Raw genomic sequence first — 72,089 nt, 5'->3', positions numbered from 1 at the left:
TTTGTCATTGCAAAAGTTTTTAAGGAAAAACTGAACTTATGAAACTTCCTTTGGGCACGGAGCTAAATTGATTCGATGTTTTCTCCATGTTGTAAGGAGATTTCACTTGTCCAACGGTTTTAACAAAATTTTATAAAAATCGGTTTTCTTTAACAGTACGGAAAAATAACTTACATCGAGCCCCACGTGGCACTTTTCCACGAAAGTTTGTTAATATGATTAAAAACTTATATATAGGAAGTACCAGCGGCGTATCCACCATGTTTTACCCATATTACCTCTGTTTCGTGAGGCGGTGTCACGTTCGCCGATAAGACACAGATAGAATTTCGATCCCTCGGTCCAAGCGATAGAACGCTAGACCGAGTCTTGAATTGAAGCGACTTGGATGTAGACAAGGCGTTGATAGCGAATGCGAGTAGTTCGATCATATGAAACATTGATATGGCACACTTGGTTAGATGACGGTTGATAAGCGATAGCGAATGACGCGATTTTGATTCAACTAAATGCGATTTCGATTTGTTCCACATAAACCTACATGGCATGTTTCCACGAGAGTTGCTAATATAGAAAACACCACGTTTCCCATATTAGTTTTGTCCCGTGAAGCGATGTCATGTACCCTAATTCTACACAACTGCGATGACTTCCAAGTGATAACCGAATATCGATAGGCAATAGACCCTGATAGGTGATAAGTGACGATCGTTGCGTTGCGAACGATATGCGATTCGATTGAGTTGGATATACCACAAACAGTAACTATTGCTAGCCCGCATGGCCTCTTTCCACGAAAGTCTGCTAGTATGGTCAAAACACCACCATCTTTCGACCCTATTAGTTTTGTCTTGTGAAGCAAGGTCGTGCCTGCTAACCTAACACAGATAACACGAGTATCGATGAGTGATAGCGACACGCGATGAGAGTATCGAGTCGATGAAATAGGCGCGAAATGCATTAAGGCGAAAAGCGACGAGTGATTCTCGATACTCGTCTAGCGATCCACAATAAGCGATCCACACCAGGCGGTAGAAGTTCACACAATAGCCAATAACTAGCATTAGAGATTGCGAGATAAACACCAGATACGATTGCGATTTCGAGCCATATATCGAGTGATTTAGATTGCGAGATAGATCTAGCAACACTGCGATTGAGTTGCGCTCTAGACTTACGACCAGTCCTGCGTTGCTCCAATTGCTCTTCGGGGTGAACTTTCCCAAGTCCATCGATGTGGCAATTGTGTTGCGTACGCAGACTTACGAGAAGTCCCGCAGTGATGCGATTTAGTTTTGTTACGCCTTGCGATCGATTTGTATCGTGTTGAAAATAACCATTATAATATGATAGGTCTAATAACGTCCAACTCCACATGGCACTTTCTTCACGAAGCTTCGGTAGTATGGTAAAGCACACCTTGCGTTACCCCTACTACTTATGCCCCGTGCTTTGGTGTCACGCTTTGTTGACATGGCCAAAACCCTTGATCATGCTTTTAAACGTTATGACACCATTAGAACTTCACTACGATCTCCGTGCACTGACCAAAATAATCCCGTGTGCACCCGCGATTAGTTGTTCATTGCACGTACATCGTACCTCATTCTAAGAGTGTTGTAAGGGTAAAATATATTATATAGTACATAGTGCTAGCATTTAGATGGTGCTAGAGTAAAAGAGAAATAGAGTCCACATGCGACGATAGAGGAAATAAGCTTCACACATAAAAGAAAACGGTAGCGATAAGTCGTATTATTACAACAACATTAGAAACAAAATAACGTTGCTGTGGAGGACACCTGTGGGGACTGCGGGCGTTGCTGACTTCCTTCAGAGTTGCGGTCCTGCGCGGCAGTGCTGTGTACGATGACCATACCAGTTGCAATTTGTGCAATAGCGACAATTTGCTTCCGGCGGGTGATGATACGTGCACGTGAAAAACAGGGGATGGGGCCCATTGTAAGCACGTTTCGGTCGAACTGGGACTGATCGAAGAGGTTCGGGTTGCGGCAATCCAGTTGTTGAAGAGTCTGGGCTCACGGTCTTTCGTTTGCGGCTAGGTTGCGCTTCCTGAGATGATGCAGTGTCGTTGTCGGATTCGCCTGATGATTTGACGGAGACCTTGTCAGAGCGATCCTTAGAAGAACCTTAAGAGGAGTAGTCGGATGATTCCTCGTCCGATTTGCCAGAGGAATCGTCGGATGAGTTGATGATGATTGCTTGATGAGCTTGTTTGACAGGCTTCTTGGAGAAGAACCCGTCCAAGACTCGTTTACTGTTGATCTCTGTGGCTAAACGGTAGGCTTCTTCGATGGTAGCAGGTCTTGCAGCTTCTACAAAATCACCCACACTCTCAGGTAAGCCGCAGAGGTACTTCGCGATGGCTTTCCTTGGAGTGTCAACTTGACTTGGGCAGATTGCACTAAGCTGCTTGAACCTTGCTGTATAGCCAGCATTGTCACCTTCGGTTTGCTTGATTTCCCAAAATTCGTTTTCTAGCTTCTGGACTTCATGAGGGGGACAATATTCTTCCTTCATGAGTTCCTTCAGCTCATCCCAAGAGAGGGCGTAAGCTGCGGAGATCCCACGTTTGTCGCGTTCGGCAGTCCACCAGTCGAGTGCTCGTGATTGAAATACCCCGGTAGGTAGTACGGAAACTATCGGGACACCCACTTTGTCGAAGGGTGACTTTGATAGAATCGAACCACTGGAGTAGTTGGGTCACACCTCCTTCACCTGTGAATTCCATCGGGTCACAGGCTTTGAAGTGTTTGTAGAGGAAAGTAGATTGCGGCTCTTCCATCTTAGAGTCCTTCGCGGCTCGAGAGTTACTGAGAGAGTGCACTTGAGCGACAATTTGAGGAATGAGCTTGACTACTTCCTTGGTCACAAGCGAGGCAATCCTCTTATCGGCCCTTCGTTTGGCTCTTCTCCTAGCTATTCGTCTCGAGATAGAGTTGTTGGAAGGCATCTAGACAGAGAGAGATTTGGAATGAGATTCGATCATAATGATTTCGAGTTTATGATGCGATTGAGCGCGGTCGAAACTTGTAACGTGCAATATAAATAGACTTCACATAGGAGCCACATAGGAGACACGAAACTTCCTAGATTTTCACACAATGTCTTGATTGTACTTAGATATAGATAGTTGTAGTTCATACCTACACACATATATATGGTTTAGAATGCGCGAGGACGCGTTGAGAGAGGGATTGCGAGAGAAATCGGATAATTTGGACATTAGTTTTGTTGTGATCATTTGGTCTTTGTTTTTGGATTGCGATGGCTGTGCGAGTTGTGCGTTTTGTAAAACAGGGAGCGAAAATGGATACTCGCAATTAAACACATAAAACGTAACTGAGTTCATCAAATCGTAAAATCCGGCGAGTTGTAGGCTTAGTAAGATACTCGGAGTGCCTTGGGTGTTTAGGCGTCGACTACCCAAGGTAACTCAATCACACCCAACAAGTTCGTGTACACGCGTTGACTCTGGAGGTTTATGCTTCCACTAGGATGCTGTTCATGGCATTCATCCTCCAAGTCATCGCGTGGCTCGAGTCATTGTGATGGTCGAGTCCCTGGTGAGAGCTTTTTTGAAAAAGATTTTAGGGAGTGGAACGGTTTATTAAGGTACGGGTTTCACCCCTGACTTAACAGTTTCGTTCCCAATTTGTGATTACGCTCATCGAATGAATCCGAGAGTTCCACTAGAATTTCGAAAGGGAGGCTTTCGTCGAGGTATGGATGTCACTCCTGACTCAACGAAAGATTCTCGTGCTAGAAAAATGCGCTGAGTGAGCAATCCTACCGAGAGTTACTGGTTTTCACACCTGGTCTCGACTGGATCGCTCGGTTGTGAGATGTGAGTATTTTCGAAAACATGTGTATTATGTCCGCCTTAGGAAAGGCTAAGTAGTATTCCGACCTTAGGAAAGGCTTCTTCGTGTGAAGTTGTAGTATGCGGGGTTCACACAAAGTCATAGTTTTTGCAATTTCCATCAGAAGCATCAGGTAGGCGCAATACAAACCCTACTGGGTTCGTACGAGGCAGCCTGTGGGTGCTTAGACTATAGACTAGGTCATTCTCTAAGACGTCGACCCGGACTAGGTCGAGTCTTGCCTAATTCCCTATAGTTATGGCTCTGATACCAATCTGTCACACCCCAACCGATGGCGGAATCATCGGGGCGCGGCACTAGGCGAATCAGATTGCTCAAGAGAATCCATAACAACTATATTGCGATAATATTCATTACATTCGTTATCCCATACTAACAAATAATGCAATCACATAAGTCATCACAGATTTCTTGTCCTCTCGAACAATTCAAATCCGACAACCTAGATTTTTAGGTGAGTTTCTAGACTTCCTAGCTTGATTTGATGTAGACTTTGACTAAACCTGCAACATACGTTAAACTATAGTCAATACAAAAGTATTGGCGAGTATACAGGTTTGATATGTAATAGAATAAATAGATTAAAAGTGCTGCGAATTTCCATATGCATAAACCTAATACACGACATATATACTCACAAAACTGATACTACCAGCTAAGTCCTCGATGCTCGACTCTTCGATGGCATAACTAGACCCCGTCGGGCGCAATAGTACTATACTAGTCGTGGTGGGACGTCACGAGTATAAGTCCTAGCATACATGCAACTAGCATCACGTATATCTATGCAAACAGTTATTCGCAAGTGATAGATTGACAATTTGATTCATTCGTTTGATAACTATGATTTATAAGGAACGTATGTTACACCCAAAATTCGATAAAAAGGGGTCAAGTATACTCACAGTGCGTATTTGGTTGGATTGACGGGATGATGCCTGAGAATGCCCTGATTTCAGACTGATTACATGAGTATTGGATTACGCGTTAACTGGTATCGGAATACGTGAAATTAGACGAAGTTAGATCGAAGGTTGGTCCATCCGGATAGGCTGCTCGATCGGCCAGCTCGTCCGATCGGCTAGCCTGGCCGATCGGCTGGACCGCTCGGTCGGCTGGGCTGCTCGATCGGCCAGCCCGTCCGATCGGCTAGCCTGGCCGATCGGCTGGACTGCTCGATCGGCTGGGCTGCTCGAGCGGCTGGGCCGTTCGATCGGCCAGCCTGTCCAGCTGTTTTTCGACGATCTTCGCGTGTTTTTCGGTGGTTTTGGTCGAGACGTTTTGTGACGTGTTGAACAACTGAAATCCCATCAATTCCGACCTGTTTTAACGGCAGGGAATCACCCCGTTCCATCAGAACTGGCAGTTCTTGGTGGGTTTTCCGTGTTTAACCCGAAATTGGTCGTCTTATCGTTAAGAACCAGATCTTTGACCAACACGACACTAAGAATGAGTAGAAGGTCGGTATAAGCTCTGATTCTATCATTTTAAGTATAGATCTGATGTGAAAACCTTGATTATTCTTGCGGAAGTTCTTAGATCTGAGTTGTTCTCGGTGGAATGAGGCCAACACTTGAAGTTCATAAGAACTTCATGATGACATCACTCTAGAACATCTCAAATCCGTAACTTCTTGGTTAGAAATCATGGATTTAGACGAGATTTATGTAAAATCGTTTGGAAATCACCTGGATCCGAGTCATTCTTGCTTGGGATGACATTTCTCTTGAAGTTCATAAGAACTTCATGGTGACATCACCCTAGAATGCCCCAAAATCCAGAGATTTCACGGTTGAAAGTTGGAATTTGAAAGGTAGAAAGGTGTAGGATTGAATATAGATTATAGAAGTACAAGATTTGGGTTGAAAACTTACAAGAATCGGGAGAAATCGAGAGAAAAGTGGTCAAGAACGTCCTGGTCGAGCAGCAACAGTAACAACAAGTGTTTGGGAGGTGAATGGGGTATTTATAGGCAAGAGGGGAGGAAGAAGGAGGAGAGGTGGCCTGGTTCGGATGGCCCACTCGATCGGCCGGCCCAGCCGATCGGCTGGCCCGTTCGACCAGTCGGCCCAGCCGATGGGCTGGCCTGTCCGATTGGGCGGCCTAGCCGATCGGCTGGCCCGTTCGACCGGCCGGCCCAGCCGTTCGGCTGGTCCGTTCGATCGGCTGGCCCAGCCGTTTGGCTGGCCCGTCCGTACGGAAGCCTTTTGATCCTCGTTTTTGGTGCGTTGCGATAGTTTGGGCCACGTTTTCATATATTTATAGTATTATTTATTTATTTATTATAATTAATCAGAAAAAGGGTTGCATATACGCATCTATATATCCAATATTCGGTGTGATGATCGAGTTACGCGTACCTTCGAGTGCGTTCTTCGATGTGATGTGCCACAATGATCATCGGGGCACTACTTGCTCGTGTTGCCGTCATCGTCACGATGGCTGGAGACATGGTACTCACCCGATAGTCTTTGTTAGCGTTGCTTGTTTACGTTTTGACACCTCACGGTTATCGAGGAGGGTAGATTAAGCCCTCACTCAACATCATCGTGAGTGTTATAATTTATGAAAATAGGTTTGTAATAGCGATAGAATATGCGTAATTATTCGATTATACTTCGATTTAGCGATATATCTGATATAGTTACATTATGATCCGAATCTCTTGTGCTAGGCGTAACGAGTGTATCGAGTAGTAACAACGCACGAAGGTGCGGGTTGTTACACTTTTAGCAAACCCGAAGCTCTGTAATGATAAATTATACTCACAAGAATGTGTGATAAAAATTTCATTAGGTTTTGACAAAGTATGAGAAAGTTATGACAATATTCGTATACGAGGGATTAAAAGCATCAACGTTGGAATTTAAGGCTTTACGGGTGATCACAAAGTTAACCGAGGACTTAACAGTGTTTGGTTATGCCTTGGAGCCCTTAAAAGTAAAGTTAGAGGGTTGAAAATGCAATAAACAAAGTTAAAACCATGTTTGGAAGGACCAGGGGCTGAAATGTAATTAGCTGAAACTTGTTTGGCTGGTTACCCACTTGCTAGCGTAGCGCGAGCACCTACCCCTTTTGTCGTAGCCCTACGCGAGGACCTTAGCCGGGCAGAAATCATGTACACCTGCAAGTTCAGCAGGTTAAACCGACTTAGAAGCCTCGTATTCGATTCTAGGGGCTTGTTTGATGGTTTTTCAAGCTTAGAGACACTTGTAAATTGTCAAAATAACTGGTATCAAGACCTGATGTACCTAAACCAAACTGTTATTAACCCTAAAAGAACAATACAAACTGGGAATACAAAGAACAACAAGAATCTCTCTCACAACTCTTCTCACGAGTAGATTATCAATACGATAACCTGCAAAGACAACACACAGAAATCAATCAATCAAAAAAGAGAATCGAAGAAAATCCCTTTTACAAACCCTGAGTCGCCTTAAAACAAGAGAGAGGAAAACAAACTGAGATATTGAGAAACGATTGAACCAAGTTAGGTGCACAATACTCAAAGGCACACTTATATGTGATCCACATGACAAAACAAACTCCGGATAACCCGGAACCTTCACCCGTTCCAAATATGCGCATAACTGAGAAAGCCCATCTTTTCTTTAGAAGCCCAACAAGCCAAACTTTAGCCCAGCAACTTCCAACAGCCCATGTTTGAGTATCTAGCCCATATTACGCGTGAACCCATCAGCTAAGTTGAAGGATGCGTCGGGCCTTGTCCTGGCCCAGACGTTAACCCTGTAAAGCCCAACTTCCAGATCTCATTAAGCTCGGCCCCAAATATAAGACAAAAAACACAAAATATTAGAAGCGACAATATTAAAGTTCAACATACGTTTGATATTGAATTGGAAATATACATATATTTCAACATCCCCCCTCAATTCAATAAGCAAACAGTTGTAAATTCCCCAGAGACTTAATCATACGATCGATTAATCATACTATAATTACACCAGAATCATTCCAAAGAGAACTGATAAAAACCACGAATCAGAGATTCTATAATAATATCACAAACATATGTGACACGCAAAGAGTTACGAAACTCCAACAAACTTAGAACCTTGTCTCACAGATTGAATTCATGTCAAAAAACTAAATTGTAAAGAACTTAAAGACCCACTTGTTTTAATATTCTAACAAATCATGAACACAACGATATGTCTACAAAGACAACATCAGATCTAACAGATTGACTGTACAATACACCCTAGATCTACGATGTCTCTCACAACAAACAATGAATCACACAATTCAACAAACAAGTCTGCATATAACATGAAGCACACACTTCTATACCAGACCATAATTATAGCCTACACAAACTCTGGCAAAATACAAAATCACATGATTTCATAACCAGAAAATTATCTCTTACACAAGAGAAAAAATACAAGACTATCGTCACAAACATTCAATCATGTAAAGAAGATGTCTATATAAAATCAGATCAACAACCTGAAGAACTGATAAAAACCAACACTACGATCTAATGGGACTAGACTCAATAACACAGAATCTACAAACGACCCTAGACCAGTGAAAAAAAAACCAAAAAACCACTATCAAGATACTAAACAAGTTTCAAAACACGTTTCAAAACACACTGACTTCTTGTAACATCACACAATGACACAAAATCAGAAATTCAAAAAACCAATATTAGATACATATCTAATACAGCAAAGTCACACGACTTCAAAATTTTAGAACCACATCTGAAATTAAAAAAAAAACATATCAAAACCGTGTGAAGAACATCAAGACTTATTTGACTTATCAAATAATTTTTTTCAACTTCACGTCATTTGAACCACAAAACTGAATCACATGATTCAAAACAAATCTATATAGTGAGAATTAAACAATTCTACCAGACAACATTTAACAGCTAAAACAAATTCTAATTGTAACAATAAACCATACGATTTTGCAATTAAAAACAACATCTCATAAAAGAGCAAATAAGGCTGTCACAGTCATTCAAGAAACAATCTTGAACATGATACAACTAGTTAAACAGTACGTGAACCACACGGTTCGACTAACCAGACAAAGATTTTAGACATATGGGCCCGATAAACCACCAAGATATGATTTTATAAAAACACATCCAGACATGGTTAAAACTGGAAGGCATTTCTATCTTTGCTCAAGACGAAATTGAATTACACAGTCCAAAACAAAGATTAAAAACAAAGTTCAAGACACATAAAAACATATCATAAAGACTGAACTAATAGAACTCAGAACACACAACCAGGCCCATGAATCTTTAAGAACAATTTTGGCCAATAAATTCAAATATGTATCAGTTGCTAAACCATTATTTTTGTTAACCAATTTTCAAGTTACTAAAAACGAACAAAGTATTTTCTACACTTTAAAAAACACCCAAGAGCCTTCACAACTAACATATAAGGAACAACAATAATAAAAAACTCTCAACACAAATGCACATATAACACATTACAGGTTGTAGTGTTCCATCAATCGCATGCCTAACATACGTGTCTATATTGTGGTGAAACTAAAAATTTTACAAGATTAGGAACAGAGAAGACTTACAGTGTCGTAAACGTTCCAAAAAAAAAAAACACAAGTCTAGCCAAGAAAATTTTACTAATGGCTTGTGCCCTTCAATCTAATCAAGCAATGGGAACAATACACATAAAAGACTACAACAACTCCTATACACCAAGTATACAAACAAAAGATCAGACAACAATCACAAACTTAGCGAAACTGTGCCAGTGTCCAGATGGTAGGATCGTCACTCAATAGGTGCCTACCCATGTCTTTGCACATAAGTTGCTATGCTAATCGATCTAAACAACTACAATAACCACAGCAAAAACTAGGTAACAAACAAGATTCAACCAAATCAGAAATCAACACGAAACTAAAATACACAGAGTAAATGCAACAGGAGATGACGCGTACGATAACCTGCAAAGACAACACACAGAAATCAATCAATAAAAAAAAAAGAATCGGAGAAAATCCCTTTACAAACCTTGAGTCGCCTTAAAACAAGAGAGAGGAAAACAAACTGAGATATTGAGAAACGATTGAACCAAGTTAGGTGCACAATACTCAAAGGCACACTTATATGTGATCCACATGACAAAACAAACTCGGATAACCCGGAACCTTCACCCGTTCCAAATATGCGCATAACTGAGAAAGCCCATCTTTTCTTTAGAAGCCCAACAAGCCAAACTTTAGCCCAGTAACTTCCAGCAGCCCATGTTTGAGTATCTAGCCCATATTACGCGTGAACCCATCAGCTAAGTTGAAGGATGCATCGGGCCTTGTCCTGGCCCAGACGTTAACCCTGTAAAGCCCAACTTCCAGATCTCATTAAGCTCGGCCCCAAATATAAAACAAAAAACACAAAATATTAGAAGCGACAATATTAAAGTTCAACATACGTTTGATATTGAATTGGAATATACATATATTTCAACATAAATGATCAAGGAACATCTATAGACTATTGTGGAATGATCTTGTTGCATCTAAAGTGCTATATAAGGAGTTCTAAGTTGCAACACTTGGACTTGCACTTGGAAACCTTCATAACCCAAATTTTGGAGATTCCTGAAGCTCAAGACCTCTTCCTAGTGATCATTAGTCGTGCTTAGCCGCTTAGGACCTTGGTAAGTGTCATTAACCTCCTTTAATTCAGTTTTGCATAGTTTATTAGCATTTAGTGAAACTGTCGTAATTAAGGTTTGACTTCGTCATTAATCTTAATTGCTCCAGTCAAATTTCATTTTGAAAGTACCTATGAGTTGGTAATTATGTGGGCATTAAACCCTTAAAAGGTCACCCTCTGATTCCCACTCTAATTAGGTCAATTGTCGAGTCAAACTTGATTATAAAAAGTCAACAGAAAGCTAATTTTTCAAATAAATGCATAATTAGCAATGTAGAAGCTATGCAACCTGTTTTGACATTAATATAACTTGGTAATTAATGTAAGAACATGTCTAAACATGTTCAACTCGACAATTTTTAGTTTAGGCTCGGTTCGGGACAGAAAGTCGCATAGTTTGACTTATGCTTTGACTTTCAGTTCTGAACCGTTTGAGCATGATTTAGGAATGCCTTAGAGCTTTATTAGAACCAAGTTACCTATAAGTATAACCCTCTGAGATTATACAACTTGGTTCATTAGTTATCCGATTCATATGCATGATTCCATTAAATGCTTAAATGTTGACTATTATGCCCTTATCATCTTAAAATGTGATTTTTGATAAAGTGAAAGAATAGAAACCTTCACTACTGATTTATAGACTTGTCCCTAAAATTTGACATCAGTTTGAGGTCTAGATTAGGAGTTATGCTCGTTAGCGTAATTAGAAAGCTTTTTAGTAATTAAACCGAATAATTAGCATATAGCCTATCTAAACCTAATTTTTGATACCAAACTTATTACCCACTGATGTAATATAATATTCTGGGATTTTTGAAGATTTTTATTTATTTTTAGGCTGAGCATAACATAGAGTTCTAAGCTTAATTCGGTAATTGCCGGTTTTGCCCTTTTGGGCTATAAAATGAGTTTTACAAATCATTTTGACCCCAAACCTTTTTCTACTAATCTAATATGATAAATAAAGTATTTTGAGCCTTCTGGAATAATAAAATTATCAGCTTTCCTTTGAAAACCCGGAAATGGCTCCAAATCGCCTTTTTAAGCGTTTTTAACGCGTAGTATGTATTAAAACCATTTTATAAATATAAGGTTTGATGCTTACTGATATTTTTAGTAAATATTTACATTCTAACAGTAAGCAAAGGTCTTAAGCTCAGATTTCCAATTTTGACCTTTTAAGCCTATGTTAAATGACCAAAATACCCTTACGAGGCGTAATTTGAGTTTAAATTCGTTTTGGGCATAATAGAGGATATCTTTCTGATGTCACAACATATTTAAGGCATATTAACTTCAGAAACTTGTATATGACTCTTATGGTTACTCGTTACGCACTTTTCGCGTTCGGATCGGCTTATGTAACTAGTTTACACATATTAGCCGAAACGGGTCAAACCATATCATTTTTGTCTCAAAATCCAGAATGTGATTAAGTTAACCATATTAAACAAGTATTCAAGCTTGTCGGGTCAAAACCACATTCTAAATCGGTCTTCGCTTTATCATGCGTTAGAACCGTGTCTTCCTTTTGAAAACTAAACGGTCTAAGTCTAAACTTAATTAAAGACCCGTTAGGATTCTAATAGGTTATTAAAAACCTTCGTTCCAGATTAGGAGCCCAGTAAAAGCTACGTGCACTTGCTGTATTTGATTTATACTTTGCTCAGGTACATACTCTTAACTTATTTTCCCTATACGGGCTTGGGATACGGTACTATAAAAGTACCGCTTGGTCGGGTGTATGTAGTCATTTAAATCGTATTGTGATTGATGTATTTACATAACCTGTTTGATATGTATTATTTGGTGTATGGCCCTTGGGGGTTAAATGACCATGTCCCGGATATCCTTGGCATCATTCAAAGAAATGGCCACGACCTAAGCACGGGGTGTAGGCGTACACCTGACAGATGCATTATGTAAAAACTGGTATCCCACTATAAGGAATCGACCTTGTGGGCATTATACCTGTGGCGGGTCAGTTAATTTAAGTCCGGCTTTACAAACCGGACCTAATGGACGACAAATGAGTAAAACTGTATACAAGATTATTTTGATTAATTGTCCCAAGTTATAAAAATATTTTGCCGAAGTGCATTCAAATCAATTTTCAAACTCTTTTCAAAATGAGTCAGTTAAGTTGTATTTACCAGTGCAAACTGACGTATTTTCCAAAAAGGCTAAGTGCAGGTACTAGACGAAATAGGCTGGCTACTCCAGGCATCATTACTCAAGTCTCACAAGCTTTAGATGTCACAGTGTGTTGAACACTTTTCCTTTTTATTTCGATCCGCCTGTGGATCTGTTTCGACTGTTTTGTGATACATAAACATTACAATTTATGCAGTTGAAATATATCTATATCTTTTGCTTCCGCTGTGCATTTATATGTTGTGTTGTTTGACTATGATGATATCAATTACGTCACGATACCCCCACCGGTGACACGTGGAAAATAGGGGTGTGACAAGCTGGCAACCACAAGTTGCACCGTAGGCTCTCAACCCGTCTTCCTTACGTCGTAGCTCGAAAGCCATAAGCCCAATAGCATATATTGAAACATTTCGAAGTACATTTGCAAGCATGGGGTGAACTTTGTGGTGGTTCATTACTTTTCTAAGGCTTGTTTCAAAACCTCTTCTAATCTCGGTATATCGTACGAGGCAGAAATAACGGTTCCCTCGTAAGAATTTGGAACAACGGACTTCTCAGAATATTCACTGAAAAGGTAGTTGCTAAACCACGACATCATAATCACTGAGAAAATGCTCTACTCAACAGAATTTTCACAGTTCAAAACAAAAAAAACCCAACAAAACCTCAACCTCGATTTTTTTAATACGAAAGAGAATGCATGGCCTGCCTCTTAAATGCAACTGAAATGGGGGTCGAAGCGTCGCACTTTGGCCAAAGCGCGACGTTTAGGGTTAACGCGTGACACTTTCTGCAACCTTGTACAAAATATAACATCATATCAATGTCTCATCACCCTTTGTCTACAGAAAGAACCCTAAACACCCCCTTTTGGCCAAAGCGGTGCGCTTTGGGGTATAGAACAGGACCTCGTACCACTATCGCCTCACATTTTGTCTGAAAAACAACCCTAAACGCCTCGCTTTGGTCAAAGCGGGACGCTTTGAGGGTGTAGAAATAAGAAATGAGTTAGTGAATATGATCCAAGAATAAACTTTTAGTTCATGGCCAATGAGGTGGTGGTGGAGTGGTAAGGGAGAGTCTTGGTGTTTTAAGGGACCCAAGTTAGATTCCTGCCCTCCTCATTATTTTCTGCGGTACATGGTGATGATGGGAGACTAAGCGAATAGGTGGAGATCGCTAGTTCGATCCTTGAACTGAACGGGTTTTACCTCACCGCACTGTCGTGCCTTCGGGCGAGTGTTCACGGGCTTCGGCCCTAGGTGAGGGTTTTCCCCGGTTCGGAGGCGAATGTATCCCGATGTGGGAATTTCGCCAATCACCCGTTTGGAGGATTCGTTGGCCGTTAAAAAAAAAAAACTTTTAGTTCATGAAAATTCTAATTATCGTCACTGGTGACCTCATCATTTAACTTTTCAGATTAGTCCTAATCGTTAGTCACATCATCACTTTCTCATATCATATACAATCATTAACGTGTCTCGTATACTTGTCAACTATTCTATGGAAAATATAATAACTAAATAATAAATAATTAAACTTACGGAAAATGGTCAAAGCTGTGAAAAAGGTTAAAGATCGAAGTTCTATAAATTATTTTGATAAAGAAATAAAATTTCAACTTTTATACAACTAATATATCTTTTTTTTATTATTGTTATTAAACCATCTCTTACGTGGTGTCCTGAGTGGATCTGCTGTTGACGTGAAAACGAGAGGATAGTCGTTTATGGACGTAGCAAGGAGAGACTGAGAGGGCATGAGGCGCTGGTATGAAAGCGATCGCATGTAAGCCAGAGGAGGGCCATTATGCGAGAAGGGAGGAGATAGAAAGACATGAAGAGAAGGCACACCTATAAAAAGAAGTAACAGGTCAAACAGGCAGTCATGATGCATATGATCTTATGGCTGTTTATTAACAACTATCTATCTCAATCATAGTTGTATATTTGTATTAAACTTATGCCAATCATATGCTACCTTTAATCAACATAACAAAATTATGGTTAAAAGTGATATTATTAACCATGAGTTAATAAAACCTGTTGGATAATCGAGTGACTCACGTAGTCACGTGTATTATTTTTTAATTAAGTGGGTTATATAAATATATGTTTACCGGACGTATGATTGTTGTTTTGTAGTAGTTGGTGTGGGCGGTACATCTACATGATTTCACTCTAAAATGGTTGAGAAACGAGTCCAAAAGGGAAGCTTCTTGTTGTCTTTTTATTTTTTATTCAATTCTACCAGTTTCTATCTCCCGTAATTTTCTTAAAAAATACAACATTTATAAAATATCCAAATTGGTACATGCACTTGGCAAAAACGCATAGATGAGTAGTATTTATATTTTTGAAAATTTTTGTAACTTTTTTTTTTTAAATCTACAAACTTATTAGTTTAAGACTTTTTAACAAACCTTCAGGATTTTTGTAACTTATATACTAATTAAGCTTTTTATAAGAAATTTATTAAGCTTAGGATTTATAAATTAAAAATTTATGAACTTTATACGATATGAAAAGCTAAAGTTTATTATAATTAAATAAATCAATTATGAAAATTAAATATAAACGAGAATGAATATGCGGAAAGGTAAGGAGCCAACCATGACCTTCCCGACCCTCTCTTCACTCAAACATCCTCTTCAAGATGAAAGTTTGGCCCGGTACTCATGTCAGGTGAAGAAACACCTTGTCTAAATCGACGGTTTATCCTTGTGGTAATGGTCTCGTCAAGAATGGTTAATCCTTAATCTTTCCTCGTTACAAGGAGGAGAGGTGGGGGGTTCTCCTTGTAACCACCCCCTGGCGTGAGAATAAGTATCGTTTAAGAAGAGTAAACATGTGTGTGTTAAGAATAAGAGAATGAGAGAGCTGATCTTTAAATCTGGAGGTGAATATCTGTATTCATAGCCAAATGTGGGAGAGGAGAATGGTGGGCCTTGGTACAATTGTCCTGGTCGACGAATATCCTTTTAGTCCCCTCTGTTAGGACAAAAATTGTATGTCGTATGGGTTGATGTGGAGCCATACCACTAGTCGTTTGGCACTACCTAGGTTTAACTTTTGTCGGCCTGCCAATCAGCTGTCCTTTGAATATCATGTAGCAGGGCCTGGCGACGTCTGGTTGGTGCCATGTGTCTATCCTTTGTACCTGTTGTCCCTTACATAATTTCTCCAGCCACGTAAGTGTAGACGCGTGTGTAGTTCCCATGCAAGATATTCTAACACTGGGACACATGCTACTTGCTCTCTTGTGGGTATGGTCGTGTGCGCACAACTGAGTGGGTTGTTTAGGACCATTTCCCTTCACCACGTAACATGCATCCCGATCCCATCAGTCCCGATTTATACCGCTTTTGCTCTTTATAATCCATACTCATCATGACCATCCTATTTAACCCTCCATCCTTCATCCCAAACTTCTCCATCAAACCATTTTAACCAATGTATTTAACAGGTACGATTAGCATCACCCTAAAATATCATCACCATCCAATCTTAAAAAATACTTGTTAGAATTTCTAAAAAAAAAATTACTAGTCTTTCACCATCAACCCTCATGATGAACTCATGATGAGACCACCTCCCCTTATCCCATTTCATTTCTTGACCCACAAGCATAACCCCAACCACCCACTTCAATCCCATTTCATAAACCCCAAATTAAACCCAAATTCCTCCATACCCATTTCTCAATTTCACCAATTCCCCCAAATTAAACCCAAATTCTTCCATACCCATATCTCAATTTCACCAATTTTGAAGAAAAATGCCTGATTCACCACCCCCTGACACCACCACCAACCGCCTCTGCGACAACTGCAACCACTCGCCCGCACTCTTATACTGCAGAGCCGACACGGCCAAACTCTGCTTATCTTGCGACCGTGAAATCCACTCAACAACCCCCCTTTTCACCAAACACACACGATCCTTACTATGCGACACTTGTTCCACCTCACCCGCATCAATCTTCTGCTCCACTCACGCTTTCGTTCACTGCAACAATTGCGATTGGGAGACCCACAACAACTCCAGTTCGTCGCATGATAGGCGGCCACTCGAGGGGTTTAGTGGGTGTCCCACAGTTTTTGATTTGTTATCGTATTTGGGGTTTGATGATTTGAGTGGTTGTGGGGATGGTGGTGGTGGGTTTGAGGATTATCTTGTTTGGGAGACTCCGGGGTTTGTGAGTCTTGATGACTTGATTGTTTCTAGTGGTGGTGACCATAATTATCAGGCTATGGGTGTTCCTCCTTTGCCTAAGGTAAAATTTGTTTGTTAAAGTTTGTGCTTTTTTGCCTTTTGGTTCTTGATTAGGGGTGTGAATTTCTGACATCACCCACCCCAACCTAATACAAATTTCTAACACAAAATTCGTGGTTTGGGGTGTAATCTAAACGGGTCCGGGTCAGTTTCAGTTCAGGTTGAACCCGCGACCCGTTTAGTCTAAACGGGTTGACCCATTTATATTATATTATTTTTTTACAATATGTTTTGTGGCATAAATTAAATTGGTGTGTATTTTATGCCATAATTGTAACTTAAAAAGAGATAATTGACATAAGATTTTACAATTTAATTGTAATTTTATTATATACATTTGTGTTTTGGGTAGCCGCGCAGCTTGTTGCCCGTTTACCAATTATCTCGATATAAATTCATAACACGAAAAGATCAATTAGTTGGAAAAAGATATTATTTTGCTGAAAAACAATAAAAAGATTAAAAAAAATCGGGTTGAACGGGTCGTGTTCGGGTTCATACACACATTTTTCGGGTCCGGGTCCGGGTCGGGTTGAACCCGCCAACCCGCGAACACACCCGTTTAGCAACCCTAGTCTTGATGATTTGATTGTTTGTAGTGGTGTTAAATATAATTACCAGGCTATGGGATAGTTAAATTTGTTTTGAAGTTTGTCTTTTTTTTTGTTTGGTTGGTTAGTTTGTGATTTGGGTTTGGATTGATGCTTGGGTTTGAACCCGTGACCTCGTTGTGGAAACGGGTTATTGTGGAAATGCAGGGTAAGGATATGTACTTTCAGGCCCAAGTTGGGTTTGAACCCGGGTTTTGTAAGTCTTGATGATTTGATTGTTTCTAGTGGTGCTGGATGTTATTATAGCTTGTTTGTTTGTCAAGTTGTTTAACTTTGTTTGTTAAAGTTTGTGGCTTTTTGATGTTTGGTTTATTGGGTTTGTGAGGCTGGAGGGTGTAGGATGGAGCCCCTAGGGGCTTTATCAACACACGTAAGCGACACGTAGGATCCACGTCAGCCAGGGGTTTTATCACACCCCCCTTTAACTTGCAGGGTATGGGATGGAGCCCTCTATTAAACAAAATTAAAAAAAAAAAAGATTTCATTGGATTAAATCAAGTGGGCCCCACCTGAACATCTCATTCTTGGCGTTACCATGGTAGCGGAGAAGCGATGGCGCCCCCTCTTAAAATCCTGGGTGTGGTGGAGCCCCTATGGCGCTATACATGGATGAGGTGGAGGGATGGCGCCCTCCATACCCTTCAGCCTGATTGATGGTTGGGTTTGAACCTTGGCCTCGAGTTGCGGAAATGCAAGGTAAGGATACGTACGTCAGGCCCAAGTTGGGTTTGAACGTGTGTTTGCTATTTATTATTTATACAAACTGGTTATTGTTTTAGGGTTTATGCAAATTTGATTATTAGTATAGAATTAGATATGAATATTTGGTGTTAAGTGTGAGAGCCTGCAATTGTTATGAACTTATTATTGAATTTGTTAATTTTAGATATGTTTATGTTTATGTGTTTTATGTTTTGTTATTAAGATCACATTTGTTGCGGGTTTTTCGCGTTTGTTAACTTTGTTTAGGTTGTTTCTGTTGAAATCAGAACCGAAATGCTGCTTTCGGAGCATATAAAGAAGAATTTCTTCACCAGCTTCGAGAATTAGCCAAGTCTGAGCCGAATGTAGATAATGGTCAAGAAATGGTTAAACCAATAAACGAGTTTCCGCCCACACAAAACTTCATACTCCATGGTTCGGGTTTTGAACATAAGTTTGAAGAGAATGCAAATTCTTCATATGAGGTACAAATTATAATCTCGTCTACATAATATATTAAAGGGAAATTGGATTTTAATAATCTCAACTTTGACCTATTGGCCTGGATTATTCCCAACTCAAGAAATGTTTACCGACAGTAGGGCTGTTCACGAGTCGAACCGAACCGATCGGAGCTTTGCTCATACTCGGTTCATTTACAAACCGAGTCGAACTGAACCGAGCGTTTTTTCAACCGAGCCAAAGTCGAGCGAGCGTCTTTTGATCCGAGCATTTTTCGAACAAACGTCGAGCGAGTATCGAGCGTCACAGAACAAAAAAGAAAAGTGACGATGGGGGTGCTAGTTATTAGAATAAAGTGCAGTTTTCGACACAGAGAGAGAGAGAGAGAGAGAGAGAGAGAGAGAGAGGGAGGGAGGGAGGGAGGGAGGGAGGGAGGGAGAGAGAGGGAGGGAGGGAGAGAGAGAGAGAGTTAAAAAATAAATTGAACCAACCGAACTGAACGGACATTTGCTCGTGCTCAGTTCGTTTACGAACCGATCCGAACCAAGCGTTTTTTCAATCGAGCTGGATCGAACGAGCAAATTCCGAGTATTTTTCGAACAACGTCGAACAATTTGAACAGCCCTAACCGACAGTTCCAACTTTGAACATTTTTTTTTCAGCGATCCCATACCAACTAAAAGTTAACCCAATTAGTTTTTGCTGACTTGGACTGCCACATAAGTAGTCCACTGTCCACATCATCAAAACTTTGCCACATGACATAAGCAATCCACTTCATCAAAACTTTGACTAATTTGCCACATAAGCAGTCCACGCCGTCAAAACTTTGATTTTTTTGCCACATAAGCAATCCATGCCAGCAAAAACTAATTGGGTTAACTTTCGGTTAGTGAATCCTGACTAGGAGGTCAAAGCTTAGTTTGTTAAAATCCAATTTCCCTTTATTAAATTCATAATTAATTATATCTATTATGTAATTTACAAAAAAAAAAAAAAAAAACGGCAAAAAAGAACCAACTCTAGATATGTACATGGTTAACCCGTTACGCAACCCACCTGACTTGTCTATCCGGGCCTCCCCTTAACGGGCCGGGCCTCTAGTTCCATAGCCTGATGGTGGCTGTGTTTTTGTATTTATTTACAGACGAATAGTACATTTCAATGGTGCCCTGATGGTACTGATGCTGGGGATCCAGAGTTTTATTCTGATCAATTAATAGGACATAACGCCGACGATAGAAGCTGTATAGTTCCTGATGAAAAGTTTATCAATATTCATAGTGCAAGCCACATTAGCGCTAATTGTGAAGGCCAGTCGCATCATACTGTCGCTGAAAACACACAAGTCTTTCATAGTGTCGGTGTGCGTGAAATCAACACCCAGGAGAGAGAGACGGCACTCACAAGATACAAAGAGAAGAAGAAATCTAGAAGGTAGTTGTTTTGTTATGTCTTAACTCTAAACTGGTCAAGCTAAGGGATTTAAGTAGTGTAAACGAGCCGAGCTACTCGCGATCGACTCGAAAAAAGCTCAAACGAATCGAGGTTAATCGAGCTCGAGCCCGAGCCTAAAAATAAGATTGTTTAGTAAACGAACCCAAGCCCGAGCTTCACTTATCAAGCTTGAGCCGGCTCGCGAGCATAAACGAGCCTGTTATCTACTATATCATTTTTATTTACAAAACTATGATACTAAATGATAAATAAATATATACATATTTTATGTTATATATAGTAGTTGTAGAAAAAAACAACTGTAATTAATATAAATTAATTAAGGGTTATCGGATTTTATCACCCCTAACTATTGGCTATTGGCCGCTGCCACCCCCAACTTAACACTTAGTGTGTTCTTTCACCACATTGTTAACTGATTACTAACTTTTGATCTTGTTAGTATACCTTTGGGGGTGTCATAGGGATCTTACGAAGGTTTTAGGGATCTTAGGACACCCCAAATGTATAGTAACAGGATCAAAAGTTAGTAATCAGTTAACGATGTGGTGACAGAACACACTAAGTGTTAAGTTGGGGGTGGTAGACGTCAAAGTGATAGTTGGGGGTGACAGCGGCCCATAGCCAATAGTTAAGGGTGATAAAATCCAATAACCCATTAATTAATAACTAATAAACGAGCCAAGCTTTAGAAATAAAGCTTGAACCAAGCCGAGCTTGAGCTCTCATAAGTTAAACGATCTCGAGTTCGAGCTTAGGCGAGCTCGTTTACACCCCCAGATTTAACTAAAAAGGAAACATGTCAAACGGGTTGAAAATGTTTTAAATTGTATTCGTTTGCTTAAAAAACCATAACGGGTTTGTTCAACTTAAGCTCTTGTTCATTTTTGCCAGAACTTGTTTTGACCCGAACCAAATTGATACTTTTATTAAAACGGTCCATTTTGACTCAGGTTCATTCTGCTCATAACCCGTTTTGACCCGAACTCATATTTAGAAGTGCATTGAAAATCATATCTAGGTGTGTAAAACCGAAGTTAACTGGAGGTTTTTTTTTGTCATTGGTGTCATAACAGGTATGACAAGCTTATTAGATACGAGTCACGAAAGGTACGGGCTGAAAGCAGGACGAGAATCAGGGGACGTTTCGCCAAAATGGATCGATGAATCGTTGTACACATGTTTGAGGTTATTATATGCTAGTTAGATGATGTATTGTGTAGTGTAGAAATGTGCTACGATGTGGAAACCGGTGGTGGAAGATGAGCGTGAGCGCAGACCCACTCGGTTTCTTGCTACCGTAGTTTTTCGGTAGTCTATGGTGTTATTCCGCCTTGCAGTTGTTGTAGTTTGATTAGTCGCGTAATTGTTTTATATGTTCTCTGAGTATGTTGTAAGTGTAGCTTGTAAAGCAAATAAAGATGGTTTTGTAGAGGTGGAAAAATGGTTTGGAGTTAGGTAAGGCTCGGGCTCGGCTCAAGCTTCAGAAAGTTGTAACGAGCCTAGCTCGATTAAGGTAAGGCTCGGGTCGTTTACACCCCTAGTAACTAATGTAAGACTTGTAATTTCATTTATAGGTGAAGGTGGTGGTGTAACATTTTTTTTTTTCATATTTTTATAAATAATAATGCAATTAATATAATGTATATAATGTATATATGTGTGGGCGTTCGGGGGGAAAAAGTGAAAGTGCACTAATTTTAACGTTATTTTACTAATTTCGTGAAAATAAAGTTAAAAAGGGGGATGGTTAATCATGCATCATGTGGTGGCGTTGATAGCCGAAAGACAAGGTGGTACATGCACTATTCGGTGTTTGTCTTAATTGCTGAGTGTTATGTGCCTTATGTCCAAGGCTTGATGCAAAACTACAATCGAGCCGGGGTCTCATTGGAAGCAGCCTCTCTATTCCTACGGGGTAGAGGTAAGGCTGCCTACATCTCACCCTCCTCAGACCCTATCTTAGCTTTGTTCATGGTGGAATATACCGAGTATGATGATGATGATGATGATAATGAATAATGCAATTAATATGTTTATTTATTTTTAGCTGAACAGTATTTTAATTTTATGAATAATTTGGTTTACGAGGCATGGGTTGTTTATTGTATAACTGGACTAGAGAAAAACAGAAACTCAAATTGAAAATCCAAAATGGGTTTTTGAAATTTGGTTTTTTAATAAGCTTAAATTTGGTTTTTAGTCAAATTACAATTTGTGGGTTTAAAACGCTTGATTTTTATTGTTACATATATATGTAGGGGTGTTCACGATCTGGTTTTGACGGTCTTTTATTATTAGAAACCGAAAATGAACCGTTTATTTTATTATTGGAAACCGAAAATGAACCGTTTAAATTTAAAGCTGAACCAAACTAAACTGTTACTAACGGTTTGGTTTCACGATTTGAACTCTTTGGGAGTTTATACAACTTGTCTAAATTAAGACTTGAAATATATATACATAATTCTTTAAACAAAGCATCCAAATACTTCAAAAAGTATACAAAATTCTTAAAACAAAGCATCCAACGACTTCAAAAAGAAAGTCCAAACAGGAAGTTTTGGATGATATCTGTTGTCTACACTGTAAATAGTATCCAACCTTACTGCAAATGCTTTCAAAATTTTAAGTATTCTACATTAAACCATTTTAAAGTACACGAAAGTTGTAATTTGAAAATAGAGTAAACTACAATTTATGTCCCTGGGGTTTACACCCACTTACACGTTCAGTCCCTATTTTGAAAAATTCAACACTCTGGTCCCTGTGGTTGTTGATTGCTCGCAATCAGGTCCCTCCCACTAACGACCGTTAATTGACCGTTCATTTAGTTAACGACGTGGAGGCAAAAGTGTCATTTCCTCAAATCTGAAAAAGGCGCCTATATATTTAATCCGTTAACTTATGATGTAAGCCACAATCCTATCCCTCATCCCCAAAACCCTCTCGAAGTGAAAACCCCATCGGCGATTACACATTTCTGTCCACTGTGAGCTCCGATCATCATCAATCAAGTCGACAATGAGACAATGCGATGTTCTTTTGATCACATTCCACGTTATAGGTACCACATTGTTTTAATTTTGTATTCGCAGTCTCATTTGATCATTTGATTCATGTATTGTCCGTGATCAATACCTGAAATGTGCTTTCTTTTTCTTGCAACTCTAGTGAGACCCAGGGTCCAGGTGACAAAGCGTCACATTAGGATCCAGTACAGGGTACTAATGAGGACTGGGAGGGGGGTTTCGAGTGGAACTCCGTTTCGCCCGTCGCATGTGAAGGATTCTGGTTGTTTTTCATGTACATATATGATGCATATCGAATAGCCTAACTATAACTATTGATGTTGCTAAGTTTAGCCCTGGTCATTTTTGGGTTTTTGTCATTGATGATAAGTTTGGCCTATAACAGTTAAAGTGGGTTACTAGGGTTGATCAACTTTTGGGAATGTCGGATTAGTGATCAGGGGGTAACCCATGTTTTGGTACATGACAATGTAGTATGCAACAATGTAGTAGGACTAATGATCTTTAACAATGCTCCTTATTTAACTATGCTTACTGTTGAATGTCTATTGAATGGTATGCTTGTTTTGAATGTCTATTGTTTTTAACCAGGGATTTGTTTGGAGATTGGAATGAAATGTATAGGACAGTAGATAAACCTGTTCATTTAACTGTAAGGGATTATACAATTTGGTTATAAGACCTTAACTTGATCAGGAATTTGTAGTATTTAGGAGATTTATGCATAATGTGAGTTAGTTATATATAGAACATTGTCACACCCCAACCGATGGCGGAATCATTGGGGCGCGACACTAGGCGAATCAGATTGCTCAAGAGAATCCATAACAACTAAATAGCGACAATATTTACTACATTTGTTATCCCATACTAACAAACAATACAATCACATAAGTCATCACAGATTTCTTGTCCTCTCGAACAATACAAATCCGACAACCTAGATTTTAGGTGAGTTTCTAGACTTCCTAGCTTGATTTGGTGTAGACTGCGACTAAACCTGCAACATACGTTAAAACAACGTCAATACAAAAGTATTGGCGAGTATACAAGTGTCACACCCCAACCGATGGCGGAATCATCGGGGCGCGGCACTGAGCGAAACAGATTGTCCAGAAGTTTCCATAACAACTATATTTACCAAATATTTAAAGCAACACGTCCCATACCACGTCATAAATGATAATACAATTATTACAGAAAAGATCTAGTCAAATGGTTCTGTTCCGACAACTCAGATTCTTATTACAGACAATTGTTTATTGTTGACCTAGGTCTTTCCTAGCCTCGATTTCACAGCAAAGAAAGCAAATAAGCATCCTAAGCACCTGTCACATACGTTAAAGTAAAAGTCAATACACATAGTGTAAAGGTGAGCATACAAGTTTAATATATATAATAGAGTTCGAAATCGATTACGCATAACCAGCACGTACACAGTGTAAAATGAGGCATGTTAGTTATCGACATGAACCTATCGATACCAATGACTGCGGGTTGACTGCCCAAGGCAGTTCGCGATACACACTCACCACCGTGAGCCATGTAACTAATTGTCCTTAACAACCCCTGAGTAAACAGGTGCTGAGTCCAAACTATAGTAGTATCGTTGCTAAGGCAGGTAGACAACATTCCATGTGTAAACATAACAAACAAGCATTCATTAAGTCACGTATAACATGCGGTAACGGTTAGCGTTAAAAGTATTGCGTAGTGTGTTCGATGTGATTTAGAATAAGTAACGTATGTAACATCCAAAAGTTCATAAAGCAAAAAGGGATCGAGTATACTCACAGCGATTGGTGGATTGAAGGGAGCGTTAGAGAGTAAGGTTAGCCTGATTAGAACGATAGCATAACGGTAAGCATCGCGTAAAACGATAAAGAGTGCGAGTGGGTAGGACAGCAGTTCGATCGGATGGTAGTCCGATCGGACAGCTGATCGTGCGAGTGATAGTCCGCTCGGATGGTCATCCGATCGGACGACCTTTCGAGTGGATTGTTTCTTCCCTTAAGGAAAGATGTGTTTGTGTATGATGGCTTGACTTTTGAAGTTTTTGTTGTAGCATTTTGAAAACATAGAAGTATCACTACCTTTCAGGTCGATCGATCGAATCGACCGTTCGATCGGGCGATACCCCGATTGGTTGGACTCGTTAGTGAGAACAAGTTCACAACAATTGGTTACTTGATCGGACTGTAGTTCGATCGGGTGACATCTTGCTGATATTGAACATGTTGAAAATTGTTTAAGTATTGAAGTTTAAATGTCACATGTTCGAGCGGCTAATCCGATCGGATGGTAGTCCGATCGGACAACAATTCGTTCAATGTTCATACTTCAAATGTTGATAAATAGTTTAAGCGTGGGACCCAAGGTGTAGATCGATTGGATGACAACCGTTCGGGTGACAGTTCGATCGGACGGTAGTCCGCTCAGACAGCATTCAATCCTGGTCGTTCCGTTCATCTTACACTTGGTTATTTTGATAGTTTGTCATTTTATCGAGATGTTTTGATAACGTGTTAGGCAACAGAAACCTCGTCAATACTTGGTACTCCTGATCGGACATGAACCACCCAAATCCGGTCAGTTAACTGTTCAAGACGGTGTTCCATGTTCAACCCGAAATCGGTAAACCTCGTTGATAGAATCCAGATCTTGGACCAACACAACCACAAGAATGAGTGGAAGTCGGTGCAAGCTCAGATTCTATCGGTTTTGAGTGCATTGAGTGTAAAAGAATTGAAAGAAAGTTGGAAAACCATCTTTCAATCCTTTTCACCGTGAATATGTTTAGATCTATGAAAGATCTTTGTTTATTTATGTGGAAATCGGTTAGATTCAAGTTGTTCTCGGTGGATTGAGGCCAAAACATGAAGTTCTCAAGAACACCATGATGACATCATCCTAAAACACTTCAAATCTAGTGATTTCACGGTTAAAAGTTTAGATTTGAAAGATAGAAAGGTGTAGAATCAAGTGTAGATCAAAGATGTACAAGATTTAGGCTGAGATCTTACCGGATTTGAGAGAAATCGGAGAAAAAGCAAGGTTGAAGCGCTGGTCGGACAGAGAGTACCAAAAGTAGAAAGTTTGATGGTGACATGGGGTATTTATAGGGTTACCCAAAGTGGAAAGGAGTGGGTCGATCGGGTGGTAGCCCGATCGATTGGCTGGCCGATCGAGCGGCAGCTTGATCGATCAGCTGGTCGATCGGTTGGTCACCTGGTCGATCAGTCAACTGGTTTGAGTGTTCGGTGCGACGAGTTTTGCTGTTTCGATTACGAATGCGATAGAGTTTACTATTCAAATTACTTTTAATCCCAACTACTCTATCTAACATACAATCATCCTTCGTTACTTGCGTTTAGCGTTTGCGATTCGATTGCGATTGAGTTTCGATTGCGTTTCGATTGATCATGTCACGACCCCCGCACCCGGTTTGACCCGATCCAGGAGCCGCGGGACAGAAAACCCGTGGTATTTATATTTACAGCGGAAGTCTTAACAGGATCGTTTAAACTTGAAAATGCCCGAGTATTATTTATTTATAATTCGGGATAAACCCCGTAATTTACAGTGGAGGAATTTCATAATTCCTTTATTTTACAAAACATGTTTATTTAGATATTCGAGCCACTACTTTTAAGCTTTGGAGTGCTCCTGAGCACTTGTACTTGATTCAAAGTAGGTCACCTGAAACATGTTGTAAAAATATTTTTGTCAGCGGGAAAATACTGAGTGAATCATTCATTTTTAATAAAATAACACCTTGTTATAATCCACAGTATTAAGAGCGATTACAATGTTTATATGTCAACCAATTACCCACAGTATTTGTCACTCGACTCGTTTCTGTGACTATGGTCATATCACCCATTGGCTAACTCGTTGTCCAATGGTGAAGATTATCAAGTAATGTATACAAAACCCCACATACCGGCTGTAATGGAAGACTACAAAGACTTAATCCCTGTAATTATAACTTTGGAAACAAACATGATTTTGAAAGCGAGTTTGGTAAAAAGAGAATGACTCACATTGCAAGTTTATATGGGCAGGGTTTAGCCTACTGATAAGCCGAATAACCTAGTTTAAACAATAATGCACACGAACCAGGTTAGTAACTAATACAGCATTTACGATAACTCACGAGATACAACCCTCACAACGAATGACAAAGTGCGATACTTAAATATCCAGCGGATTCAAAACGAATGACAGAGTATAGTCCGAATTTGGGCGACACCCAAACATCCTGTCGGAATCACGATGAATGGTAAAGTATAACCCTAATGTGGGCAGCACTTAAACATCCATTGGATAATTTCAATCGATCGGATATTTAATCGTAGCAGCGATCGAGTTATTACCCGGTATTGTAGCAGCACCTCTCTATATGAAAATTATAATTTTGACAGCCTAACTTCGTTCTTCAATCGAAAATTTGAGCACGGAATGAAAGTCCCATGCACAGGCTATTTATAGCCTGAAAATGGGTTTTACGCGGCCCGCGTAAACCCATAGGTAAGTATTACGCGGCCCGCGAGGCCGCCTAGTCTAGGCATAGGGTTGATTGGTCATGGGCTAGACTTGCCAAATGGGTTATACGTGGCCCAAATGTATAACCGGTTGAAATTGAAGTTGACGCGGCCCGTGTAAAGACGAGTTTAACATTCACGCGGCCCGCCTGGATTCCTAAAGCTTATCCGGTTTGATTAATAAGTTAAAGCGGCCCGCGTAAGGTTAAGCTATCCCTTACGCGGCCCGCCTAAAACCCATTTTTCTGGTTTCTTGATTTTTCAAGCGGGTTAGGGTTTTAGGGGTCCGGGTTTTCACGTATGGATAATTTAGGGATATTTTTTAAGGTCCTTACATCCTCCTCACCTTAATTAAAATCTCGTCCTCGAGATTTATTGAAATAAGTATGGATATTTGCGCTTCATCTCTGATTCCAGCTCCCAAGTATATTCAGGTCCTCTTTTTGAATCCCATTTGACCTTAACTAGCACCAGTTGCTTATGCTTGAGAAACTTAATCTTTCTATCTTCTATTTGAAGTGGTTTTTCAACAAACTTCAACTTTTCATTTACTTGAACATCTTGGAGAGGTACTACCAGGGAATCGTCAGATAGATGGCTTTGAAGTTTTCGTTGTGTTTGTGATGGTTGTGTTTGGGATGGTTGTGTTTGTGTTTATGTATGATGGCTTTGAAGTTTTCGTTGTAGCATTTTGAAAACAGAGAAGTATCTCTCTACCTTTCAGGTCGTCGATCGAACGGTCGTTCGATCGGATGGCGATCCGATTGGCAGGACACCTAGTGAGAACAAGTTCACAGCAGGATTGTCACTCGATCGGATAGCAATCCGATCGGATGGCAATCCGTTAGAAACAGATATGAAAATGATTAAGTGTCAAAATTCCAAATGTCAACTGATTGGATGGTCGTTCGATCGGATGGCTATCCGACCGGTCGGCAATCCGTACGACATTCAGATACTTTGAAAATTTTGAAAATTGCTAAGTGTGGAATCAAGTGCAATCCGATCGGGTTGCAGTTTGATTGGATGCCAATCCGATCGGATGGTTATCCGAGCGGGCGGCAATCCATCCCAGCGAACCTAAACACACATATGGGAAAGTGCACCCATCGTGGACGTAGTATAGTGTTGGTAAGATACCGAGGTCGTCTAAGGGCACAAGAGCTTTTAGTACCGGTTTATCCTCAACGTCTAATCAAATCACAATGTTAGGAAAAGGTTTTAAACTATGAAAATAAAACTAACTAAAATGCTGAAAAATAAAATAAAAGTAAAAACAGATAGACAAGATGAATCACTTGGATCCGACTCGTGTGTAGTGTAACCTTTGATTATTTTCGCACTTTTGCACTTGTTTAAGAGATTATCTTAGTTATTGTAGTAGGCCCCTCTTTTGAAGGCGACGTTACCCTCAACCCAGTAGTTTGAGTCAGCAAGGATACAATCCTAAAGGGTCGGATTATTGAAAGATAATTAATTAAGTTATTAATGCATAATGTGGAAGGCCCTTCTTTTTAAGGTGACGTTACCCTTAGCTAAGTAGTCTGAGTCAGCAAGGATACAGTCCTAAGTAGCTGGGTTAAAGTTTTAATAGTAGTTTAACTTATGAGGGGATCAAAGAGTTTAGACCTCCGCCATCCAATACCTTTTGGGCATTGAATGAGGTCCTACTAAATTTGACCCAGGTCCTTTGCAGGATCTATACACTGAACAATGGCAAGACTCTTACCAAATCGTTCCCTTAACCCCCGATCAGGTAGCCAACATACCTCCATATAGACCGTGGAGATATGAATGGTGAAAATCTTTTATTTTATATAGACAGTAAAATAATGCCAAGACACCACGGACAAACGATAAGGAAGAATCACCTTCAACATAAGAAACTAGTAATTAAAGTCATTAATACAAAACCAATTAAAAAGTGCAAAAGATTAAAAATAAAAAGTATTACACTAAACACTTGTCTTCACCAAGTGATGTAAGAGACTTAGGCAAACATGGCCTTTGATTGTCAAGAACTCTTACGATCAATCTTGGATCCCGAGACGACTCACACACTCTATGATGGACAATGGATGATGGTGGTGGATGATGGTGTTATTGTCACACCCCAACCAATGGCGGAAACATCGGGATGAGACGAAGTGTGAAGATTGCTAGAGACATCATAACGCTATTTGTGACAATATTTAGAAAATCCAAATTTCATTTCATTACTTCAAATAGTCAACATTACAAGAAATTCAAATACGACAAGTTTAACAAAACAACATGATAACATAACAAAATTTTGATACAACATTTTAAACCCTAACGTCTATATGTGTATCTAGGCATCAACGCTACTTCATTTCATAGCATCATCGTCCTCAACCTGTAACATGTTTAAAATAAAGTTCAATGCAAAAGCAAAGGCGAGTATACAAGTTTGATACGTACATAGCAAAAGATAAGTTTGAACAATTCCTCATAGCATGCATGTGATTCAAGATAAACATTTAAACATGGCATGTGTCTAACATATCAAACCAAGAAAACGCAACTTGCTCATGACATAACCAAAGTTTCAGTAGAGGCGGGTCGTTAATCCTATAGCGCTACATATGTCAAGGTTTGGCTCGTACGAAGTTAATGATAAGTTCTACACATAAGAATCACCCAAATTTAAAGTATCAAGCCATCACATATACAAGCATGTTATAGGAATGTTCATGTGTTTAGACAAAAGTTCATGTGTAAGTTTCAATAGGTAAACATGTTACACCCCAAAAGTAGTAAAAGTAAAAAGGGGAAAAGTACGAGTATACTCACAAAGTTTGCATATGTTTTCCGATTATCCAATTGTTGACGAGTAGAGATTTAGAGTCTGAATGTATAAGGGTTAAGGTTCAAGTATGTTTAGAGTCGAGATTCGGTGTTTAAAACAACATAAAAATAAGACATGAGAATAACATGGAAAATAATCATTTAGTACATATGATGCTTGTTCTTGACACTAGGAAACTCGAAGGAGTTTAGATGTTTTCATGGAACAAGGTTCCATTAGAATCGTGACAAGTTATCATAGTCTAGGATGATGTAATCTAGTACCCCGACATATGAACACTAGTTCATCATCAAAGATTCGATTATTCGAATAATATATTTAGGTTATATAATATATGTCCAATAGTTCAAGCATGAGGTAGAAGATTAAAATCTTCATTTTGGTACCTCTAAATGTCATAGAAGTCATGTAGGAGGTAGGAAGATCAAGTCTTCCATTTAGGCACCTCTATGTGTTCACCACTACACTTGATGTAAAAAAAAACAACCAAGGAGGGTCATGAACATACAATAAAGAATAAGAAATATACACACTAACTAAGAGAAATCATCAAATCATGTGAGGATTGTATGTTTGGACAACCCAAGTTGTTCCATAATCACTCATGTATCAAAGACAAAGTTTGACATGACTTGTGGGTTAAAAACCCTAAACAAAACACCAAGTTTATGAGGTTTAATCCTCTGATTTTAAATGTCTCAACCTTGTTTTTAAGCTTAACCAACCATGGGATAAGTTGTAAGCATTAGGACATAGGTATGAGATGTGTTAGACACAAGTTGCATAGGTTTAAACAAGTTTTTGATGAACATAAAAACAAACAGAAAGTTTATGGACTATTTCGGGGCATTTCCAGGTCTGATTTCTCCAAGGAGAAGTCTAGGAATCGAACCCCATGATTATACAAGCAAGTAGGAAAAAGAATCGAGTGAATCGGATAAGAATTGAGTGAGTTATTCTCATTTTCGTGAAGGGGTGTCAATCTACTCGAACCCCTTGCTTTCAGCTACGGTTTGGTGGATGTTTTGTGAGTTTTTAGGGTTGCAAAAGTGGTAGGGAGGCTAGTTATAAGTGGTATTTATAGGGGGAAGGATTAGGGTTTCAATGGGTTGGGCTTTGGAAGTGTTTAGAAGGGGTTACACCTTGAAACTAGCCCACAAAACCCAACTATATGGGGCTGAATTTTGCTGAATTGGGCTGCCATATTTCTTTATTTTTTTATTTTTTTAAAACATTATAATGAGTAATTTTGTTAATTAAGTTGTGTAATAATATGCAACAATGTTTCCCCTAACTTGTAACAAGGTGAAATATGAAATAAAACATGATTTAACTAGGTAAAAAGTGTAATGTACAAGTTTTATTTACGAAGCAAGTTCCGTATTTTACAACGATTATGATGAAAGAATGGTTATAAGAACACAAGATTTCCAAAGATAGAATTTCACGTAAGGTTTCTAAATGTAGGATGTTTGAAAACGCAGGGCGTTACAGTCTCCCCTCCTTTAGGAAATTTCGTCCCGAAATTTATTCAAGAGGAAGGCTTGAAAGAGTTTTTGGCATAAAGGTGATCATTAAGAATTGAAACTTGGGAAGTTTGAAAGTTTTGAAAAGTACCAAATTTTGGAGAACGTCAAGGTAGATTTGCAAGGGGAAGTTTTTAAGGATAGTATAAAAAAAATCATACTTTCGTAAAACCTGTTTATTGAGAGGAACGAAAAGGTTTGTTACTTTAAATAAAGCAATAGAGAGATACTAAGTATAGTTACACAAGAATCAAGAATAGGGAGGCTATTTTATAGGTAATGAGGTAAGTTAGGACTCAAATGTTTAAACAAGCTGGATTGCGAACGAGTTTTGTATAAAATAATACGAGTATAGAATGAACGAATGGCTCTTAAAGAGTACAAGTATGTGAATAGCATAAGTGTTGGATAGATGAACGTAGTGTGTTAAGGATGAAGTCTCGTCATGAATAATCGGATATAATGCGTTTGTGAGTTGCGTGAAGTTGTATTAGGTCCAAAAGGTCTGCAACACACTGAATTTCTCATGGCACGTTTTACGAAAGTTTGGTAACATGGTGAAAACACTTATATATAGGAAGTACCAGCGGCGTATCCACCATGTTTTAACCACATCACGTCCGTTTCGTTACTTGGGGTCATGTTACGTTCCGTGTCTTACCATACACAGTAGTACACTCTATGGTTCTCATACGCCTATCACTATAATCCCGTGTGCACCCGCGATTATACTGATTGTCGCATGATCCACATAGCTTGTACTAGTTATGTATGAATCAAGGTATACATGAATTTGAAAATAAGAATGTGTACGTAGAAGAATGTCGTATGTAAGCATGTTTATGTTTAAGCATGTATGGGACCCACGTAAGCGAATCCCTCGGATTACGTTCGCGTATAGGTACGAATGTACGAATCATGAGTAAGGATGAAAGTATGAGCATAAGTTCAAGTATGAATATGCATGTATGTATGAGCATAAACATAAAACATGTAAGTTGTATGTGTACAAGTAGAAGCGTAAAACGTATAAGTAGTATGTGTATGAGTACAAGCATAAAACGTATGAACATAGGTGTAGGTATGAAAAATAAATATTGTGTATATGGTGTACGTTGAGACATTGCGGAGAAAAAAAAGTTAAGTATGTAGATACGAACGATATAAATGATGTTATCGCGAGATATCGTCTAAAATGTGTATGATGATGTGCATGTATAGTTGTTTAAACAAAACGTTGAGTTTGTCGAATCAAAATTAGATTGAGCTTGGTTTGAAAGGTAGAATATAGTTTGTATATGTAAAGGAACATAAAGTACTCATTGGTCATGCTTAACGTATTTTGTAATGATTGAAATGCTACTTTTATTAAAAAAAGGAGTTCACGTATGTTGAAAATTGTCGGTCCCCATGAAGTCTTCTAGCCCACGTGTTTTGAAATTTGGATGACGAGTTAAGCGTTGTAGAGAAGGGTTTTTTTTTTTTTTTTTTTTTTTTTTTTTTTTTTTTAATAACGGGCTTGTTTCATTTGCATCAAAACATGAAATTTTGAACTTTGAAAGTTCTTGTGAAAACGTCGACCCTTAGAAAAGAAATTTAGTAAAAGAACTTAGTGATTGTTTAAAAATAATTTTAACAAAGGATTTATTGATGTTGGAAAGAGTATTTGGTAAAACGATCATATAACATCTATGAGGCCTTATAAGTAATTGAGAAAGGTTAGTTTGATTTCGATTAAGAGTGGAAGTCTCTAGTATGATGATATAATGTGAACGTGTTTCAGTTAATAAGTCAGATGTGAAGTTCATGGGCAAGAGATTCATTAGACCGATTAAATTGATAGGTAGCATTTCGTAAGGTTTGGAAATTCGTGTAGTAAAACGGTAAAGACATGATTAAGAATCTCGTGTATATGATTTGAGTGAAAATGGATGGTAGAATAAGAAGTACGTTTGATAAACAATGTATTTTGAAATCGGTATAAGTAGGTATTTTGAATAATGATAAATGATTTAGGTATAAAACATGATCGGGTTTGCATAATAAAATATTTTGAAAGAGGAGTTTTGGTAACGGTCACCTAAGTAAGGGAATCACCCCTAACTCGTTGGTGAGGTCATTTTAGGGGAAGAGGGGTGGAGTCAATCGTCAAGGTAAGGAAGTCACTCCAATCTCGATGATACATCTCCACTAGTTGTTACAAGGAATATGAATTTAAATTATATGAAAATCATGCATATATAAGTGTATCGAAAAGGTTCGATATGTTGTGCGCGTGAAAAGAGAAATCAAAGGTAAACTCGAGGTTGAAAGATTGCATCGTATAAAACGAACAATAGAAACACATGTTTGACCAAAGTTTGGAGTGTTCCAAACGGAACTTTGACTAACCAAAGTGGTCGAAAGGTCTTTTGAATTTGAGGAGCATGCTTTGGCCTAATAGGTAAAATACTCTCGCCGACAAGTCGGTTAACGGTATTTACCCTTCCGGTTACTACATGTCCCAAATCAATCGAAATTTCGAGACTTGGCGGGATTTATGAAAAAAAAATGCCAAGGAGTGGAACTAGTCGACAAGGTGCGGGTTTCACCCCTTACTTGACGATTTCGTATCCTAAGTGTGGTTGGTACTCGTCGGGTCAAAATTTAAATTTCGACATGTTGACGAGGGTTCACTAGAATTTGAAATTTGAGATTTACCATTAAGATGTGGATTTCACTCCTAGCTTAATCGCGATATCTCGTGTAAAAAAAAAAGAATAGGTAGATTGAGAGTCGTTCACCAAATTGTGGGTTTCACGCCTATTTTGGTGAATTCGTCTCATTTGTACAATATGAGTGTTGTCGGATTTAGAATAATCGAGTAAAATGCATGAGGGAAGTGTATGTCGAAGGAGATACACAAACAAGTATAAACACATAAGAAAGCATATCAAGGATGATACTTAAATAATGAAATAAAACAAGTATTAACACATAGAGAAATATGTCAAGAATAACACATAAAGAATCGAACAACGAAACAAGTGTTAACACATAATAAAACAAGCATTAATGCGTAAGAATAACATGTCGAATATTACACATGAGTAACATACATGTTTAAAAGAGCATAAATAAGTAACAAATAAAGTATCATGTAGTAGTCCAAGCAAAGCATACGAATAAGGTTCTAAAACTATAGACTAGGCTAAAGCATTCCTACTTTTCCTAATTCCCTATAGTTATGGCTCTGATACCAATCTGTCACACCCCAACCAATGGTGGAAACATCGGGATGAGACGAAGTGTGAAGATTGCTAGAGACATCATAACGCTATTTGTGACAATATTTAGAAAATCCAAATTTCATTTCATTACTTCAAATAGTCAACATTACAAGAAATTCAAATACGACAAGTTTAACAAAACAACATGATAACATAACAAAATTTTGATACAACATTTTAAACCCTAACGTCTATATGTGTATCTAGGCATCAACGCTACTTCATTTCATAGCATCATCGTCCTCAACCTGTAACATGTTTAAAATAAAGTTCAATGCAAAAGCAAAGGCGAGTATACAAGTTTGATACGTACATAGCAAAAGATAAGTTTGAACAATTCCTCATAGCATGCATGTGATTCAAGATAAACATTTAAACATGGCATGTGTCTAACATATCAAACCAAGAAAACGCAACTTGCTCATGACATAACCAAAGTTTCAGTAGAGGCGGGTCGTTAATCCTATAGCGCTACATATGTCAAGGTTTGGCTCGTACGAAGTTAATGATAAGTTCTACACATAAGAATCACCCAAATTTAAAGTATCAAGCCATCACATATACAAGCATGTTATAGGAATGTTCATGTGTTTAGACAAAAGTTCATGTGTAAGTTTCAATAGGTAAACATGTTACACCCCAAAAGTAGTAAAAGTAAAAAGGGGAAAAGTACGAGTATACTCACAAAGTTTGCATATGTTTTCCGATTATCCAATTGTTGACGAGTAGAGATTTAGAGTCCGAATGTATAAGGGTTAAGGTTCAAGTATGTTTAGAGTCGAGATTCGGTGTTTAAAACAACATAAAAATAAGACATGAGAATAACATGGAAAATAATCATTTAGTACATATGATGCTTGTTCTTGACACTAGGAAACTCGAAGGAGTTTAGATGTTTTCATGGAACAAGGTTCCATTAGAATCGTGACAAGTTATCATAGTCTAGGATGATGTAATCTAGTACCCCGACATATGAACACTAGTTCATCATCAAAGATTCGATTATTCGAATAATATATTTAGGTTATATAATATATGTCCAATAGTTCAAGCATGAGGTAGAAGATTAAAATCTTCATTTTGGTACCTCTAAATGTCATAGAAGTCATGTAGGAGGTAGGAAGATCAAGTCTTCCATTTAGGCACCTCTATGTGTTCACCACTACACTTGATGTAAAAAAAACAACCAAGGAGGGCCATGAACATACAATAAAGAATAAGAAATATACACACTAACTAAGAGAAATCATCAAATCATGTGAGGATTGTATGTTTGGACAACCCAAGTTGTTCCATAATCACTCATGTATCAAAGACAAAGTTTGACATGACTTGTGGGTTAAAAACCCTAAACAAAACACCAAGTTTATGAGGTTTAATCCTCTGATTTTAAATGTCTCAACTTTGTTTTTAAGCTTAACCAACCATGGGATAAGTTGTAAGCATTAGGACATAGGTATGAGATGTGTTAGACACAAGTTGCATAGGTTTAAACAAGTTTTTGATGAACATAAAAACAAACAGAAAGTTTATGGACTATTTCGGGGCATTTCCAGGTCTGATTTCTCCAAGGAAAAGTCTAGGAATCGAACCCCATGATTATACAAGCAAGTAGGAAAAAGAATCGAGTGAATCGGATAAGAATTGAGTGAGTTATGCTCATTTTCGTGAAGGGGTGTCAATCTACTCGAACCCTTGCTTTCAGCTACGGTTTGGTGGATGTTTTGTGAGTTTTTAGGGTTGCAAAAGTGGTAGGGAGGCTGGTTATAAGTGGTATTTATAGGGGGAAGGATTAGGGTTTCAATGGGTTGGGCTTTGGAAGTGTTTAGAAGGGGTTACACCTTGAAACTAGCCCACAAAACCCAACTATATGGGGCTGAATTTTGCTGAATTGGGCTGCCATATTTCTTTATTTTTTTATTTTTTTAAAACATTATAATGAGTAATTTTGTTAATTAAGTCGTGTAATAATATGCAACAATGTTTCCCCTAACTTGTAACAAGGTGAAATATGAAATAAAACATGATTTAACTAGGTAAAAAGTGTAATGTACAAGTTTTATTTACGAAGCAAGTTCCGTATTTTACAACGATTACGATGAAAGAATGGTTATAAGAACACAAGATTTCCAAAGATAGAATTTCACGTAAGGTTTCTAAATGTAGGATGTTTGAAAACGCAGGGCGTTACAGTTATAATGGTGGTGGGTGGTGGGTGAAGTGTGAAGTGTGAGAGAGGTTGTGTGCCAAGGGATGAGTTGCAAGAGCTCCAAACACTCCTATTTATAGGCTGAACAGAAGCTCAGGCACGGCCCCGTGTCCGCTGGGCACGGCCCTGTGTCCATCTGACTCTCTCTTCATTAATTGTAATTCGCAATTACAATAAATGCGCCTGCAGGAAGTTGACCACGCCCCCGTGTCCGCTGGGCACGGCCCCGTGGTGGGCAACAGAAGCTTCTATGAGTTTGTCTTTTCTGCTGGCACTTGGGCACGGCCCCGTGCTCACTGAGCACGGGGCGTGTTCAGTCTTCTGTCTTCTTTGTTTTGCTTGGGAAGATGCTGTCGGGGGGTCGGGCATATCACTTTTGTTCCCTTTCTTGTATTTATGTTAGATTTTACTGTCTTTTTGCTTCTTTTGTTATTTTGAGCTCATTTAATCCTGAAAATACAAAAGGAAGACCAAAGCACACTTTTTCCAACATTAGTACTAAAAAAGGGTTAGTTTTAAGCCACAATTGATGTAATTTATATGTTGCATTTTGTGCACATCAAATACCCCCACACTTGAATCTTTGCTTGTCCTCAAGCAAAACTCTTTATAATGTGGCTTTATTCACTCCCAAATGGAATGGGTAGAAGAGAAGGTTTCTGGGCTTGTCATAGAGTGTCGGGATTTGCAAGATCATTTAGGTTTTATTTTTATTTATTTACAATCCTATTCGTCATGATTTATTAAAAACATTTCATAAGATAAATTGTTTATCGGGGCATAACATACCTCTTTGAAATTCCATTTATATACAAGTTCACATACCTCACGGGGAATCACTCAACACTCGGCCGAAGGTGTATTTTTAGTGAATCACTCGAGAGCGGCATGGAACTTACTTCTACCATAAGCTTGCCAAGCAATCAATCCTCCTCCTTTTTAACTATATACCTTTGTAAATATCAAGAGGACTTTTTGGGTGAAGGGTTAGGCTTGGGCTAAAGGTGGGTGGTTGGGTTAGTGGTTAGTAAAAGGGCGAAAAGCGTAACAAACGTCGGTTTTTGAAAGACTTTTTATTTTTCACATTTTTATTTTATTTTGATGAATCAATTGTTTCAAACAAAGTTATTTTTTTGATGAACTTGTTTGTTTGTTTGGTTTCATCAATATATATATATATATATATATATATATATATATATATATATATATATATATATTCTGGAAGAGTCATTAGAAAACCGAACGTGGTTACTAAAAAAAGGTTTAAAAATAAAAAGGTTTAGGTGGGTAAAAAGGGTGATTGTTTTGGGTTAAAAAATGAAAAGGTTTAGGCTCAAAGGGGTTAACTAGGGGGATTTTGGGTAGGTGGTAAAAAAATAAAAATAATGGTGTAGAAAGAAAAAGGGTTAGTCCTAATGCCTCCATCATTTACTTACTCGGGTTTAAGTTGGTAAGGACCGGGAATGTATTGTTGTGGCAAGTTCTAGAGTCGTACGAACCAAGGGGCTATTCACACAAGCAACGAAAAATGAACATTTAGTGTAAAGATATGTATTTGTATGCTCGATAAAGGCTCAAAACTCACTTTTGTAGGAAAGGGTTTTTTATGTGATCAAGTATATATAATCAAATTTTAACTAAGTTTGTCATGCCTTTTCATAATTTTCTTATGTTGGTTCTTTTTATCACGACGCTATCGGTTGTAAATTTAAAAAAAAATATAACCTTATTAGAACTTGAATTTCCAACGTAAACTTAGACAAGTAAAAAAAATGAAAATTTTTGAAAAAAATTTGGGGTGATTAGCGGTTCCAATAGAGTTTTGTGTAAGGCTTGTTATTAGGACTTGCAAGATTCAAGGTTTTAGCATCCTCCCCCACACTTAAATTACACATTGTCCTTAATGTGTCCCAAAAATAAGTTTTTAGGTTGATTGAATGTGTAAAATGGTGTTAAAAGCAAAATTTTATGTTACTGGTATCCTAGACACGGCCCCGTGGTGACCGGGCACGGCCCCGTGTTCAGGTGCCAGTGACAAAAATTAAAGAAAAGAAACAGAAACCTAGACACGGGGGCGTGTTCAATGAACACGGCCCGTGTCCAGTTACCTGAACTGGGCAATTTTCTGCAGAGTGTGCAGCACGGGGCCGTGTTGGGCGGACACGGCCCGTGCTGAGCTTACTATAATGAATAAATTGTTGTTGGATGGCCCTGTTTTCGTGCATGGGGCTATGTTTCTCGTTTCCCTTGCTATCCTTTACCATCACGAGTATTTATTACAACATCATCCAAACCTTAAAACCATCATTTCATTAAAAACCGTCATAGAGAGATACATAGTCCTAGGAAATAAAAAAAAACAAAGAAGAAATAAAAAAAAATCCTAAATTAGATAGGTCTAGTGATACATAAAATTATCATAAAGAGTCATTTTTCTCATTAAGAGCCAAAATTCCGGGAATAGATTCTCGGTATTATAATAGGACTCTTGGCCGAAGGTTATCTTCCTAGATGTTGTTAAAGCCATTCTTCTATTTCTCTTGGGAGAAAGAAGGCGGCCTCGTTTTCCTCAACATCTTGTGGAGGAGGGGAGATGCCAACCGGGACTCCTTGCAATATGTCTCGAGGGGGTCTCGGGTGCATGGCATACCACTCGGCTGGTATGATGACTTCAGGCACCACGTTCGATGCCCTTTGGGTTATTATAGGCACCAAAGGAGGAGATGCGAGAATGTTCAACCTCTGGTGCAAGAGGGTGACCTCCCGGAGACACCCTTCCAACCCCACTGTTAGATGGTTGATACGGTCGACCAATGCTTCTTCCACCCCCGTCATTTCATCAATAGCTTCTCTTAGGGCGTAAACATAGTTTACAAGAGAATCTTCCGCCGTTGATGACCTCCTCCCCTGTTGGTTGCTCCTTGAGTGCGATGAAGACGTTCCGCTTGTTCTGCTTGCCATTCTGGGAAAACAAACCGAAAAGAGCTCAATTTTTGCAAAATAGTCCCACAGACACGGCCCCGTGTTCAATGAACACGACCCCGTGTCTAAGCGTCTGTAAGTTTTTAAACATAGGAATCTTGGAGTTTTAAATTATTTTCCTGGTTCATAAGTTAATTTTAAGCACAAATAATTCAAAACAAAGTTTGCATAACTTATTTTAGACAAGATTCCTTGAATAAGAACTTTACAAACACTACAATAAAGGTTGGAAACATGAAGCTTTCAATCTTTAATGGAGGTGTTGATTGAAAATTGAGGAAGAAGGAAATGGACAAAAGTGGAAAAGACAAGATGGCTCTTGAGAACCTTCTTTTAGAACATACCTAGGATAGTATGAGTGAAGATTTCAGGAATCTCTGTCTTTTGAAGTGGTCCAAATGAGCAGGAATCATGCTGCATTTATAGAAAACGACAGCACGCCGGACACGGCCCCGTGTCGGCTGGACACGGCCCCGTGTGCAGACGGAATCCTGACACATTTTTGTCCGTATTCTGATAAAATCAGAAGAGAATCTTTGGGTGGACACGGGAGCGTGTTGACCTGGGCACGGCCCCGTGTCTGGAAGCTGTCTTATAGAATTTACTTATTTTCAAGGAACTTATCCAGATCGGGTGGTTCTTTACTGGATGGAACAACCCCAAAGTGCCTAAGATACCTTAATTGATCTAGATTAAGACGAGAACGCAAGAGGTTGTCGGTGAGGGTGATTCCTAAGCTAAATGTAGGTGGACAAGTCCAACCCTTTTCCGGGCTCTTGTTAAAGAAGGTGTATGCCGAATCGCTCAGGTCTATGTATGCATCGAACGAAGTCGATGGGGAGTCCTTCACAGCACAATCGGCACAGGGACGACTATCGTCCAAGTCTTCGTTAGAGTTGAAGGTATTATCGGGAGCATCGAGGTTGTTTGAATGCGACCCCAATACTTCTTCTTGGTAATCGTCTTGAGATGAATTAAGGAAATCCATCTTAAGTTCTTTTAACCTATTAAGAACTAGATCTTCTAGTTGAAATAGTTCATCAAGAAGCATTTCTCCTAGAATATCTGGTTGGGCGCCTTCGAGTGAGAGATAAGGATTATTTTTACTTTCGCCCCTCTTAAGGCTACAGGCAAACGATGGGTCTATATAGTGGGGCTTATAATTTAGAAAATAACATTCTAATTCTTTATGATTGCCTCCACATAATTGACACCACGTACCATAAGAGTGTCGAAAGTAAAAAAGATCATTATCACTCATTTTTGTGTTAGAAATTACCAACCGTCAGGATCTTACGGTTCTGTTTTCAGTAACTGAATCTTGGGCACGGGGGCGTGTTGAGTGGGCACGGCCCCGTGTTCAGCTTACTGTCTGACTTAAAACAAGATTACCAGTTCCAATGATTGGGCACGGGGGCGTGTTCAGCCGGCACGGCCCGTGCTGAGTTCTGCAGAAGCTAAAAAATTAAGAAAATCCTAAAAAAATAAAAAGAAAATAAAAAAATGATTAGGCCGTTGATTCCTAACATTCTTAAAATCCTTGTGTCCCCGGCAGCAGCGCCAAAAACTTGATGCGTGTTAGTGTATATATGTTTTAGGTATATATTTTAAGCCCTTTTTACACTTTTTAGCCAAGTTTTAAATTTATAAAACACGATATTTACTAACACCAAACACACATATGGGCAAGTGCACCCATCGTGGACGTAGTATAGTGTCGGTAAGATACCGAGGTCGTCCAAGGACACAAGAGCTTTAAGTACTGGTTTATCCTCAACGTCTAATCAAATCAAAATGTTAGGAAAAGGTTTTAAACTAAGAAAATAAAACTAACCAAATGCTGAAAAATAAAATAAAAATAAAAACAGATAGACCAGATGAATCACTTGGATCCGACTCGTGTGTAGTGTGACCTTTGATTATTTTCGCACTTTTGCACTTGTTTAAGAGATTATTTTAGTTATTGTAGTAGGCCACTCTTTTGAAGGCGACGTTACCCTCAACCCAGTAGTTTGAGTCAGCAAGGATACAATCCTAAAGGGTCGGATTATTGAAAGATAACTAATTAAGTTATTAATGCATAATGTGGTAGGCCCCTCTTTTGAAGGCGATGTTACCCTCAGCTAAGTAGTCTGAGTCAGCAAGGATACAGTCCTAAGTAGCTGGGTTAAAGTTTTAATAGTAGTTTAACTTATGAGGGCATCAAAGAATTTGGACCCCCGCCATCCAATACCTTTTGGGCATTGAAGGAGGTCCTACTAAATTTAACCCAGGTCCTTTGCAGGATCTATACACTGAATAATGGCAAGACTCTTACCAAATCGTTCCTTTAACCCCCGACCAGGTAGCCAACATACCTCCATATAGACCGTGGAGATATGAATGGTGAAAATCTTTTATTTTATATAGACAGTAAAATAATGCCAAGACACCACGGACAAACGATAAGGAAGAATCACCTTCAACATAAGAAACTAATAATTAAAGTCATTAATACAAAACCAATTAAAAAGTGCAAAAGATTAAAAATAAAAAGTATTACACTAAACACTTGTCTTCACCAAGTGATGTAAGAGACTTAGGCAAACATGGCCTTTGATTGTCAAGAACTCTTACGATCAATCTTGGATCCCGAGACGACTCACACACGTATGATGGACAATGGATGATGGTGGTGGATGATGGTGTTATAATGGTGGTGGGTGGTGGGTGAAGTGTGAGAGAGGTGGTGTGCCAAGGGATGAGTTGCAAGAGCTCCAAACACTCCTATTTATAGGCTGAACAGAAGCTCGAGCACGGCCCCGTGTCCGCTGGGCACGGCCCCGTGTCCGTCTGACTCTCTCTCTTCATTAATTGTAATTCGCAATTACAATAAATGCGCCTGCAGGAAGTTGACTACGCCCCCGTGTCCGCTGGGCACGGCCCCGTGGTGGGCAACAGAAGCTTCTATGAGTTTGTCTTTTCTGCTGGCACTTGGGCACGGCCCCGTGCTCACTGAGCACGGGGCGTGTTCAATCTTCTGTTTTCTTTGTTTTGCTTGGGAAGATGCTGTCGGGGGGTCGGGCATATCACTTTTGTTCCCTTTCTTGTATTTATGTTAGATTTTGCTGTCTTTTTGCTTCTTTTGTTATTTTGAGCTCATTTAATCCTGAAAATACCAAAGGAAGACAAAAGCACACTTTTTCCAACATTAGTACTAAAAAAGGGTTAGTTTTAAGCCACAATTGATGTAATTTATATGTTGCATTTTGTGCACATCAAATACCCCCACACTTGAATCTTTGCTTGTCCTCAAGACAGGTTGCGAGGATTGATGCGAGTGGGAGTAGCGATAAAAGCGTCAAGATGAGCGGGAGATCGATTGAAGATTGACGAGAGAGAGCATTGCGAAGTCTGGGCGATGGCGGCGAGTAAGACGATTCGTATACAAAAGACGGCAACACACGAAAGGTGATCCGAAAGTGTTTTGAATTCTCGAAAAGTTGATAAATTCGAAAAGGTTTGGAGAAAACTTGTTTATGAAAAAAAAAATCTTCCCACAGTGCAGTGTTAAACTGTTTCGATGTTCACACCAGCGCTATGAGAGGAGTTTTATTAGGTTACTAAAATATTTTAGGGTGACTAAAACTCGTTTTATGAAATTTTTCTCGTCACGCGGTACTAACTTGAGTCGATTGTCACACCCACGTTACAAGAAAATTCTCGTTTTGTACAAAGATTTTGATTACATTTTTTTTTTTTTTGAAAAAGACTTCTAAGAAAAGATTTGTTTACATAAAGGTCTTAATAATATGAAAATTTTAAATTCAAAGTCGGCCCCGCATGGCACTTTTCCATGAAAGTTCGACAGTATGGCTAAAACACTTATATATAGGAAGTACCAGCGGCGTATCCACCATGTTTTAGCCATATGGCTTTCGTTCCGTGAAGTAGTGTCATGTGTGTCGACATAGTACTGATAGATTTCGATTCCCTTGGTCCAAGAGAAGAATGGCCGGACCAAGTTTTAAGAGTAGGATTGAGCAAACCGAGCGATGAAGTCGTTTTCGAACTCAGTTTAGCGACACGAGCGAGTGCGATAAGCGATAAGCGGTACACGATAATTGATAGGGCAACACAAACATAAACATAGTAAGCGAAGATGACGGCGATAGGCGATAAGCGATAGGCGACGATAGATGCGTTGCAAGCGATAGGAACATGCGATTTGATTAGATTCAACACCACAAGTTTCAACTGACATTAAGCCCCACATGGCCCTTTTCCACGAAAGTCTACTGCTATGGCTAAAACACTTATATATAGGAATTCCCAATGGTGTATCCATCACACAGATAATATAGATAACGGTAACGATAGCGATAGCGATAAACGTTAAGCGATACACGATGAGCGATAGAGCAATACACAAAGCGATAGGGCGATACATACGATAAGCGATTGAGCGAAACACTCAATGAACGATTGAGATTGCGAGATAGATTCCAGCGATAACGCGATTGCGAGCGTGTTTGACTTATGAAAAGTCTAGCGATGACACGCTTTGAGTTGCGATTGAGGTTGTTATGCCTTGCGATGTAGTTTAGTGTGTCGAAAATAGATTTAATAGTATACTTGGTCTAATAACGTTGTATGGCACTTTCTTCACAAGACATTGGTTGGCATGGCGAAGCACTTATATATAGGAAGTACCAGCGGCGTATCCACCATGCTTCCACCACACGCCTCTGCCCCGTGAATAGGTGTCACACTGTGTCAACATGGTCAAGACGCTTATATATAGGAAGTACCAGCGGCGTATCCACCACGCTTAACCATGCTTTTAACGTTATGGCATCATTGAAACTCATTACGATCTCCGTGCACTGATCATAGTAATCCCGTGTGCACCCGTGATTAAGTTGTCCCTTGAACGTTTATCGCAACTCGTTTCAAGAACGCATAGTAGGGGTAAAACACATTATATAGTATATAGTGCTAGTATATAGTCCGTGCGTGAGTGCGAGAGAATGAGAGATAAATAGAGTCCACATTGCGTCAAGAAATAGAACAAGTTCAACATATAAAAGAAATTAACGGTGAAAGTCGTATCATTACAACAACATTGGAAGCATAACTAATGTTGTTGTGGAGGACTTCTGCGGAGACTGCGATCGTTGCTGAAATTCCTCAAGTCTGCGGCCTCGTGCGGCAGTGCTGGGTAAGATGACCATACCAGTTGCAATTTGCGCAATAACGACAATTAGCTTTTGGCGGGTGATGATACGTACCCGTTAGACACAGGGGATGAGTCCTGTTGTAGGCGTGCTTCAAGTGAATTGGGATTGCTTGGAGAGGTTCTGGTTGCGACAATTCAGTTGTTGAAGAGTTTGGGCTCATGGTCTTTCGTTTGCGGCTGAGCTGAGCTTCCTGAAGCGATGTGTTATCATCGGAGGATTCGTCTGAGGACTCACTTGAAGAATCATCGGTAGAATCGTCGGAAGAATCGTCGGAAGAATCGATGACGATTGCTTGGTGAGCTTGTTTGACAGGATTCTTGGAGAAGAATCCATCCAAGGCTCGTTTATCGTTGATTTCTGTGGCCAAGCGGTAGGTTTCTTCGATGGTAGCAGGTCTTGCAGCTCGACAAAATCGCCCACACATTCAGACAAGCCGCGAATGTACTTCGTGATGGCTTTTTCTGAAGTGTTGACTTGACTTGGGCAGATTATGCTGAGCTGTTTGAACCTTGCGGTGTAGCCAGTATTGTCACCTTCGACTTGCTTGATTTCCCAAAATTCGTCTTCTAGCTTCTGGACTTCGTGGGGAGGGTAGTACTCTTTCCTCATGAGCTCCTTCAGCTCATCCCAAGAAAGAGCATAAGTCGCGGAGATCCCACGTTTGTTACGTTCGGCTGTCCACCAGTCGAGTGCTCGCGATTGAAATACTCCGGTTGCGCAAGTAGTACAGAAACTATCGGGACACCCACTCTGACGAAGGGTACCTTCGATAGAATCGAACCACTGGAGTAGTTGGGACACACCTCCTTCACCCATGAACTCCATCGGGTAACATGCCTTGAAGTGTTTGTAGAGGAAGGCAGCTTGCGGCGCTTCCGTCTTAGAGTCTTCTGAGGTTCATGAGTTGCTGAGAGAGCGCACTTGAGCAACAATTTGAGGAATGACCTTGGCCACTTCCTTGGCCACAAGCGAGGCAATCCTCTTCTCGGCGCTTCGATTGGCTCTTCTCCTAGCTGTTTGTCTCGAGGTAAAGTCGTTGGAAGACATCTAGACAGAGAGAGATTAGGAGTGAGATTCGATCATAATGATTTATGAGTTTTTGCGATGCGGTTGAGCACGATCAAAACTTTTTGTAGGTAGTATAGTATTACGTAATCACATAGGAGCCACATAGGAGACACGAGATTCCTAAGTTCTCACACAGATGATTTGTTTGTATATATCTATAGTCGTAGCTTATACTTATACACATACATGCCGGTGTAGAATGCGCGAGGACGCGTTAAAGGGAGAAAGCTAGGGCGATTAATTAGACATTAGCGAACATTCGGTTTTCGTTTTAGATTGCGATGGCTGTGCGAGTCGTGCGTTTATAAAGCAGGGAGCGAAAAGCGATAAATTGGGAAATTAATAATGCGCAAGTTTTAAATTGTAAACACATAAGCGTAAATAAGTTCCATAAAGCATAAAATCGGCGATTCGTAGAAAGATAGATAGAGTGCCTCGGGTGTTTAGGCGTCAACTACCCAAGGTAACCCAACTATACCCAACAAGTTCGTGCACACGTGTTGCCCTAGAAGACTATGCTTCCACTGGGATGCAGCTCAAGGCATTCGTCCTCCTAGTCATCGCGTGGCTCGAGTCATCGTTATAGTCGAGTCCTTGGTGAGGGATTTTGAAAACCATTTTATAGAGAGTGGAACGGTTTATTAAGATACGGGTTTCACCCCTGACTTAATAACTTCGCTCCTAGCTGTGGTTGTGCTCTTCGAATAAATTCGGGAGTTCCACTAGATTTTGAAATGGAGACTTCCACTGAGTTGTGGATATCACTCCTAGCTCAACGAAAAGTTCTCGTGCTAGAAAAATGCGCTGAGGGAGCGATCCTATCAAGAGTTCTTGGTTTTCACGCCTGATCTCGACTGGACCACTCGGTTGTGTTATACGAATATTTTCGAAAATGTGTGTATTGTGTTGGCCTTAGGAAAGGCTAAGTAATATTCCAGCCTTACGAAAGGCTCTTCGTGTGAAGATGTAGTATGCGGTGTTCACGCGAAGTTGTAGTTTTAGCGGATTCGTACAAGAGTATCAAGTAGGCCCGTACAAATCCTACTGGGTTCGTACGAGTCGGCCCATTGGTACTTAGACTGTAGACTAGGTCGTTTCTAAGACATCGACCCGGACTAGGTCATGTCTGGCCTAATTCCCTATAATTATGGCTCTGATACCAATCTGTCACACCCCAACCGATGCCGGCACTAGGCGAATCAGATTGCTCAAGAGAATCCATAACAAGTAATAGCGACAATATTTATTACATTTGTTATCCCATACGAACAAACAATACAATCACATAAGTCATCACAGATTTCTTGTCCTCTCGAACAATACAAATCCGACAACCTAGATATTAGGTGAGTTTCAAGACTTCCTAGCTTGATTTGGTGTAGACTGCGACTAAACCTGCAACATACGTTAAAACAACGTCAATACAAAAGTATTGGCGAGTATACAAGTTTTGTTGAAGTAGCATAATAGATAAAACGTGCTGCAAATTACCACATACATAAACGAGATACACGAACATGTACACAAGACAATTACTACCCGCTACGCTGCGATTGCGATAGCGATTGCATAGCGATTGCGATTGCTATTCATCCTAACTAGACCTCGTCGGGTTCTATAGTACTATACTAGTTAAGGCGGGACGTCGCGAGTAAAAGTCCTAGCATATATGTAACTAGCATCACATGTTAATATGTAATTCAGTCATTCGCAAGTGACAAATAGTTTAAGAATTCGATTAGTTTGATTTGATAGAAACGTATGTTACACCCAAAAATGCGATAAAAAGGGGTTCGGGTATACTCACAGTCGGTGTTCAGCAAGTAAACACAACTTGGTTGGATTGAAGAGAGCACGTCTGAGATTAGCCTGATTGCAGATTGATAGCGCAAGCGATGAACGGCGCGTAAAACTGTGAAAAGTGACTAAGTGTAGAGTGGTAATCCAATCGGATGGCTATCTGATCGGTTGGTCATTCGATCGGATGTCAATCCGTTCGGATGGTCATCCAATCGGATGGCTATTCGATTGGATTGACATTCGTTTGGGATGGTTGTGTTTGTGTATGATGGCTTTGAAGTTTTCATTGTAGCATTTTGAAAACAAAGAAGTATCTCTCTACCTTTAAGGTCGTCGATCGAACGGTTGTTCGATCAGATGGCGATCCGATTGGCAGGACACCTAGTGAGAACAAGTTCACAGCAGGATTGTCACTCGATCGGATAGCAATCCGATCGGATGGCATTCCGTTAGAAACTGATATGAAAATGATTAAGTGTCGAAATTCCAAATGTCAACTGATCGGATGGTCGTTCGATCTGATGGCTATCCGATCGGTCGGCAATCCGTTCGACATTCAGATACTTTGAAAAGTTTGAAAATTGCTAAGTGTGGAATCAAATGCAATCCGATCGGGTTGCAGTTCGAGCGGATGGCAATCCGATCGGATGGCTATCCGATCAGGCGGCAATCCGTCCCAGCGAACCTGGTCGTCTTGAACTTTGATTATTTTTGCGGTTTGATCGAGACGATATGACAACGTATTAAACAATGGAACCCCACCAAGGCTGAGTCATCAGATTGGATGGGAATCACCCCGTCCGATCAGTTAACTGTTCTTGACGGTTGTTTGTGTTCAACCCGTTAACCGGTCGTCTTGTCGATAGAAATCAGTTCTCAAACCGACACTTCTCTATAGAATGAGTAGAAGGCCTGAACGAGCTCCGATTCTATTGGTTTTGAGTAAAAATTTAAGAAAGCTTGAAAGAAACTTGAAATACTTAGATTCGTCTTAGATCTAGGTGAAATTAGTGCTTACACACCGTGGAATCCATTAGATCTGAACTGTTCTTGATAAGATGAGGTCACACTTCATTGTTCCTAAGAATTCCATGATGACATCACCTTAGAACGCCACAAATCAAAGGATTTTACGGTGAAAAAGTGAGATTTGATGCTGGAAAAGATGAAGGAGTGCGTGTAGATCATAGAAGTAAAGGATTTGAGGTAGAAACTTACAAGAATCGCGTGGAATCGAGAGAAAAAGGTCCAAAAGCGTGTTGGTCGAACGAGAGTTGTCACATCACTGTTCAAGTGATGTGACATGTGCTATTTATAGGTGAAGAGGAGAAAAGGTGATGAAGTGCAATGGATCGGATGGCCATCTGATCGGTTGGTCACTTGATCGGATGGTCATCCGATCGGATGACCATTCGATCGAATGGTCGTTCGATCGGTGGTCTCCGGCGAGTTGCGTTTTGAGGTTTTGTTTTGTTCGTTGAGCGTTGCGGTGGTTTGTTCACACATTTCCACACACACACACACACACACACACATATATATATATATATATATATATTATAATTAATCACAAATGGTCGTATATAAATATCCACATTTCCAAGTTGCGATACAATAATCAGGTTTCGTTTCAAATATGCGTTACTTTGCGACGCATCACGGCTATCGAGGAGGGTAGAATAGGTCATCACTCAACGTCATCGTGAGCGTTAGTTTATGCGGTATGATGTGTTATAGCGATAAAGTATGCGTACTATGCGAAAATACTGCGAAGTAGCGATGTATGCGATATAGCTCCATTATGATCCGAATCTCTGGCGCTAGGCGTAACGAGTATAACGATTAGTAACATTGCACGAACGTGCGGGTTGTTACAAACATGGACTATACAATTTGGATACAAGACTTATAAAAAGGGTTGTGTGTGTAGTTAATATCCCGATATATCAATGATATATCGGTTATCGGTCTCCTGCTGAGATAGCGGTACAAAATATTGGTCAGGATATCGATACCGATAATATTAGCGATATTGTTCGATATTTGATCGATAAATAACTGATTTTCCCGATATCAGTACCATTTTACTTATTTCTGCCGTTCATTTTTCTTCTTATTGCTACTATTAGTGTTTTAAGTCTTAATTGTTAGTTGTAAGTGTTAAATGTTAGTGTTTTAAGTCATAGTCAGTTCTTACTTGTTACAATTGTTAGTGTTAAATTGCTATATATATAAATTTAGCATGATATTAAAATTACCGATATCCCACCAATATCCCACCGCGATAACTGATATCTCAAATGTCGGTCCTTGACTGATATCCGATATTTTACCGCATTAACTACTTTGGGCATTGCTTATAACTTCAACATGGATTTGACTAGGGAATAAGTCAAGGCTGTGATTAGCAAGGCCTTTTCTTGATCAGGGATTTATAGGATTTAGGTGAATTTTAAACAAGGATGATACAATTTGATTATAAGACTTATACTAAGGGTTGTGTGGTAGGCATTGGTTATAACTTGACAATGGATTTGACCAGGGAATAAGTCAAGGCTGTAATAATTAAGGCCTTAGCTTGTTCAGGGATTTGTAGGATTTAGAAAAGTTATAAATATGGATGATACAATGCTCAAACTTGTTTGTAATTGAAGGCGGTTCAAGTTGGCAGCCATGGCTAATAACTTAACTTTGGTACCATTGACCTGTTTGACCAGAATAGATGGTTAAACTTGTGAGTAATTGAAAACAATTTAAGTTCTGCAACTACAAGTCAGTTGCAATTGCGAATGTCAATCTCAATTGAACTTGTAAAATTAAAACCCAAATCAAGTTCTAATAGCCCAATCCATTTCAAATTATGCACGTCAAGCCTTTCGAGTTCTAAAGGTAAAACCGAGTTCAATTCTACTTAGATGTCTTAATACGGGCTTTACTAATTGTATGGGTGTTTATAATTCGTTTCAAATTCAAAAAATGTAAAATTCGATTTAATTTGATTCGATTGTCAAGAATTCGATTCAATTCGAGTCCAGTAAATCGAATACGAATTTATAATTTTAAATTTGATTCAATTCCAAATTCGAATTAAAATTATACATATTTATTTATTATTTTTATATAATACATATATAACTTTTATCAGGCTGTAGTATAAATTAATCTCTAAATTTATTCTAAGTATTAAAATAGCAAATTACCAAACCCATTACAAATCTTATGACTTAAACGAATTTATTTCATATTTTAAATGAATTTGAATTAAAACGAATTTTTTCGAATTCGAATCGAATTAGCTGGTTCGTAATCGAATACGAATTCAAGCAAAAAAAAATTATTCAAAAAATTCGATTCGAGCAATTCGATGTTTGATTGAATGAACACTCATCAATATGGATTCTCTTATTTTATGTGATTGAAAAGTAAACAAAATAATATAATTAGTATATTAAATAATATAATGTACAAATCATTTCGCAAATTTAACTTGAATCATTTAATTGGTGATAGTATAATTAGTAAATGACGAAAGTAGCCCTGAGAAGATGATAGAAGAAAGCCTAAAAAAAGCAAAAATGCTGGCGTTGGCGTTAGGGGTAGCATTGTACAAGTGGACTTCCTTTTCTTTTTTTGATATCAAAACGTAACCATTGTCTATGATGGAGCCCTCCCTAACCGATTGTTCATCCATAAATTTAATCTCAAACGTTCGATCTCCTCATGGCTCGATCATCGAACCCAATCTAACCGAGCCACTGCTTGTTTTATCTAATTGTGTGTGGCGTACGGCTCAAGAATTTGTACACGTAGAAGCTTTGGTGTGCAAGAATGATTGAGCGCCGTTAAGTTGTTGCTTATATACGTATTGAGAACAAGTTTACTATAATTAGCAAAAGGAAAGAAGTTTTTTCAAACTCTCATGTTATGTAATAAACATATATAAATAGCATTGCCGTCTGAAACCATGTGAATGTAATAACCATTTTGTTATAAATGTTTAAATTTGATTTATAGAATATAAAATATATCGATTTCTAATCTATTGCTTGAGATAAAACTTTAGAGAATATAAAATATATCGATTTCTAATCAAGTTTCTAAACCTATTGGTAGTTGCGTTTTTTAACAAGTATGATATGAAACGAGATTGGATGATAAAGAATTGAACACACAAGTTAATGAAATAAGCAAGATATAATCTAATCAACTATCACCTTTTATTAGTACCCATGTATGTTACAATATTTTGGTATGTTAATATCCGTTTATTAGTACCCATATATGTTAGAATATTTTGATATGTTAATATCCGTATAATTAATTACAATTATTGTTTTTTTTAACAGCAAAGAACGACGTGTAAACCACCGTGACACCGGGCGTTGTGACCAAGGTCGACTACTCGACCGCCACCAGCCCCTTGGCTCTCCCAGATGCGCGGAAACCCAACCTCCACCCGCCCGAAGGTACAACAGTGGAATAATCAGTAAAACCTCGTCTCCCAATCAAGACGAACCGGCGCCACCCGTATTCGCCCTTCACCTGGATGCCGCAGAAAATAAAGGGAAGAGTGAGAGTTGAACCTCAGTTACAAGAAACATCAAGTCTTTCCTCAAACACTCCACCACTACCTCATTATCAATTACAATTATTGTTAATATATAGTTGAAAAAAAAAAAACAATTCAATCTGAAAATAAAATTATATAAACCAAAAAGATTATTATTATTATTATTATTATTATTATTATTATTATTATTATCAAGTTTGAAGATATTCCCGAAAAAAAACTTTTATTGTAAATTTTTATTTTATTTTTCTTCTAACGTTAAAAAAAAACAATAAAATTAATAATTTTAAAAAATTAATTTCAAAGTTTAATTAAAACAGCTAGTACTATATTCACGCGAAATAAAGGGATAAAATATTTCACGTTTTTCTTGTGTTGTTTCACCTGTTACTGATGATCAGTAAACAACGTCAGAAGAAAGTTCTATCTTCACGTGTTTTAGTAAGGCTTTAGCTTAGTATTCTATCTCCATACGCGTTGTCTAAGCACCACAAGAAGTAACTATTTGAATCATAATTATGTTAGAATAGTGATTATTACCAAAAATAAGCTTGCCGTGAAAAAGTGTATATTTACATCATCTTGTAATAATCACTTATATCCCATATTAACTTTACTTCCATTAAAATTGTATATTTCAGTTAAAGTTACAACTTATATGAGTAAAAAGAAACTTTGTACAGCACATACATATGATGCATTCAATCTTTAATTAGCAAAGTATCAACAACCTTTGCATATAATAATCACGCAAATTGTTCTTAAAAATGCATTTTTGGTGTGTGAGTATCCAATATTTACTTCTTTTAAACATACACTCTATATATGTTCTAGATCATATATGAACCGTCCTTTCACTAAGGGTAGCATTTATTAAATTTTGTTCTTTTTTTCTAATATTCATAAGGTAAAATTGAAAATTAAGGTAAAATTGAAAATGAAAAAAAAAAAAAAACTAAAACGGCTAATTAATTAATCTAATCCTATATGTATAACCAAAATGATGTTTAGGTTTTCTATTTTAAAATTAACAGAAAAATATAACCATGAGATAAAGTTATTCTTGACTAAATTTTAAAAATATATAAGAAGAATAAAGTTGTAATGTATTTGGCTAAAAGTATGTGTCAAATCATATATTTATATTTATAGGGAATTGCACTGTTATAATCCTAATTATACGTTATTGGCCATCGTCAGTCATATCTTTGAATATTCCCCATGTCAGTCCCACCTTTTACTAATTTTTCCCCCACCGGTCCTCGGTTAAAAAAACTTAACGGAGTTAATTTTTTTTCTGAATTCCAAGCTGACATTTTAAGGCTTTTGATCAGAACGAGGATACGAGTCGAATGATGTAAAATTACTTTGAAATTGTGCTCCAAATGATGAAAACGGTGTTTCAATTCGGGTGCTTAAACTTCCAATTAACAAAAATCGAGTCGTTTGGAGCACAATTTCGAGGTAATTTTTACATCAATAGACTCGTATCCTCGTTCTGATCAAAAGCCCTAATACGTTAGTTTGTAATTTGGAAAAAAACTTAACTTCGTTAAGTTTTTTAACTGAGGACCGGTGGAGGAAAAATAGATGAAATGTAGGACTGACTTGAGGAATATTCAAAGGCGGAACTGACAATGATCAATGACGTCTAGTTGGGATTATTACAGGTCAATTCCTCTTGTATTTATTTATGACATATTAACATTTATACTTTAAAAAAAACTAATTATATAAAAAAATTAATGCAAAAATAATCACGCAATCATTTAACCTTTGCAAGCAATGTTAGCAATTATCTACAAATTCAGCCAAAACATTACACATGTAAAAGCACATCAATCCCATTTACTTGCTCTTTGAGAGACCTATAAATATGTTGGTTTACTCAAGTCTTTTTCATAAGCTCATTTCTTTGATTCTTTCAATCATTGTGACTTGAGCTTCATCACCACTTCACCACCAACATTAATGGCTTTCCATGCAGCTCATCATCTCTTGCCTTCTATTTTTGGCATTCTTGGTATGCATCTTCATCTCTTCATCTTCCCCACAAACTCTTTCAAGTTTTCTAAATTTTGTTTGATAATTTGCAGGCAATATCATCTCCTTTTGCGTCTTCTTAGCGCCGATGTAAGTCTCATCCTCTGTGTTTTAGATCATACACTTTTCGCAGTTCTCAACATATTATTGGTTCTGAAATGAATTTCTTGCAGGCCAACTTTTTACAGTATCTGCAAGAAAAAATCTACACAAGGGTTTCAGTCAGTACCATACTCGGTCGCATTATTCAGTTGCATGTTGCTTCTTTTCTACGGCTATCTCAAGACCGAAAATGGCATGATGATCATCACCATCAACTCTATCGGTTGCGCCATTGAAACCGCATACCTTGTTGTTTTCCTCATCTACGCCACCAGAAAGTCTCTGGTACGTTTATATTTACATCATCATCATACTCAGTAAATCCCACCAATAAAGTACATTTACATACATATGTAAGTTAATATTTGTGACTTTTGTAGATATCTACCGTCAAGCTACTTGTGTTGTTCAACATACTCTCATTCGGGTTGATCCTCGTTACAACAAGATATGCAACCAATCCTGGGCCGAAACGAGTAGCAGTTGTTGGTTGGATTTGTGCCGTGTTTTCGGTTTGTGTCTTTGCTGCTCCGCTCAGCATTATGGTATCTTCATTTATTAACTTAATTACTAATTAATTGCCGTTCAAAAAAAAAAAAATTACTAATTAATGATTCAGTTATCATAATCTAACAATCTTTTTTTAATTTACAGAGATTGGTTATAAAAACAAAGAGCGTAGAGTACATGCCTTTCTCGTTGTCCTTGTGCCTCACGATTTGTGCGGTTATGTGGTTCTTTTACGGTCTTTTGATCAAAGATTACTATGTAGCTGTAAGTTTATAATATATTTTATATATAATATTTTTTTTATTTATTTAACAATCTTTTTGTTGGTATTTCCACCAGATTCTGAATATTTTGTAAGAATCTAGACCCCACTTGGGTATCTTACCCAATGAATAAACATTAACCAAAATTTGTTAGATTTTTCATATACAAAATTTGTTTTTTTTTAATAAACAACGCATTTGTTACCTCATAATTAGTAATTGTTGGTTCTTTATATAGTATAGATTTGAGATTTTTTTAAAAAAAAAGACTAGAGAAAAATCATATTTTTCCTATAAAAAATCTCTCATATTATACACAAATCCAATAAATTTTTGTGTCCGGGGGTTGGCGGACCCTCTTGACCCCCTCTGGTTCCGCCATATAAGGGTGATCCCTGGTGTCCTGGGTCTTTGATGTAAAAAAAATGAGTTAGACCATCTAGTTGTTACGGTTCAAAAAAAAAAAAAAAAATCTTATAAAGTCCGCTAATAAAAAAGTTCTAGTTTCGCTACTGATATTTTTGTTTTATTTTTTGTAGACTCCAAATGTGTTAGGATTCGTATTTGGAATAGCCCAAATGATCTTGTACATGATCTACAAAGACAAAAAGAAGCAAGTGATACCAATGGGTCAACCGAAAGGTGAGGCGGCAGCCGCAACGGTGGTGGACTTGGGGGCAATATTGGAAATGCAAGAGAAAGCTGTGGTGGAGATAGGGGTAGAATTGGAAATTCAAGAAAAACCGGTGGTGGCTGGAGATGAAGCTGGTGGAGGGAAGAAAGAAGAAGTGGCGGTTAAAGTAGCTTGTTTGGATTTAGATGGTGAAAAGACGGTTATACCCTCTATCGGTTAAAGTGAAAACTTGAGGCTTTGAAATGGGCTTAAGAAGAAAATATAGAGAATACCGAATTTGCCATCCAGGAAACAGGAAGTGAAGCTAGAGCTGCTGGATAGATGGATGAATATGGTGTCGTATTTATCTATTTTATTGGGAGAATAAGTTTCATATACCAGATTTTTATAAATAAATTATGATGATTTTTATCTTTTGAATTTAGCTTGCTTGTATAACATATTACAGAATTCATCTGTGGTGGATTTAGAAAATCTTTATAGGGGCAAAGTATCATATAAAAAGGGGTAACGAAATCGAAAAAACGTCAATTTTTTCCAAAATTTACACTAACGTCAGAGCGTTAAGGGGTAGCGGAGGGTACTCCTAGTAACATGCTAGGTCTGCCTCAGGAATTCATAACATTTATTTTGGCAAATATTTATTACATTCGAATTAAAAAAAAAAAAAGAAATCTTGCTATTATATAGTTTAGTATAAAAATGAAATACAAATGAGTCTTAACATACAAAATACCTTAACGTAATAAGTGAAGGAAAATTTTTCTTTTTGAAAATTATTTTCCGTGCTACTTAAGAATTATGTTTGATTATAAAATGTAAAAAAAATCATGATTTTACAGTAGTAAAGTAGTTATTATAGGGTAATTATATTACTCTTTAATTTTATAGAGTAATTATAATTACTCTACAAATTTACATAATTATTCAACTAGTGTAAAATCACGATTTTCTTTAATTCTAGGATTAAAAGACGTTCCTAATCCATAGGTCCATCGAATGCATACATACATACATATGTATAAAAGTAAGTTATACGGATGGTCCCTATGATACGCATGTTTTCTAGTTTTGGTCCTTTCTTTTTTAGAAATCACGGATTTAGTCCTCAATTTTCTCAATCCGTAATACCTCTGCTCTTTTTCACTGATAGATGTTAAAGAAAACATTAGTAAGGAAGTAGAAAAAAAAAAAGAAAAGAAAACATCCAATGTGTTTAGAACATTGTTTGATGAGAACATGTTAAAACGAGTCCAAAATGGACATATACTATTTATGACTTATATGATCATGTTACGGCACCATCATAAATATGGTTGTTTGCAAATGTCACTATGTCAGTATCAAGTTATATATGATCCAATATAGCAAAGGTGTTGAAATTGATTTCTTTTCATATTCTAAACAAGTAGAAGTCTAATATATAGTCATGCCATTTAAAATATATGTGGTTCTGAATTTAGCCTACATACATATTTAAGGCTTTAATAATATTACTTGTAATCCGTTCAAAAAAAATAATATTTACTTGTAAGTTGTAAGTAGAGATGCACAAACCGGGTATTTTTTATAACCGGTTTCGGAACCAGTTTTGATTTATCGTTTTAAGGGTTGGAACCGGTTATTGCTATAACCGGTTCAGTTCCGGTTCCGGGTATTTGACCAAAAAATCATACCCTATGTCCCCGGTTCTGGGTATGGTTCAGTTTCGGTTCTTAAGAAACCGGGTATTAAAATACCCTATTTTTAGGTTTTCTATACCCTAATTGTGAGTTTTTTAGTACCTTATTTTCAAGTTTCTTAATATTTTATTGTAGTTTTATTACCCTATTTTATCGTCTTTTTGTTTATTATTATTATTACACATGCATTATACATTGTATAATGTAAAATAATTAAAATATATGCGTTAATGTTCACTTTTCAAAATCGGAGGACTAGAGTCTTAGCTAGTTCCAAAAACTAAGACTCCAGTTTCAAAAACTAGCTAAGACTCTAGTCCTTCAAGCCTTCAGTTCCCAAGAACAAGCTAAGACTCGAATCATATCCACCTAGTTGCAACCACCCCTATCATCAAGTACCTGAGAGACCAGTTGAAGCTCCCACAAGCTCCAACTCAACAGTCATACCAGACCCAACCGTGACTGAAATCCCCATTGACCCATTCTTGTCTCAACTGGCTTGTACGATCCACCAGCTCCAAAGAAACATTGAGAATTAATATAACTCTCCACATTTTGCAAACTACTTCTAGGAGCACATTTTTCTTCGGTTGGAACCTTCGTCTTCAAAACCAAATGGCTCTATGTGATTGTACCCGAAACAAGACTCATGCTCCCACAACTCCAAATCCCCTGATTGGCTTAGACCCCCGACCATATTCAACTGACATCCCCGTAGCACCAAGATTCATGTTTGCAAATTGAAACCTCTTCTGCCTACTAAATTCAGTGAACCAAACTTTATGCTTGACAGAGACGACTACTCCCTCTGCATGTACCTCAAACAATTACAACGATCCTCATCTACTCCAACAGGCAACAACAAAATTTCTATCAATCACCTTCCACCGCAAAAGTTAACATTTCGTCAATGTTTATCCAGTGGACTAACAGAAATAAGTTTCTTTGTTAAACCTGGAATTACTCTGACATTATGTAAGTGCCATGTAGTGTTTTGGTCAAAAATTACCGAAGCAATTAAGTGATCAAATTAGTTAAGTGAGGTAGTGTGTTAAAAAGTGTTCGTGAAAAATATGCTGGTTAAGTTGTTTACAAAAACAGTTTCAGGATATAGCTCAGGATACCGAGCTGTATCAACAATCAAACAATGAGCAGAAATGTAAAGGTTGACACGAGATATCCGGCATAAAACCTCGGGAGCTGACAATCGTCGGCTGCCTTGTTCTTCTTATTGCTTGAATAACCAGGATACAGTGCATGATATGGCTCAGATCAATGCTAAGTGGTACAACGATTACAAGTGTTGAGTGTTTGTGCGTAATAGAAAGGAAAAAGAAGTGTGAGTTCGAGAGTAGAGAGTGAAGTGTGTGTTCCTATTGATCTGGCCTTCTATTTATAGTTACAAATAAGAAACTAACCCTCCTATTATTTCGGGATGCTGGGAATATTCCATTCTGAACGTTGGGGGCTGTTTCTACTTGTTTTTCACGTGCTTATTGACTATAAAACCGGGTCTTCAGCTCATATAACCGTTACAATGTCAATAAAGTTGACCAACATCCGATATTCTCGCGCAATATGCATTTCTTCTATTATGGCCGTTACAAGACCCATTCTTCCACCATCAACGTCCATTTTTCAACCACCTTGAGCGAATCTTCAGGTAGATCAAGTCTTTTAACGTTGGTACCTTGCAACCAACGTTTTACAAGCCAATCGTTAGTAATAGTCAGGATACTGCCTCAGGATATTACCAATATCCTGGCCCGATATCCTGATACGGTATCCTGATCCGGTATCCTGATCCGATATCCTGATCATATACAACTAATAAAAAATCAAGATACAAAGTCAGGATATGGGCTCAGAATTTCACCCATAACATGTAGTGCCCAATGGAGTCTTCAGATTGACATCTTTCATACCCATAACATTAAGAACATGTGTGTTAGTTAATCTTACCTTTCCAAAGTCTCCCGTTTTCAGATTCACTATCGTCTCCCCGTTGTGCATGGCGTGAAACGAAGAATCAGAATCCATAGCCCCAGGGGCGGATCTTAGTGGAGCCGTGGCAGGGCCACGGCCCTGGCAAGTTTTTCGGTCGTAGTGCTAATTTTTTCGCATTTCGATCGAAATTTTGTATATATACTATGTTCGGCCCTGGCAAGTTTTTCGGCCGTAGTGCTAATTTTAGTGTCCGTGTCTTTCGGCCCTGGCAGGTTCAACGGGCAAGATCCGCCACTGCATAGCCCCAGAGTCTATAGACTCTTCAAAGCAAACAAGTACGTCACCATCAGATTCTTCATCTGATGCAACATTGTTTACATTTTGTTTACCATCCTCTTTCTTAGGACCAGGAAACTCGTTTTCAACATGCCCATTTTCACCACAGTACCAGCACCTCACATTCTTTCCAACTTTAGACAAGCTTTTCTCACGACTCTCGTTGCTTCTGTTATTACCTCTTCCCCTGCTAACACTTAATATACCAGAAGTAGATCCTCCACTAGAGTTCCTCCAACGAATGTCTTCACCGAAAACACTATCCCTGATCCGATCAAACTTCAAATTTCCAGTTTCAGCAGTTTCAATAACCATTGTCACAAATCTTGACCAAGTATCAGGTAAGGAAGATAACAAAATCATAGCTTAAGTCTCATCATCGAACTTCATGCCCACATTTGCTAACCTGGACAAAAGCAAATTAACCTCAGTAATGTGATCAGTAACTGGACTACCCTCATTCATTCTCATTGTGAACAATTCCCTTATTAATAACACCATATTACCGGCATACGGCTTCTCATATATAGAATTGACAGAGTTGTTATCATATCATGAACAGTTGTTTCTTTCATGATATTAAAGGCAATGCTCTTCGTCAAAGCCAATGTTATTTTACCTCTTGCCTTTTTGTCCTTTGAGCCCAAATTGTTTTAGTAGTTTTATCCATTACAATAGGTTTTTCTTCCAGTACCATATCCAAATCGCATTCACCAAACCACGTCTCTATTTGCATTCCCTACCATCCAAAATCAGTATCGTTGAACTTCTCAATTCGGAACTTCCCTTCTTCAACCATTGCAAGCGGGAAAACCAGAAAAAAAAAACAACAGAAACCAAGTACCTGAAACCCGAGCAACCATCAATCAACCAGAAACCCGAAGCACCAGAACCGACGACTTCTCCTACAAACTCGAGCGTAAAGCCAGCGAAATCGCCAAACACCCCAAAACCACCAGAACATCAACAAAAAATCCAACGCCCACAAACCCTAAATCGTACTCAAAGATCCGGTACGGGCAGTACTCAACTCGGCAACGGCGGCACAACATATCTGGACCTCTCGAATAGCTCTCTCCCTCTCCTGCGATAACCGTGTGTTTAACTAAACTAGAAGCTCTTATACCACTTGTTAGGTATCGAATCAGAGTAGGCTCAAGCAAAAGAGAAACAAACACATACCACTTGTTTAATGGAATTGGTTGATGTGTTTAAAAACTGGTGACTAAAAAAAGTGTCAATGTAAATGTAATGAGTTTGAATTGTTATTTCCGCCACACAAATTCTTGTCTTATGGTAGTTATTTTTGCGAAAATGTATGTATAGCCATAGAACAGGAACATATTTAAAATGCGGTTAAGTTTTAATTCTAGCTAACACAGGTTTATACATGCGAATTTGAAGGTGATGGTCTATGTCTTGGAAGACAAGGCTGATCGTGGCTATTTAAGAGAGATTTGTATATGTGAGATGGGAAGTGATAGTCTATGTCTTGGAAAACAATCCATATCTTGGCTAGCCAAGAAAGGTTTATTTATGTAAGTTTGAAGTGCTTTAAAGAAACTTAAATCGTAATTGGTCAACCTACTAGGCTACAACGGTTAGCAAAGATAAATAACACGAGTGGACATGAAAAAGAAGATAAAATTAAATTTCATTTCACGATAGAAAATTACATAAGAACGACAGGTAAACAAGAAGCAAGCCACGCCGCAATCCCTTGAATAGCAAACCAATTCTACCAAAAATAAAACTTTGGTTCCTTAGCGTCAAGAAATTGTTGTGCACGACCCTTTGTATTCTGTCAAAAAAACCAACAGCTTCAGGAGCAAGGGAACTAGAGGTATTAAAGGCAAAGAGAATGAAGACACGTTGATTCTTAGCACAAGCTTTCTCATGCTTAGCAACTGTAACACCTCGAATTTTTGCGTCCAATAATGTATTGACACGTGTCATAAGTTTACACGTGGTATTAAATATTAAATAAGGACTAATGTTGACAAACATTGAAAGTATGTGAATCCGAGGGTTCAGAATGTCAACGAGGGATAAATATACTATATAGTAACCCTAAATGATGCTCGTACCTTCAAACGAATAAATCATGGATCGTACGGAACGAAATGCGGAAGAAAGTGAGAGATTACAAACTACATGTAAGGACCGCTTTTCAAAAATAATAGATTAACTACATAAACAAGATTTTTCGGAGAATTAAAATACCACTTTGACGCTTAAAGAAATTTTTACAAAAATTGGGCATGACCCGTTTGTAAAACGGACATACCCCCTGTTTTGACATAACATACAACGTTTACCTACGACCCAATTTACATAAAACCATTCCAATAAAAGTAACGAGTTTTTAAATCTAAAACATTTCAACAAAGTCTAACAAAGTGGCAAAACATGGACCCAAAAGTATGCATATGAGTTGCGGAAGCGCTTGGTATTATAAGGCTTGAACATGTGCTCGTCCCATAACTCCAAATCGCCTATAGAGGTGCTTTACCTACATTAACATTCACAAATTTAATAAGTTAGTTATCTCATAGAAAATCATAACCTTTCGATTTAGCTTTAACCACATAAAACATTCTTACTCTTAAGCATACAACAACCCAATAATTGGGTTAAGCATAACCACTCTCGTAGAGAGTTTGACATACGCATTCGACCCGTGTAATTGGGTTTAGCATAAACACTCTCGTAGAGAGCTAAGCATACGCATTCGACCCATGAAATTGGGTTTAGCATAAACACTCTCGTAGAGAGCTAAGCATACACATTCAACCCATGAAATTGGGTTTAGCATAAACACTCTCGTAGAGAGCTAAGCATACACATTCGACCCATGAAATTGGGTTAGCATAACTCAACACTACTTTCATTAACATACCCAAATCCACAAGGGATTTGTCGCTTGCTTACTACATCGTCGATCTCGTTATATAAGAATAGCTTTTACAACGAAATTTTATATAAATAGGAAATATAATAAAGACTCGTATGACACGAAGCATACCTCGATCTTGTGCTCCTTCCGCTTGCTTAGTGCTTGTACCTTCTTCTTTCACGCCTACATTAGAACATTCGTTCACTTTATTTAGTTTGTGGCATCATTATACTATTTCCACATAAATTCTTCTTTTAGGCATTTCATCGAACACTTGGTAAGCATCATACATAAGGCACAAGGTACAAGTTTACTAAGCATGTCCCTACTAGCTCATCACAACACAAGAATCATCTTCCTCTAAATTCATATAATTTCCATTCTAAAATCAGTTTATCTAGCATTCGAGCATCACAACAATTTCACATATCAATTAACTCATGATCCTAATTCTCATGAATTTCCTATTAGTAACATAATCTTTACAAAGTGGGTTTTTCACTACACTTTTTATAGAACATAATTTCAAGCATGATTCCTATTCTAAAAAGCAATCTTAACTCAGATTCATTACATTGGTTACAAGGAATCGAGATTTGGTCTAACCCCTCATTCTAAAAATCATAAATTCAGAAAATCAAGCTTACCACTTACGAAATTGAGGTTAGTTATTCAGATTTATGGACTCATGCACTAGATTATCTTGAGAATTTAGATCCAATTGCTTGTTTTTGCTTGAGCTAGGGTTTCCCCCTTCTCTCTGCTTGTTCGATCGATCCCCCACCAACACCAGTGTGTTGGTTTTTGTTATATTATTATTGTTATTAAAATTTTGTCATAATCACAATTTTAGTCCCTAGGGTTATAAGTGTGGATAGTTATCACACTAATTTTCTTTCTAGTTAACAATTACCAAAATCTTTTGACTTGGTTAATTATTACAATTTATACACCTTTAATAAAACAAGTAAATGAATAGCATATTTTGGGGTGTTACAAGTCTACCCCCCTTAAAAGAGGTTTCGTCCCCGAAACCTGATCACATAACAATTTAAGTATTGACATACCGAAAAGATAAGGGTAGTGCTTCCTCATTTCGTCTTCAGTTTCCCATGTAAGATCCGAACCTTTTCGGTGTCGCCATTGGACCAACACTTGTTTAACAGCTTTATTGCGGAGATTCTTCACCTTGAAGTCCTTAATGGCTACGGGTTTTTCGACATAATTTAACCCTTCATCCAACTCGATATCATCGAGTGGTACTAGTGCTGTCTCATCCGCAAGACACTTTCTTAATTGCGACACGTGGAAGGTATTGTGAATCCCGTTTAGAGCAGGCGGTAATTCCAATCAATACGCAACCCTTCCAACCCGAGCCAAAATTTTAAACGACCCAATGTAACGAGGACCTAGCTTTCCCCGTTTGCGAAAACGGATTATACCCTTCCATGGGGACACCTTTAGCAAGACAAAATCTCCAACTTGGAACTCGATAGGACGCCTTCTCTTGTCTGCATAAGCTTTTTGCCGATCTTGAGCTGCTTTCAACCTTGTTCTAACCATTTCAATCTTTTCATTCGTTACTGCTATTAAATCACTTGGTGCAAGCTCCCTTTGTCCCACTTCGCCCCAACATACGGGAGTCCTACATTTTCTCCCGTATAATAGTTCGTAAGGTGCCATTTGAATACCACTATGGTAACTGTTGTTATAAGAAAATTCGACCAGTGGCAATTGGTCGTCCCAACTTCCCCCAAAATCTAAGGCACACGCCCTCAACATATCAACGAGCGTTTGAATGGTTCTTTCTGACTGGCCGTCCGTTTGAGGGTGGTAAGCGGTACTTATGTGCAACTTCGTACCCACACTCTCGTGAAACTTCCGCCAGTAACGAGAAGTAAATCTAGTGTCCCGATCCGAGACAATCGACACGGGCACTCCATGACGGGATATGATCTCGTTCATATAAATTTCTGCCAATTTCTCGGAAGAGTAAGCTTCTTTGATGGGTAAAAAGTGAGCGCTTTTTGTAAGCCGGTCTACGATTACCCATATTGTATCGTGCCCTTTCTTTGTTTTAGGAAGTTTGGTTATCAAATCCATCGTTAGTTCCTCCCACTTCCATACCGGTATCTCCAAGGGTTGTAATTTCCCATACGGCTTTTGATGTTCTACTTTCACTTGGGAGCATGTTAAGCATTTCGCGACGTATTTAACTATGTCGCGCTTCATACCCGGCCACCAATAATTGGCTTTCAAGTCCCGATACATCTTTGTAGCCCCGGGATGGACCGAATATCGAGACTTATGTGCCTCGTCGAGCAGGGCAGCTTTGACTTCGCAGAATCGCGGAATCCAAATTCGGCCGAACCGCGTCTTAAGCCCGGTCGAATTTTCTTCTAGATCATCGATCACACCTTTTAATCGTTCCCTCTTCAGGTCGTCCGCTCCGAGCGACTTTATCTGGGATTCGCGGATCTCCTCAAGTAATCGTGGTGTAACTACCATCTTCATGGATTTCACTCTTATGGGAGATGGATACTCTTTACGGCTTAATGCATCGGCTACTACATTTGCCCTCCCCGGATGGTAGAGGATATCACAATCATAATCCTTGATAAGTTCCAACCACCTCCGCTGCCTCATGTTTAGGTCTCTCTGTTCAAAGAAATATTTAAGGCTTTTGTGGTCCGAGTAAATGGTGCATTTTGCCCCATATAGATAATGCCTCCAAATCTTTAATGCAAACACTACGGCCGCTAATTCCAAGTCGTGTGTGGGGTAGTTCACCTCATGAGGCTTCAATTGTCGCGAAGCATAAGCGATAACTCTCCCTCTTTGCATTAGAACACAACCCAATCCCTGGTGTGAAGCGTCTGAATAGACCACCAGGTCTTCGGTTCCGTCTGGTAACGTTAGGATTGGGGGACTTGATAGTTTTTCTTTCAACATTCGAAAAGCCTCCTCCTGTTCTTTTTCCCATACAAACTTCTCTTTCTTTCTGGTCAGTTTTGTTAAGGGTAAGGCTATCTTGGAAAAATCTTGTATGAACCTCCGGTAGTATCCAGCAAGACCCAGAAAACTTCTTATCTCTGTTGGGTTTTTCGGAGGAACCCATTTCATTACAGCATCGATCTTTGAAGGATCGACCATAACACCCTCCGCATTTATCACATGCCCCAGAAACTGTACCTCCCTAAGCCAAAAGGCACACTTTGAGAATTTTGCGTAGAGCTTCTCCTTACGGAGAGTTTCAAGTACTTCACGCAAATGTACCGCATGTTCGTCTTTGCTTCGTGAATAAACCAAAATGTCATCTATGAATACAATTACCGATCTATCCAACATGGGTCGGCATACACGGTTCATAAGGTCCATAAATGCCGCCGGCGCATTTGTTAACCCAAAGGACATAACTAAAAATTCATAATGTCCGTAACGGGTTCTAAATGCGGTCTTTGGAATGTCTTCTTCTCGTACTCTAACCTGATGGTACCCCGATCGCAGATCTATCTTGGAGAACCAACTCGCCCCTTGTAACTGATCAAAAAGGTCGTCAATTCTAGGTAAAGGGTAGCGGTTCTTTATGGTTAGCTTATTTAACTCCCTATAGTCGATGCACATGCGCATCGACCCGTCTTTCTTCTTAACAAATAAGACGGGCGCTCCCCAAGGCGACACACTTGGGCGTATAAAACCTTTGTCTAAGAGGTCTTGTATTTGTGTCATTAATTCCCGCATTTCCGTGGGAGCTAATCTATAGGGAGCCTTCGCGACTGGTTTCGCATCCGGATTCAATTCGATATTGAACTCCACTTCTCGCTCGGGAGGGAGTCCCGGCAATTCTTCCGGGAATACATCCGGAAATTCGTTCACAACTTCAACATCTTCAAGCTTTGGAAAGCTTTGTTGAGTATTTGCTACGTAAGCTAAGTATGCTCTACTCCCATTGAGCACGTACTTAGTGGCTTGATCGAGAGTACATAGCTTCGCTTCCATCTTCCTTTCGCCTTGTACATTTAATCGTCTTCCACTTGGAGTTTGAAGAAATATAGATTTGGATTCACATTTTATTTCTGCATGGTTTTGAGACATCCAATCCATACCCACTATTACTTTGAATTCCCCCAAGATCATGGGGATAAGATCAATAGCAAACTCCTCATCCTCAATGGTCAATTTGCAATTTTTACATATTTCGTGCAACAAGTAACTTTTACTATCTGCTATCTCTACTTCTAAGGGCAACGGCATTCGTTCAATCTTAAAGGATGGATGTTGAACAATTTCACTAGAGATAAACGACATGGTAGCTCCGGTATCAAACAAAACGTAAACCGGTATAGAATTTATTAGAAAAATACCTGAGACCACATTTGGCTGGGACTTGGCTTCTTCAGACGTGATCTGAAACATTCTCCCCTTTGCCCTAGAACCCTCTTGCTTCCTATCTTCTTTCTTTGACCCTTGTTGAAGCTTTGGGCATTCCGACTTGATATGCCCTTTTTCGAAACAGTTGAAACAAGTCTTTGGGTTATCCGGGCATTGATAGGACGAATGCCCCTCCTTACCACATTTAAAGCACCCCTTCTTACCTAGCAAACACTCTCCGGTATGGAGCTTTCCACATGTCTTGCATGGTGTAATCCCACCTTTCGACTTACCCTTTCTTCCTTGATCCTGAAACTTCCCCCTTTTGGATGGACTAAAACTTGCACCTTTTTCACTCGGCCTCTTTTCACCTCGCTCCTCTTGCCTTTTAATTTCGATCTCTCTATCCCGCGCTAAATCAATGAGCTCTTCAAGAGTTTCACATTTTGAGGGAGTGATGAACTCTCTAACTTCTGCTTTTAACACGCCATAGAAGCGACTTATCTTCATCCTCTCGGTTGTTACCAATTCTCCACAGAACTTCATCTTATCCATAAAATTGTTTGCTATTTCATTCACTGATTCGTTTTTCTGCCGGAGGCGTAAGAAATCCTCCTGAATCTTGTCGATCGCCGACTGAGGACAATGATATCTCATGAAGGGCCCCTTGAACTCTTGCCAAGTCATAGCTTGCAGCCTATCTTCGCCTATTTCCTTGCTGTGCGCATCCCACCAATCTTTCGCTTGATGGGTTAGTAAACCGGTAGCGAACATCACTTGGTCCTCCTTATCGCACCGGCTTCGTATAAACACCGCCTCTATATTCGAGACCCATCTTTGACATTCGACTGGGTCAATTTTACCGTCATACGTCATCGGATGGCATGCCATAAAATCCTTGTAAGTGCACCTTCGTTCCTTACCTTTACTCTTGGATCCTTCGATTAATTCCTTCAACTCTTCGAACTTATTAGTCATCATAGCATCCACAACCCCTAGAACTCGGCTTTCTACTTCTTGAGCCAACCGTGGAAGATTGGCTTGTATAACCCCTTCCGCTACTTCTGTAACTCTGTTCTCGAATGCTTCTTGTCTAGCCGCATCATTGTTATCATCATTATCATCATTGATATTTCTTGCATCGGCCATCTACACAACATCACATTTATATTTAACACAACTAACAAGCTTTCATTACGTCATATTTCATTACTCCAAGTTTATTTCATCCACCTTCCCTTAGTTGAATTTTACTTGCCTTTTAAAATTTTTACTTTTCGTTCATATTATTCGACTCGTCACCTCCGATTATTTCAAGTTCATCACTTCAAAATTTCTATTTATGGTTCCCCATACTTATGAAGTCCCTCATGGACTTTTCATCGCAATTTAGTAGGCTTTCAATTGATGCGGGGACTTAGAATGGGTAAAAACAAGGCAAATCAGCGAAACAGACACACGCTAGCCGTCGGCGACGGCAGGGTAGCCCGTCGGCGACGGCTCTTAAAAGTGGGCGTCGGGTAAAAATGTCCGTAGACAGGAACTTAGGTCGTCGGCCAAAATAAGGCGTCGGCGACGGACCAACAGGGCGTCGGCGACGGCCTTCCCCTTATCATTTCGCTGCAACTTTATTTTTTTGTGTTTTAACCCATTTCCAGGTCCGTACCAGCTGCCCGGGTTCCGGAATTACTTGTTTTGATGCCCATAATTGTTACTTCACATATTTAACTTAACCTTACATCTTAAACTCATAACATATACTAGCATTTATCGAAATCATACATTATTACCTCATTGGCGATCCGGGAGCGAGCACACTTTCGAACGAGCCATCGGTTTGAGTTCAAGCATCGCGTTAAAAGCTCGAATCCCTCAAACCATGGCTCTGATACCAACTTGTAAGGACCGCTTTTCAAAAATAATAGATTAACTACATAAACAAGATTTTTCGGAGAATTAAAATACCACTTTGACGCTTAAAGAAATTTTTACAAAAATTGGGCATGACCCGTTTGTAAAACGGACATACCCCCTGTTTTGACATAACATACAACGTTTACCTACGACCCAATTTACATAAAACCATTCCAATAAAAGTAACGAGTTTTTAAATCTAAAACATTTCAACAAAGTCTAACAAAGTGGCAAAACATGGACCCAAAAGTATGCATATGAGTTGCGGAAGCGCTTGGTATTATAAGGCTTGAACATGTGCTCGTCCCATAACTCCAAATCGCCTATAGAGGTGCTTTACCTACATTAACATTCACAAATTTAATAAGTTAGTTATCTCATAGAAAATCATAACCTTTCGATTTAGCTTTAACCACATAAAACATTCTTACTCTTAAGCATACAACAACCCAATAATTGGGTTAAGCATAACCACTCTCGTAGAGAGTTTGACATACGCATTCGACCCGTGTAATTGGGTTTAGCATAAACACTCTCGTAGAGAGCTAAGCATACGCATTCGACCCATGAAATTGGGTTTAGCATAAACACTCTCGTAGAGAGCTAAGCATACACATTCAACCCATGAAATTGGGTTTAGCATAAACACTCTCGTAGAGAGCTAAGCATACACATTCGACCCATGAAATTGGGTTAGCATAACTCAACACTACTTTCATTAACATACCCAAATCCACAAGGGATTTGTCGCTTGCTTACTACATCGTCGATCTCGTTATATAAGAATAGCTTTTACAACGAAATTTTATATAAATAGGAAATATAATAAAGACTCGTATGACACGAAGCATACCTCGATCTTGTGCTCCTTCCGCTTGCTTAGTGCTTGTACCTTCTTCTTTCACGCCTACATTAGAACATTCGTTCACTTTATTTAGTTTGTGGCATCATTATACTATTTCCACATAAATTCTTCTTTTAGGCATTTCATCGAACACTTGGTAAGCATCATACATAAGGCACAAGGTACAAGTTTACTAAGCATGTCCCTACTAGCTCATCACAACACAAGAATCATCTTCCTCTAAATTCATATAATTTCCATTCTAAAATCAGTTTATCTAGCATTCGAGCATCACAACAATTTCACATATCAATTAACTCATGATCCTAATTCTCATGAATTTCCTATTAGTAACATAATCTTTACAAAGTGGGTTTTTCACTACACTTTTTATAGAACATAATTTCAAGCATGATTCCTATTCTAAAAAGCAATCTTAACTCAGATTCATTACATTGGTTACAAGGAATCGAGATTTGGTCTAACCCCTCATTCTAAAAATCATAAATTCAGAAAATCAAGCTTACCACTTACGAAATTGAGGTTAGTTATTCAGATTTATGGACTCATGCACTAGATTATCTTGAGAATTTAGATCCAATTGCTTGTTTTTGCTTGAGCTAGGGTTTCCCCCTTCTCTCTGCTTGTTCGATCGATCCCCCACCAACACCAGTGTGTTGGTTTTTGTTATATTATTATTGTTATTAAAATTTTGTCATAATCACAATTTTAGTCCCTAGGGTTATAAGTGTGGATAGTTATCACACTAATTTTCTTTCTAGTTAACAATTACCAAAATCTTTTGACTTGGTTAATTATTACAATTTATACACCTTTAATAAAACAAGTAAATGAATAGCATATTTTGGGGTGTTACACTACAGGGGTTAAATGTGTCAACATGTTTAAGTTATACCTCTGAGTGACCCTTTAACGAACCCGAGACTTTGTAAGAGTAAATTAAGCTCACTAGAATGTATGATATAAATTTCGCGAAGTTCCGTTTTAAAATGAGAAAGTTATGATCGAATTCGTTAAAAAGGGTTAAAAGCATCCAACATTGAAAGTTATGACTTTTCGGGAAATAATAGATTAACCAAGGGTTAATACGTTGGGTAAAAGTTCCAAGGCCCTTATTCGTAAATAAACGAGGCCCAAAACGCAAAGTTACCCCTTCGAAACCCAAAGGCCAAGTGCAATAGTTAAAAAGATTTGAAAATCTTGAAAAACAAGTCTCAGGCGGGCCG

The 72,089-nt window shown here is 38.7% G+C and overlaps 3 protein-coding genes across 5 annotated transcripts; 2 read left to right on the top strand and 1 right to left on the bottom strand.

Moving 5' to 3' along the window:
• Positions 1-16,326: 16,326 nt before the first annotated feature.
• On the top strand, positions 16,327-21,858 carry LOC110884206 (zinc finger protein CONSTANS-LIKE 13). The gene is made up of 4 exons (XM_022131888.2): positions 16,327-17,016; positions 18,616-18,813; positions 19,938-20,227; positions 21,325-21,858. The coding sequence occupies exons 1-4, from the start codon at positions 16,519-16,521 to the stop codon at positions 21,413-21,415; spliced, it is 1,077 nt and encodes a 358-aa protein (XP_021987580.1). The 5' UTR covers positions 16,327-16,518; the 3' UTR covers positions 21,416-21,858.
• Positions 21,859-55,143: 33,285 nt separating this feature from the next.
• Positions 55,144-57,304, top strand: LOC110880958 (bidirectional sugar transporter SWEET9). The gene is made up of 6 exons (XM_022129371.2): positions 55,144-55,323; positions 55,397-55,433; positions 55,517-55,730; positions 55,826-55,990; positions 56,100-56,219; positions 56,758-57,304. Exons 1-6 carry the CDS (start codon positions 55,272-55,274, stop codon positions 57,070-57,072), a joined length of 903 nt encoding a protein of 300 aa, XP_021985063.1. The 5' UTR covers positions 55,144-55,271; the 3' UTR covers positions 57,073-57,304.
• Positions 57,305-63,057: 5,753 nt separating this feature from the next.
• Positions 63,058-71,504, bottom strand: LOC110884205. 3 transcript variants are annotated; one of them, XM_035978619.1, is made up of 5 exons: positions 71,377-71,504; positions 70,852-70,905; positions 68,078-69,233; positions 63,843-63,896; positions 63,058-63,329 (listed from the first exon to the last, which is right to left on the bottom strand). In XM_035978619.1, exons 3-5 carry the CDS (start codon positions 69,231-69,233, stop codon positions 63,313-63,315), a joined length of 1,227 nt encoding a protein of 408 aa, XP_035834512.1. In that variant the 5' UTR covers positions 70,852-70,905; positions 71,377-71,504; the 3' UTR covers positions 63,058-63,312. The 3 variants fall into 3 exon arrangements, 2 of the variants coding, with proteins under 2 accessions (XP_035834512.1, XP_035834511.1); XM_035978618.1 differs by having other exon boundaries at positions 71,370-71,496; XR_002560988.2 differs by lacking the exons at positions 63,058-63,329; positions 63,843-63,896; positions 68,078-69,233 and adding an exon at positions 70,071-70,338 and having other exon boundaries at positions 71,370-71,496.
• Positions 71,505-72,089: the final 585 nt, after the last annotated feature.

The sequence above is a fragment of the Helianthus annuus genome, chromosome 10 (genome assembly GCF_002127325.2).
Source record: "Helianthus annuus cultivar XRQ/B chromosome 10, HanXRQr2.0-SUNRISE, whole genome shotgun sequence".
Lineage (NCBI taxonomy): Eukaryota > Viridiplantae > Streptophyta > Magnoliopsida > Asterales > Asteraceae > Helianthus > Helianthus annuus.
Note: the sequence above shows the minus strand (reverse complement) of the source record. Positions and strands in the feature narration are given on the sequence as shown.

Bases quoted from the DNA above. Each gene is read 5' to 3' on its own strand.
- LOC110884206 (XM_022131888.2), top strand. From the start codon at position 16,519: ATGCCTGATTCACCACCCCCTGACACCACCACCAACCGCCTCTGCGAC. The intron at 18,814-19,937 runs GTACAAATTATA...ATTTATTTACAG, and splicing joins ATGCAAATTCTTCATATGAG to ACGAATAGTACATTTCAATG. The intron at 20,228-21,324 runs GTAGTTGTTTTG...GTGTCATAACAG, and splicing joins GAGAAGAAGAAATCTAGAAG to GTATGACAAGCTTATTAGAT.
- LOC110880958 (XM_022129371.2), top strand. From the start codon at position 55,272: ATGGCTTTCCATGCAGCTCATCATCTCTTGCCTTCTATTTTTGGCATT. The intron at 55,991-56,099 runs GTATCTTCATTT...TTTAATTTACAG, and splicing joins CTGCTCCGCTCAGCATTATG to AGATTGGTTATAAAAACAAA. The intron at 56,220-56,757 runs GTAAGTTTATAA...TATTTTTTGTAG, and splicing joins TCAAAGATTACTATGTAGCT to ACTCCAAATGTGTTAGGATT.
- LOC110884205 (XM_035978619.1), bottom strand. From the start codon at position 69,233: ATGGCCGATGCAAGAAATATCAATGATGATAATGATGATAACAATGAT. The intron at 63,897-68,077 runs GTATTTTTCTAA...GTTCTAATGTAG, and splicing joins CCAGCCAAATGTGGTCTCAG to GCGTGAAAGAAGAAGGTACA.